Raw genomic sequence first — 68,725 nt, forward strand, 5'->3', positions numbered from 1 at the left:
TATCAACAGCGGGGGCGGCCGCGGAGGTCGAGACGTCGCCGGGTATGACTCCTCCCACCTGGTGTCGCATTCCATAAGGGGGCAGTCCCAGATGAAGTGCCCCCGTTGGCCACACTTAAAGCAGGGGCCGCGGTCCTCTAGGTCTCGAGCCCCCCTTGGGCCAGCCTCCGGAGCCGCGGCTGGTGGCGGGCGGCTCCAGGCCCCCTCCCTGCGGGGCCCTGGGGGAGGTAACAGGGCCGGCCCCGGCCGCGCGCCCGACCCGTCGCGGTTCCCTGCTCTGGCACGCCCTGGGCGCGGGGCCTCCTGGGGCTTGGGCGGGGGTCCGGCGGCCCGTAGGTTTGCCCCGGGGTCCCGGGGGGCCTCCCGCGGGTCGGCTGCGGCTGCAAAGTTCTCCAGGAGGGCGGTGGCCTCTTTAAGGCTCTCCGGGCGGCTGCATGCGACCCAATGTCGGGCCTTCGGGGGAAGGATAGTGAGTAGCTGCTCAAGGATCACCTGATCCACGATTTTCTTCTCCCCGTCCGTCGCGGGCCGCAGCCAGCGGTAGGCGGAGTCCCGGAGGGCGTTGACCAGGGTCCGGGGCCGCTCGATCTTTTTGTACGTGATACCCCCGGAACCGCTGCCAGTAAGAGTCCGGGGTCACCTCGTAGCGATCGAGGATGGCCGCCTTCAGGGTCTGGTAGTTGGCGCTCTCCTCCTTCGGTAGAGCCTTCAGGGCCGCCTGAGCCTCCCCTGATAGGTAGGGCCCCAGGATGAACGCCCATTGATCCCTCGGCCACTGAGCTGCCTCGGCGGTGCGCTCGAATGCCTCCAAGTAGGCATCGATCTCATCACTATCTCCCAATTTCGTCAGCTGGAAGGGTGCGCCCCGTCCGGGCCCTGAGGGGGTCCCGGCATGCCCCGCCCCCAGGGCCTGGGCCAGGCCACGGAGAAGAGCCGCCTGGGTCTCTTGCTGCTGCGCGGCCATGTCCCGCAAGAGCCGCACCTGCTGCTCAGCCATCCACTGGCCCAATTGGCCGAGGTCCAAGGTGGGCGGAGTCGTGGGTTGCCCGGCGCCGCCGGTGGCTCCTGCGGCAGCCTGATCCATTGTTGGGGTGACCTCCGTTGTATAAACGGGACTCTGTGGCCGAGGCGGCGAGTGGAAGGTCGCGGGGCGCAAATAGGCGCGGGCTCTCGTCCAGCCGGGCGGGGTTGGAAGGTGCGGTCGTGGGCGCCTCACAGCGGGATCCGTGCCTGCATTCTCCACCACAATGTCAGGTCCAGAGGCGCCCCCTGGTGGCGGCGACGGCGGGTCGGAGCGGGGCGGCCTCGGCGGGTCCGTCCTGGGGCGGCGGGTAGGCTTGATGGGGGGGGGAGCGAGCTCCCCTCCCCTGGCGGCCTCAGATAGGGCGGCCCCTGTCTGTACCGGGGTGAGCCGGACAGCACGTAGCTCCACCCAGCCGGCTGCACCTTAGCTTCAGGCCTGCCAGGGGAGTGCCCTTATATACCCTCTGGCTCCCTTCATCCCCACCCCCTTTCCCATGCTCCCCCACCCAAGGCCATCCCCAACACCTGGGCCAGGTGCGGCCATGCCTGCCAGCCCTGCCCGGTCCTAGCCCATTGGTGGGTGTCGGGGGTTCCTCCCGCCTCCCAGGCACTGTCGCCCTCCTCCTCTGTGACGGGCAGCGGGTCGAGCCTCTCCCGCTCGTGCGCTGCCCGGTCTGCTCTTGCCCGAGGGCCGGGCTGAGCCTGGTTGGCTCCTTCCCCCTCTCCCAGTTGCAGCCGCTGGGCACGGCCCCAGTGGGCGGAGGGCGCCTGCGCCGGCGTCTGCCCGCCCGGCGCAGCCCGGCTCCACCTGCTCCCGGCCTTTCCCCTGCCCGGGCTGCGCCGCCGCCGCAGCAGCTGTTGGGACCACCGGAATGCCGCGCCGGCGAACAGCCGCCCGCCCGGGCTCTCGGCCGGCGGCGGGGTGGCGGGCGCGGCGGCGGGCGCTCCGGGAAGCGGCGGGCTGTCGCGGGGGCTGCTCCGTCTGGCCAGCTCCGCGTCCTCCTCGCCCAGCCTTGCGCCGCGTCCCAGGTGAGCGGCGGGGTGCATGCGGGGGCTGCGGTGGGGGCCGGGGGGGATGCGGCGGCGGCGAGTCTGAGGCCCCTGGGCCGGGCCTCGGACAACAGGTATTTTACAAACTCTCAAACATATTTTGAAGACTCAGAAGAGAAGCTGGAATGTAAACAAGATGCAAAGAATTTATACCACAAATTGGGAAAGTTGGAATATGCTATTTTAACAGTTGTTTGGGAAGAAGTTCTTGAGCTTTTCAACAAAACAAGCAGGAAACTCCAAACCCCTGGTTTTGATATATTTGAAGGTTATCTTCTGCTATTGCCTTTACTTTTGTTTGTCAAAGAACTTCGCGAAAATTCAGCTGACTGGATTGCACCCTATGAATCAGAAACAAAAGGTTTGTGTGAAGATATCACCTCAAGTTATTCTGATGTTACCAAGAAATTTTCAGATGGAACGAGTGCTAGGGCTTCTTTAAAAGAAGCGGAAAAATTTAGGCTAGAAGTTCTCAATCAACTCTATGACTGCTTGGTAATCCAGTTAGGCAAGAGGATTGACCCATTTGAGCAGATTGCGAAAAGGTTCCTCTCAGAATCGGTGAACAATTCTGAAATTGATGAGGACAATAGTAAACGTATCGTATCGCATTACAAAGATGATATTGACCACAAATTACTAATTGAGGGCCAAGCTACAAGTGACGAATGAACAGCAAGTGTATTTCTCCCTGTTCACTTGCCCTCCACTCAATCCACTTGCCGTTCAAGTGTCATTTGTCACTTGTAGCTTGGCACTGAGCTATCAGTTCAAAGAATATTTACACCTTAGGAAATCCCAGAACATGTAATCTAAAATGCAATGCGCAGAAGTTCTTCAGCTTATTTGTGAGCACCACCTTTGAAGTGTTCCCTAACATTGTGCTTAACCTCTACTCGACAATGCCTGTCACTAGAGGTGGGCATGAATCAAATTACGAACCAAAAGAATGCATGAACCAGGCCATGGCCGCCATTTGAGGGGCAGGGAGGCCATTTTTGGAGGCAGAGAAAGCCGAAAATGGCCTTCCCACCCCTCAAATGGCTGCCGCGGCCACCATTTGAGGGGCAGGAAGGCCGTTTTTGGCCTCCTCCTCCACTCTGTGGGCCCACGTGGCAGCAGAAGAGGCTGAAAATGGCCTTCCCGCCCCTTGCGGGAGGAGGGGGAGGACACCACAGGCCCGCAGGGCAAGGTAAGTGTGGGGCTGGGGCTGGGACGGGGGGTAGGGTTTGGGCCATTCTCTTTAAACTATCAGCTGGCAGGCAGTGAGGGGGGATCCCCCCCTACCATCTGCCAGCTGATAGTTTAAAGGGACCTGCCACTTGCAAGGCAGGAAAGGGCCCTTTAAACTATCAAGTGCCCCCTTTCCCTGCCGCTGCTAAGTGGCTGGGAAGGGGCATTTAAACCCCACGAACCACAAACTGGTTCGTAAACTTGCCCCAGTTTGTGCCAGTTCATGGTTCCTGGTTCGTGAAAATCCACGAACCACAAACCTCATGGTTCATTTTTTGTGTGGTTCGTGCCCATCTCTACCTATCACAAGCTGTGAAGCAGAAAGGAATTTCTCAAACCTTTTCTTTATAAAGAACAAGTTTCAGTCTACCATGATGGAAGAGTGCTTAAATTCTTTATGCCTATTATCTCTAGAAAATGACATTGCAAGGAAGCTTTCATATGACAAAATTGTATGTGAATATCTTGCTAGAAAAAACAGAAAAAAGAGTATTTTGTAAAATGTGCTTCGTGTAGTATGTATTCTCATAGTTATCTAAAACAAAAGATTATATTAACTGTGCTCTTTGCTATGTTTTATTTTATCATTCTATCATGCATCATGCATGTATACGTTTCCCTAATTTTCATCCCCCATAACAGTGGTTATCCAGAACTCGTTGCTGGTGGGAAGGGGCTTACTGTATGGCCCATTTTTATGGGCTCCACCCCATTCTCTGCCATTTGGGCCTTGAGGTCCTTGCAAGGGCACCAAGGTCCTTTGGACCTTGTTGGATTTTGCCCTATTGTTGCTAGTTGGGCCCCCGTAACAGTTCAAGCTTCAGGGCCCCACAAATGTAGATCCACCCCTGAGTCCATGTAAATAACTTGTAACGAAATAACGAACAATGATATACATACATTAAACCAACAAAATGTAAGTGTTCCCCTCCTCAAGAATAACATATCAAGTATGAAAATTTCACTTTTCTTCCAATGGGAGAGAATCTTAAGGCAGTAGCAATTCCAGTTCACAACTCTTCTTTCAGCAATAACAATTCAGTACACAACTCTTCTTTCAACAAATCTTCTTTCAGCAGTAAAAAATCAGTTCATGATGCGTTGCGAGCTCCATTCCCATTTTGTGCTGATCTTCATCAGAGTTACTCTTATCTGCAAACAGAATGTACTGCCAAAAACAATCCCACAACTCTAAAGCTCATAATATATATTAGCAAAGAACAGCAAAAATTCCTCAAGTGCATCAATACGTATTCAATGCACTCAATTCAATTCCAAGTGCATCAACACATATTGCTTATCTAACATGAAACATTGTGTGTCGATATTTTCTGGTTAATAAACATTTGCCTTATCTTTTCCCCCGTTGGCTGTAAAGGCTGAACAGCTGGAAGCCAAGAACATTCTAGAGCCATTAATTATTGTGACTCCTGCGTTGGAGATGAATGTTGACAGGGCCAAACTACAAGTGACGAATGACACTTGAACAGCAAGTGTATTCCTCCCTGTTCACTTGCCCTCCACTTGCTCTCCGCTCAATCCACTTGCTGTTCAAGTGTCGTTCGTCACTTGTAGCTTGGCCCTCAGAGACCCCTCATGCCCTTGTTCAGCAAGGCAATGGAGATCTTGGTGTTTGACCCAACTATGTGTTTTTCATCACTGGAACAAGAAAACCCCCAGTGTGATTTCTTCATTTAAGACCCACTTCTTTCTCTCTTTTGGGACCCTGTAAGTTCTTCCACCAGGTATCAAATGCCAGCAGAGAGCCATGCTGTTGTGTTGTGGCAAAAAGCAAAACAGGAGTTGTATTGGCACCTTCAACAGATTGATGGAAGCTCAGCTCTGTGGTTTTGAGGGTGGAAGGTGGCGCTGAGCTTCACACACCTCTCCCCATGGTGCCTACGTTGCAGAATTCTCCTGGAAGTCCCCCTTGCAGCCACCCTACAGTTTCTCCTTTCCTTCAAAGAAAAAAGGCTTTATATTTGCTCTGGAGTAAAGGAGAAACTAAAGACAGGAGCCAGACGAGTTATGCAGATTGGCCTGAAGTTGTCTGGATGCTCCCTTCACTGCAGGTGCTTCCTGCTGTCCATGCAGGGGGAAATTCTGGTGTGGAAACAGCCTAAGATTTAAGTGGCACTGAGATACACCCCGCCCCCCTCATTCTTCACAGCAGAGCAGGATTTGAACCCCTTTCACTTGAACACTGTCCCCTTAAAAAAACACTGCTTATGCTAAGCCATTCAGAGTCGTAATTAGACAGTGGCCATTTCCACACACGTTGAATAATGCACTTTCAATGCACTTTCGCAATCCTTTGGAAGTGGATTTTTTGTTCCACACATGGAAAATCAGTTTCAAATGTTCACTAAAGAGTATTGAAAGTGGATTATCCAACGTGTGTGGAAGCAGCCATGGGCACGAACAGCATTACGAACAGAAAAAACCCACAAACAGCCCATTCGTCTGTTCATGAACAAGCCATTTGCGAGGCTCCATTCTAAATGAACAACTGGTCATTGCAAGCCTCGTTCGTTGCCTTCGTCAGCCATTTGTCAAGCCAGACAGTCTGGGGCCTTTCAATCAATTCCCCTGGCAATGGCAGGGACTGAACTCTGTCTGAACTCCTGGCTTTCCTTCTGGCTTTAACTCTTCAAAGTACTTCCAGCAGAGAGTCCCGTTTTTGCCACTGTGAAGAGAAAATGACAACAAAGGGAAGGACCCATGGATCATGCCTTTCCTGGGGTGCAATCTCTCTGAAACTTTGGGGGGGGGGGTCTTTGGAGGACAGTGAGGACTATTTCCCCTGCAAATTTGGTGGGTATTGGACATTGGGAAGGTCAGTTTGTGGGGTGTTTAAAGGGCCTTGCCCCTTGCAAGTGGAAGGAAAGGGCCCTTTAAACTATCAGCTGGCAGGCGGCAGGGGGGATCTTTATGGGGCCACGAACAATGAACAACTAACATGTTTGTGAACAGGGTCATGTTCGTTACGGTTCATTGTTCGTTGCTGTGGATGGCAACAAACAATTAACAGCTTGTTCGTTTTTTCCCCGTTCGTGCCCATGTCTAGTCGTAATCCCTCCTCAGTGATTTTGTACATTTGCTAAAATTCAATGTGTTTATGTACCACAAACACCTGTGTATTTAAGCAGAGGTAAGGCCCATTACGTTGCAAGCCTCACATATATTTTCTTTATACTTATCTCAATAAACTCAGTTCTCAAGGAAAAAAATGCATAGGATCAAGTTGCAGAGGAGCTGCAAGCCAAGAGAAGCTAGGCAAAATATCACCCAAACGGTATTTGAATGTTATGAGCAAGTGCAAGGGCTCCAGAAAGAAGAAACAGGTCTAGAAAGACGACAAGCTCGGACGGATGTCAAGAAGCAAATCCTGGTTTATTTGTAGGTTCATTTGTAGCCTGAACAGAGGCACTGGGTAGCATAACTGAACTCATTTGATGTCGATAGATTGGACCTCGAAGTCTCCTGCCGCTGAGATGTACTCGACATAGTCCAGGTTTATTTGTCTTTTGAAATCAAACCGATGGCCGTCAGGATAATTCACTGTTACCTCACCGCTGTTTAAGGTGAAAGTGAGCTGAGGAGGAGAGATCAAGATGTTAGCCAATTGCAGTTTTCTTGAGGACGATAGATACTTGTTCTCACTGGCAGGGCAGTTTATAGAAGGCAGTGACCAGACCACACAGAGTCCTGCCTCAGGAGCATCCATATGTCCGGGCTCCTTATGTAGAGCAGTCTCTGGTCATATCTCCTAAGTTGGAAGCTACGGCAGCCTATCTTTCCCAAGATTCCTGGACAAAGGCCGCTCCCTAACCAGCATTTTACAACCAGTGAAGTGCCTGACCCACACCGCCAAGCCTAGCCCGATTTTATCAGCTTGGAAGCTAAGCAGGGTTGGCCCTGGTGAGTGCTTGAAGGAGAATCTGCTAAGGAAGGCCAGGGTTGCTAAACCAAGGCATGCAATGGTAAACGATGTTGGTTCGTCTCTTGCCTTGAAAACATAAGCAGGGGTTGCCATAAATTTGTAGCAACTTGACAGCCCTTTCCACCTCCACCAAGAGCAGGCAACATAATTCCTAGGGGAACGAGGGCCAACCTACATCTCACAGTTGTTCACACATTTCATCTCAGTTCCTCAACCTGATTTTCATTCACTCAGTCACATATCAGTTTCCTGCGGGGAACTCAGTCCCCAAATGGGGTTTGGGCAATTTAAAGGGCCCTGCCACTGGCAGGTCCCCTTAAACTATCAGCTGGCAGGCAGTGAGGAGGGGATCCCTCCCCTTGGCGCCAGCAGATGGAAATGTGTATTTAAACCCCACAAACCACGAACCATGAATTGGTTCGTAACTGGCCCCACTTCCATGCCAGTTCATGGTTTTTGGTTCGTCGAAATCCACGAACCACGAACCTCATGGTTCGGGTTTTTTTTTGGTTCATGCCCATGTTTACTCTGTATTGGATTCTTGCTAATACTATATCTTTTAAACTTGTATCTATTTACCCTATGGCATTGTTTATGGAAATGTCCTTGATATTGTATTGAAATGTACTCGATACGGATTGTACTAATCTCATACTGTGTAATCCGCCTAGAGTCTCAGTGAGAAAGGCGGACTATAAATGACATAAATAAATAAAAAATGGCAGCTCTGAATGGTGGGCTCTATGACATTACACCCCACTGAGGTCTCTCCACTTTCACAAACCCTGCCCACCCCCAATCTCCAGCAGTTTTCCAATCTGTAGCTGGGAATTCTAGCATTCACTGAATGTGCCATGCCCAAGGATACCTCCCTTCCATTTTGGAGGCAGCCATCATGGCTTCTCCCTTGATTCCTTTCCATTTTCCACTCACCCTCGTGATTTCTCCCTGCTTGAATGGGAAGTGATGATCCCGTGTCTCTGAACCCCACTTTCCATCCTTCCTGGTGTTATACACAACCACATTTTCGTCAAAGCGAGGGTTAAAGTGAATCAGCATGTTTGAGTTATCTCGGCCCAAGTTGATGGCAAATCTAAAAGGAAAGGATACACAGGCAACACGTTTAGGCCTCTGATGTAACAGGAACTGAAATAAAACAATTCACGCAAACACTCTAGTTTTCTCTCTGTTTCTAGTCTGCGGCCCATCCAGTTCTGAAGTGTAGCTGCACCGGGCGACAATAAGCATTTAGTATCCAGACATAGCCTTTGTGGTGGGTGGTGGTTCGGTTTGTATTGTAAATATGCCTGACTGCTGGGAGTTCTGGAGTAGTCAGGAGGAAGAGACCACAGTTGAGGTTGGAGTTCAAGCAGAGGAAAAGACTGCAGTCTTACTTGGGGGCTGAAGCAGGGGTAGAGGAAGGAAGGAAGGAAGGAAGGAAGGAAGGAAGGAAGGAAGGAAGGAAGGAAGGAAGGAAGGAAGGAAGGAAGGAAGGAAGGAAGGAAGGAAGGAAGGAGAGAGGGAAGGAAGGAAGGGTGGTTTGTGCCTTGGGTGACTGGAGGAGGTCGCTGGCCATGCCCCGTAGACTATGGGTCTCACCACATGAGACAAAATACACTTGAATCACACCGGTAATTTGAGTGTATTTTGTAATTCAAGTGTATTTGAGTGTAATTTGAGTGTATTTTGTCTCGTGTGGTTTGACCCTACTTATGGGAGGCAGAACCCAGCCCATTTCTAAAACCTGCCCAGAACACACACGTGCCTAGTTTTAACCCACTAATACAAACCTCTTGGCTTCGGGCGCCACCTTCCCCTTCACAAAGACGGAATCGCTAACTCCGACCTTCTTCAAGTTGGTGACGGTCAGTTTCTGAAGGAGAGGGAAAGCAGGAGCATTATTGGTAGGTGGGTGCTCTCTAGCCTGTGGACAACGTGCCTACACCCATTTCTCTAGGAGAAAGGTTAAAGATTTCTGGCCCCAGAAACACCATCAACCGAAGAGGGACCTTCTCCATCCAACTATGCAAGCAGATGTCATCCTGCAAAATGTGACATCAGATATAAAAGCCTTTTAGTGCTCAGGGTGCTGCAAGGCCATTGTCCCCCCCCCCCAAGACGTCTGCTAATGAACTGTTGTAGATAAGTCATGCTAGTCCTTTAGCGAGGAGCATAGAGGACAAGCTGTGCCCCACCCCAGATAGAGGAAGAGGGCCATCTCCTCAGCAATCCCCTCATGTGAGACAACCAGCAATCTTCTGTAGTAATTCAAGACTTCCATTTTGTCTCAGAAAAAGAATTCTGGTAATAAAGCTATTGTGCGGCACTACCTGAAAACACACAACACTGGAGGAAATACCGTTGCTGGCTTTGTCCAGTACTTCTGCGAGAATCTGTCTAGAAGTTTCATTACAGCAGCAGATTTTTACTTCGGCAATAGCAGACCAAGGCCTCAATGCTTCTGAAAATCTTTACCTAGGAGGAAGCACCACTGAGGAAATATGCTTTGAATTCCATTCGCTCCCCAGGTACTGCTTCAGAGTTGCCCCGTTACCATTCCTCCAACTGAAAAGCATTTTTGTTCTAATAACCCACTCCGCCTAACCAAACGACAAGGATTACAGATCAAATGCACTAAGCTAAGGACCATCCCTACAGACTATCCACTAGACTGTCTTTTAATAGACAACTTACAGGTTCCATTGCTAAGTCTGTAGAACTTCCACTTGGGATCGATAAGGCTCAACAAGGCAGCTTCCAACCGATACTCTGCAATGATGCTTTATTGGGCTGCCTGAACTTTAAATAGAGGCCTGGAGCCCGCCCTTTCTCTTTCCCAACCAATCAGACACCAGGTTGTAAAATCTGTAAGAGATCCTCATCTGAAACATTTTGGCTTTCCACCTTATGAACTCAAGCCAGTGTTGCAATACCTAAATGTGTACCACACTGTTAGAGTTACAGATAAAGGCTCTTTAGGGGATGCAAAGCTACACACTACCACCTAGTTAACAACAACAACAACATTCGATTTATATACCACCCTTCAGGGTGACTTAACACCCACTCAGAGCGGTTTACAAAGTATGTCATTATTATCCCCACAACAAAACACCCTGTGAGGTGGGTGGGGCTGAGAGAGCCCCTAGAAGTTATGACTGATACAAGGTCACTCAGCTGGCTTCAGGTAGAGGAGTGAGGAATCAAACCCGGTTCTCCAGATTAGCGTCCTGTGCCCTTTTTACTGCTGTTGTGGAGTTAGGGGTACACAGAAGACCTGAGTGCGAGGGGAACAAGACTGCATTCAGTCCAAGGAGGCAGGTTACTTCAGAGGTTTCCTTTCTCAATTGCAGGGCTTTGGGGTCCAGAACCTTCGGAGAAGATTGGCTCACTTACTTTGGAGCCCACATGGGAGGGATTTTCAAAAGATGCCATTTCTATGGGTATGTGTGCATGCCCAACAAGGCAGGGATCCCTTGACATGGGGGGGCAAACATCCAGGGGTGTTGGCATGCTACGTAGCAGGACTCCAATGCCTACTTCACTGGGTAGTTGGAAGGAACAGCATGTGCTTCCTAACCTCAACTTCCCAGGTGGGGCAACATGCGAAGGGTTGCCAGATGGTTTCAATCCAAATACTGAACACACTTCATGAGAGCTGCTGTAGCATAGTGGATAAGTGGCGGGGCTCTGAGCCAGCACTCTGCTGGTTCAACTGTTACAACTGCCATGAGCTCAGCAGGTGGCCTTGGGTGAGCCACTCCTCTCAGGGTCAGAACACACGAGACGAACTTCACATGAAGAGCGCACTCAGGGTCAGGACACATGAGACGAACTTCACGTGAAGAGCACTCTCAGGGTCAGGACACATGAGACGAACTTCACTTGAAGAGCACTCTCAGGGCCAGGATATACGAGACAAAGTTCACATGAAGAGCACTCTCAGGGTCAGGACACACGAGACGAACTTCACGTGAAGAGCACTCTCAGGGTCAGGACACATGAAACGAACTTCACGTGAAGAGCACTCTCAGGGTCAGGACACACGAGACGAACTTCATGTGAAGAGCACTCTCAGGGCCAGGACATACGAGACGAACTTCACGTGAAGAGCACTTTCAGGGCCAGGACATACGAGACAAACTTCACATGAAGAGCACTCTCAGGATCAGAACACATGAGACAAATTTCACGTGAAGAGCACTCTCAGGGTCAGAACAAACGAGACAAACTTCATGTGAAGAGCACTCTCAGGGTCAGGACAAACTTCAACTTGGTCCTGTAATTTTTGCTGAGGATGATAGTCTTAAACCCCACCCCCCTCCGAGCAAAGTGGATTTTTTTGCAAAGAACAGCTGTTCAACTGAAGAGATTGTCTTTCAAAGAGATTCTCTCAAAGAGGGACTGATTCTCTTTCAAAAATCCAATTAGCTGGTTTTGCTTCAGCTCAGAGATGGCGGTGGGGTGGGGGGAATCCGAGGCGCAATTCCCTGCTGGGAGAATAAGAATCAGAGGGACGGGATTTCTCTCTCGCTCAGAAAAAAACCCTCAGCTTTTCCTGTCTCTTGTTATATTATTTTCCAACCCCATCCCAAATCTCAGAGGATTTTTGAAAGAGATTGTGTGTGTGTTAAACTCTCCCTCCCTCCCCAGCTGAGAATCATGTTGAGCGGATGGTTTTTTAAAACTACAATTCCCAGGGTTCATTGCAAGATTTGACACATGCCCTTGTGTATCGTGTGTTTTGTCCCTCAGCCCTGGCTCCCCAACTATATTGTGAGGATAATAGTTACAGTGACTTTGTTCGTCTCTCTGAGTTGGGCACTCATCTGTCCCGAAGGGTGGTCTTCTTGTTGTTGTTGTTGTTGATATTTACTTACACTGTGGTACATCTGTACATTTTATATATTTTATATGTTTATAAATCAATAAAATAAAATAAGAAGAGGGGGACCCACAAGAGCTTGCAAGAGAGGGAGGGGAAATCTAATCCCCCCTTGTCAGATTCTTCCCCTCCTTCTGGCCCCAATTCCCCCCTCCTTCCTCCCTTGCTTTGTCCTCCTCCTCCTGGTAGCCGAACTTCTACCACAAGGCCACGTGTCACAAATGCCACCCAAATGCCAGTGCTATTCATTTCTATTCATTTATTTATGTGTAGTCCGCCTTCTCACTGGGACTCAAGGAGGATTACACAGAGTAAGTCAAATGTAGTCAGATGGGACATCCCATAACCAATGCAGTAGGATTTGGATTTGTCGAAATCTGGAACCAACCAGAAATGTGAAACAGAGTTGAAGCAAAGCGTAAGAGTTAACAAAGCACATTAACTGAGGCCAAACATTTGATAGTAGGAGCAGTACAAACTATAGACCGTGGTACTAACCACGGCCCCTATCCCTTTACCCAAGTAACTTTCTGAACCATTTTGTTACAGCGCACCTCTATTACCTGTGTAGAAAAGCCCTCCTGAATAATTCATTTTTGCAATGTTTTGCACATGCACAAACATCGCTCGTAATGTTCTGGGGGTTTTGTTTACCAAATTCTATTAATTTTTGTGCAGAACTCTGACTGAGTTGTGGTCATGGGGTCTAATCTTATAGTTGTAGCCTAAATCTGAGATGCAGTCATGGCTGGTTCCACTGAGTGCGGAATTTTAAAAAAAAAATTCACACAGGCTGTTAGAAATCAGCAGCGCATGACATGGGATGGGTTTAGCATGCTTTTTCTTAGATAGAAAAGAGCCCAGTAGCACCTTTAAGACTAACCAACTACAGGAGCTACTGGACTCTTTTTCTATTTTGCTGCTACAGACTAACACGGCTAACTCCTCTGGATCTTTTTCTTAGATGTCCTGCTTGGCACCAAACCATAAAATTGTTGACTTAATAAACTGTTGAAGTTACCTTATTCCACACCCTTGGTCTATCCAGGTCAGTGCTGCCTACTTTGGCAGTCAGAGTGGTTCTCCAGGGTCTTTCTCAATGTAACCCTTGCCCACTAGAGGGAGATAGACAGTTGGGGTATTCCTTATAAGGAAAAAAAGGCGCAATTTTCCCTGAGAGACTGGAGGGCCTGAAGCGGCAGGGAGAAGCACTCTCTCCTCAGAAACGCCCCTTTCTATGAACTCTCTATTAATGTTACAGGTATGAGAATTTCTTATACTTATTATTGGAAGAGAGGATTGTGTTTATATTAATTGGCTGTTAGTTTGTAATTTGATTATTGTTGGGACTATTTGAAATGAATGTTACGTGTATAAATTTCCCCTGAGAGACTGGAGGGCCTGAAGCTTCAGGGAGAAGCACTCTCTCCTCAGAAACACTCCTTTCTAGGAACTCTGTATTAATGTTATAGGACTCCTGTGAAGAACAGAAGGCACCTCAACGTAGAGCACAGCTACAAGTTGCTGCAATTCAAGGGACTGACCACCATACAGAAGTCAGAAAGACTGAGGCCGGGGTCTGCTCGAGTAAACCAGGGCTGATTCCAGACGACTAACCTGAAGGCGCTGCATGCCGCCATGTTTCCCCGTCGCTATCCGGAACATGGCGGCATGCAGCGCCTTCAGGTTAGTCGTCTGGAATCGGCCCAGGCCTGTTTTGTTACATGATTGTTGTTATATATGTTTTATTATTGTATTGTTCCAAATAAGATGTTTTTTTCCCTCAAGTTTGTTCATTGTAATCTTTTATAAATGCAAGTGTCACAAGGTGGGATCACACTGTCATAGACATGAACTCTCCCAGTTCTCAAATTAGATAAATGTATTTATTTGATATTGCCCTTGAACAAAACAGGTTACATCAACACCGCTCACCTGGGCCTTTTCTAAACTGGTAGAATGGGCTGTTTCTTGCTGGGTGGAACACCATCCTTGGAGGATGGTTGGCCAACATTTCTCAGGCTGGGGCAGCTCAGCCATCGGCGGAAAAGCTCTTGGAGTTTTCTTCGGCTGAGTGCTTAGCTAAGGGGCATTCTGGAAGTTCCGGGCGGATGGCAAGAGGCAGAGGACAAAATGTTTTTGCCTATCTGGAGCAGGGTGACTCCGATCCAGCAAAGGGGAGGATTTTTACTTAATACTCCCTGGGTCATAGATGTTCTCTCTTGCCCATTTAGGCGAATCCTTCAAACAATAACTTTGCATATTTATTAACAGAGTCAGTCTCTGAGGAATCAGGGTGTGGGGGAATAAATGATGAGGACATTTCCTTCTGAGCCCCAGTTCCCCCTCTAGGGTGCTGTGAAATCTGAGGGACTTAGACCAATACCCCCCATTTTCCTTCCTCACCCCTAAATTGGAGCTCAGCTGCCCTCAACATGCTGTTCCTTTGGGAGGTCCAGAGTCAAGTCCAACAAGATTTCCAGGGGTATAAGCTTTCAAGGATCAGACCCCCCCTCTGGATTTGAATCTTGTTCTTCTACTGCAGGCCAGCTACCCATCTGAAACCATCTCTGAAGAAGACAACGAGCATGCTCTGTCCTTGTCAGGCTGGGGTGGGGCTAGATTACAACTTAATACTTTCAGCATATCTGGGGGAACATCCAGGTAAACAAACAACACATGGGAGAATCACAATAAAAACCACAGAAATAATAGATGATGTGCAGCTGGGCTCCTGAATTTTTGTTTTGCTTTCTTTCCATGTAGTCATATAACATTCTGGGCAGAAAAAAACCCCAAAGCAAAACTCTCCTCCAGCACCACATTTCAAATGAATCAATTTTCTTCCCGTCAGCTTTCTTCAGCATAAGAACATAAGAGAAGCCATATTGGGACAGGCCAATGGCCCATCCAGTCCAACACTCTGTGTCACACAGTGGCCAAAAACCAGGACTGTTTCCACATTACTTACTTTTACCCTGGACACTGCGGAACATGGCGAAGAAAACATGGAAGATTGCATCTCCTTGCATGAGTTTTGGGCAACGTTGCGCAAAACTCGCGTGAGAAGACGTGATTTTCTGCGGTTTTTTTGCCATATTCCGCAGTATCCTGGGTAAAGGTAAGTAATGTAGAAATGGCCCAGGTGTCATCCAGAGGTCTGCCAGTGGGGAGGGGATGCTAGAAGCCCTCCCACTGATCCCTCCCCACACCAAGAATACAGAGCATCACTTCCCTAGACAGAGGGTTCCGTCTATACCTTGTGGCTAATAGCCACTGGTGGACCTCTGCTCCATATGTTTATCCAAACCCCTCTTGAAGCTGTCTGTGCTTGAAGCCACTACCACCTCCTGTGGCAGTGAGTTCCATGTGTTAATCACCCTTTGAGTGAAGAAGTACTTCCTTTTATCCACTCTAACCCGACTGCTCAGCCATTTCATTGAGTGTCCATAAGTTCTTGTATTGTGAGAAAGGGAGAAAAATACTTCTTTCTCTACCTTCTCTGTCCCATGCATAATCTTGCAAACCTCTATCACGTCACCCCTCAGTCGTCGTCTCTCCAAGCTAAAGAGCCCCAAGCACTTTCACCTTTCTTCATAGGGGAAGTGTGCCATCCCTTCAATCATTCTAGTTGCACTTTTCTGCACTTTTTGCAGTGCTATAATATCTTTTTTGAGGTGTGGTGACCAGAATTGTACGCAGTATTCCGAATGAGGCCGTACTATTTTTTACTATTTTTACAGGGGCATTATGATACTAGCTGATCTGTTTTCAGTTCTCTTTGTAATAATCCCCAGCATAGCACTGGCGTTTTTTATTGCTGTCGCACACTCTATCGTGCAGAGAAGTTAGCCGTGTTAGTCTGTGGTAGCAAAATCAAAAAGAGTCCAGTAGCACCTTTAAGACTAACCAATTTTATTTTAGGATAAGCTTTTGAGAATCAAGTTCTCTTCGTCAGATGCCTGATACAGAGACTGGTCAAACACAGAAGAGCAAGAGAGGGAAGAGGCAATTAGGGGGGGAGGGGGAGGGAGCAATCAAAACATTCCTTTGCTAGTATATGTAAACATCTCCTTTTGGTGTGTGTATCAGTTGGCTTCAAAGGAGTTTGCCCTGTTAGTTTGTAGAAGCCAAACAGCTAGACCATCCAATTCCAATGCAGTATGGGCCTTCGATAACCACAGCTCTCCCTGCCAGATGCATCTGACAAAGAGATCTGTGGTTCCCGAAAGCCCACGCCAGGTACCACTGAGCTCCCCCAGACCCCACCTCTGTAGGAAATCTGTTACCTGTGGTAATGTGATAACCATTCATAGTCCCTATTCAGTCCCAGCTTGACAGAGTCAAATTTGCATATGAATTCCAGTTCAGCAGCCTCCCGTTGGATTTTGTTTTTGAAAGGTTTCTGTTGAACTACAGCGACCTTTAAGTCTTTGATGGAATGTCCTGGTAGACTGAAGTGTTCTCCCACTGGTTTCTGGATGTTGCCATTTCTAATGTCAGGTTTGTGTCCATTTATTCTTTTGCGTAGAGGTTGGCTGGTTTGCCACCACGACTCCAAGATCTCTCTCTTGGTCAGTCCCTATCAGTATTTATATTTGGGATTTTTGGCCCCAATGTGCATTACTTTGCACTTGGCCACGTTGAACCTCATTTGCCACGTTGATGCCCACTTGCCCAGCCTCGACAGATCCCTTTGGAGTACCTCACAATCTTCCCTGGTTCTCACCACCCTGAACAATTGAGTGTCATCCGCAAACTTAGATACTTCACAGCTTACTCCCAACTCCAAATCATTAATGAACAAGTTAAAAAGCTCTGGATCCAATACGGAGCCCTGCGGTACCCCACTGCTTACCGCCCTCCACTGTGAATATTGCCCATTTATACTCACTTTCTGTTTCCTATTTTTGATCCACAAGATGACTTGTCCTTTTACCCCATGACTATTGAGCTTACTTAGCAGCCTTTGATGAGGAACTTTATCAAGAGTTCCAGGTAGACAACATCTATTGGTTCCCCCTTGTCATGATACCAAAAAACCCCAAACAGATTAGGCCTGAACCAGCAATATCCCATGTGGAAAAAAAAAACAGTAACGATGCATAGTTCGTTTGGAAGTGCCAGATTCAAAACTGAAAAGGAAATTTTCTCAGTGCACACTCTGATGCATGACTTCCCTTAATGCAGTGGTGTTGCGTGGCTGCAGTGCGCCTGGGGGAGGGACATCCTCTTCCCCATGTGTGCTTTCCGTGTGCATGCTCCCGGGCCTATGCAATGGACCTACTTATTACTTAAATAATTTTCTTACTGGGAAAAAACTCCCATTTTTTAAGTATCTCAAACAGTAACATTCACATGCCACAATAGAAAGAGATGAGACCAAAAGTGATGCAGCGAACCTAAAATCCCCAAAGAACCTATTTTCTGGTGCTGATTCTATGTAGCAAATATTTCAGAAGAAAAATGGTCCGGTTCTCTGAGGCTGCTCAACCAATAAATCCAATGAGCTTCACTGAATTAGATAGAAACAAGTAAGGTACGTGAGAAATAATAACAACAAAATTTGATGTATATATCATCCTTCAGGACAACTAAATGCCCACTCAGAGCAGTTTAAAAATTAAGTTATTATCCCCACAACAAAACACCCTGTGAGGTGGGTGGTGCTGAGAGAGCTCTGAGAGAGCTGTGACTGACCCAAGGTCGCCCAGCTGGCTTCAAGCGGAGGAGTGGGGAATCAAACCCGGCTCTCCAGACTAGAGTCCTGCCACTCTTAACTGCTACACCAAACTGGCTCAACGAAGAGGTAAAAAACTAGGAAATTTCCCCAACCTTCCAAGATACAACCACCTCTTAAGGAGTTAAGCAAGACCAATTCCCTCTGCCGTCTCCTGTTTTCCTTTCTAATTTTAACTGATTTTCAACTGCTCCCCATATTTTTGCCTCCACGAGCCTGTTCAGTTCTCCAGACCAACTTGTATGTCTTCTTTTTGCAATGTACACACTTATTTTTTCTGGGCACCTCACAAATCCCCTGGGTAAATATGCCCATGCCCACTCCCCCATGCCATGTCTGTGGGTGGTCTAACCATGCCCTTCTAAGAGGCACTGCTGTCGGAAGACTTGAACCACAAAATCATAAACCACAAAACTTCTAAAGATTTGAACGAAGTCAATGATGGTCTAGTTTCCTACTCAATTGGTTTATAAATAAACAATACATTCCATTTGAGTGGGGGGCTGAACTATCTGGTACCCACCACTTCTTTCAAGTCTTTGGAAGTTTTAAAACATATTCCGAGGAAACATAAAAGCTTGCATTAAACAGCAAGAGCTGTCTGATACTGCAGGGCAAGTTCAAGGACACTCTGAAGTCTCTGGAGAAAGAGGGAGATAATCTTGTGGACTGAAAAAGGCTGAAGAACTGGGGAGCCAGGGGTACCGAGTAGGTAGTTCCTGTTATTGGGATTACGATTACTCATTGGAGAGCAGTACTGTCTGGAAGATTACTCTCATCCAGTAGACACAGCTCAAGAGAAAGAGAACCAGTTTGGTGTAGTGGTTAAGAGCAGCAGGACTCTAATCTGGAGAGCCGGGTTTGATTCCCCACTCCTCTGCTTGAAGCCAGCTTGGTGACCTTGGGTCAGTCACAGCTCTCTCAGAGCTCTCTCAGGCCCACCCACCTCACAAGGTGTTTTGTTGTGGGGATAATAATAACATACTTTGTAAAATGCTTTGAGTGGGCATTCAGTTGTTCTGAAGAAGCGATTTAAAAAGCAAATGCTGTTGTTATTGTTACTAAAGGTAAAGATAGGCCGATTCCGCACGGCTTACCTGAAGGCAGGACGTTGTGGAACATGCCGGAAAAAACGCGGAAGATTGCATTTTCTTGCGAAAGTTTTGTGCAATATCGGGCAAAACTCACACGAGAAAACGCAATCTTCCGCATTTTTCCCGGCATGTTCCGCAACATCCCAGCTTCATGTAAGCTGTGTGGAATCGGCCATAGTCCTCTGTGCAGGCACCAAGTCATTACTGCCACATGGGGGGACGTCGCATCACAACGTTTTCTTGGCAGACTTTTGTTACGGGGTGGTTTTGCCATTGCCTTTCTCTGTTGTTGTTGTTGTTGTTGTTGTTATGCTGTTGATATTTTTCTGCTAAACAAGCATATTTTCTATTTTTCCTCATTGGCAGTAGATGATGAAGAGCTGGGAACCAAGAACACTCGTCACTCGTAGCTTGGCTTTGAGCTTCACACACCCCTCCCTGTAGTGACTCCATGACAGAATTCTGCTGGACGCTCCCCACGCAGCCCCCCCTATGCTTTCTCCTTTCCTTCAGACAAAGCAGGGTTTTTATTTTCTCCGGAGTAAAGGGGAAACAAGAGACAGAAGGCAAACAAGTCATACTCCAATTAAGCTCGATGCTGTCTGGATTCTCCCTTTACTGCAGGCCAGGGCTTTTTCTGGGAAAAGAGGTGGTGGAACTCTCAAGAGGAAAATGAGGGAGAAACACATAGGCCCCCTTACAAAACGGCCATTTTGTCCAGGGGAACTGATCTCTGTCTGGAGATGGGGGGGGGAGCAGGACCACCAGTCACAAGAGGTGCCGGAACTCGGTTCCGCTGCATTCCTGATGAAAAAAAGCCCTGCTGCAGGTGCTTCCTACTGTCCGTGCAGGGGGAGATTCTGGAATGGAAACAGCCTGAGATGTCATTGGCACAAGGATACACCACTCCCAATTCTTCAAAGCAGGGCAGGATTTGAACTTGGGGCTTCCTGCTTTACTTGAATACCATCTACTTAAAAAAATGTGCTTGTGCTAAGCCAGCCAGTGTTTACACAGAGGTATGGCCCATTATGCTCAATGGGACAGTTCTAGGAATATTGTAAGCAGTTCCCGTCACACTCACACGCGTTTTTTTCATACTTCTCTCTCTCTCTTTTTTGGATGCTAGAAATTTTATTTAAAAGAAAAGATATAGCAATAGAAAGTGCATAATAAAGCTTATTCAAACGGTACATTGAAATTAATTTGAGACTTATACTAACATACAAATAGTGTGCTTAAAACTTGTACAAGCACTATATTTGAAATTGAATTGAACTGATAAAAATACAGTAATTTTTTTTTAACAGAACTTAATTGTGTAACAAATCTCTTTCCCTCTCTTTGGTTACTTATACAAACTTTAATTGCAACTATTTTGTTCATAGTGTTTTATCCTTTTATCTTTATACTAAGAGCAGAACCACAAGTGACAAAAGGCACAGATTGGACACTAGTCAGCTTCCCTCAAGTTTTGATGGGAAATGTAGGCGTCCTGGTCTTGCAGCTTGGCTCTCTGACTGCTGTCCAATGGACTTTTCAACTGTCACTTGTCCGACATTCTGCCAAGCTGCCTACGTTTCCCATCAAGACTTGAGGGAAGCTGACAAGTGTCCAACCTGTGCCATTCGTCACTTGTGGTTCTGCTCTAAGTTACCTGAATTAATGTTGGTTCTGTCCTAAGTAATCAAAGAAATCCCTCCATTCCCCCCCCCCAGATTCAGCCATTGGTCTATTGAGTACATAAGTAGCTAATGTCTGCATAGTTATCTCAATGAACTCAGTAGAATCAAGCTGCAGAGGAGCTGCCAGCCAAGAGACGTTTGGAACAGCAGGACCCAAACAAGTATTTGAATGAGGTCAGCAAGCAAAAGGATTAAAGAAAGAAGAAACAGATCTGTAAAGAGGACAAGCTCAGACCGATGTCAAGAAACAAATCCTGGTTCATTCGCAGACTCATCTGTAGCCAGAACAGAGGCCCAGGGTGGCACAACTGAACTCATTTGATGTTGACAGAGCGGACCTCGAAGTCTCCGTCCACTGAGATGTACTCGATGGCGTTCAGACATGTTTGGGTTTTGAAATTATATCGGGAGTTATTCGGATAAATCACGGTCACTTCATCTCTGCATAAGGTGAAAATGATCTGAGGAGGAAAGATCAAGGCGTTAGCCGATTGCAGTTTTCAGGGGGAGATTGATACTCCCCCTCCCCACAGTCCCAGATGTGCAGGGCATGGTCTCGCTGGCAGTACTGTCATGGGGTTCAGTGATAGCGAGGACTCCTCAGGAGGAGAGGAGCCTCGTGTAGCCAGCCTAGCCAGCCCTGACTCAGCAGGAGCGGATGATCAGGTGCCCATGATGTTGACGGCGTTAGACCGTCTGCTCAGACCAACATCGTGGTGATTCATTGGTGACGTTGAATATTTTGTTGTCTATAAATAGTGAAGCCTATGAAGAAGTGGACCATGAAACAGGATGGAGTATTGATGCCGGCACAGTCTGTAGGCGACATCTTTGTGATTTGTGACTTCTTCTACAAATATACAGTACACGGCACTGTCTACAGGATTATTCCTTGGAGAAACGTACCTTGATTGATATTGAAATACTGCATTTAAAACTTTGAAAAGGACTTTTGGATTTCTAAATCGACTTTTAGGTCTAGGAGTTCACACATAAACTCCACCTGTTGGATTGTAAAGTATATTTATAGACTTACTGATTGATTGCATTGGTATTCGAGTTCCTTGATCATTATAGCTGAGCACTGTTTGCACTTTAACATTAAAACTCATTGCATTAGTAGTGATTTCTACTCTGGGAAGGATTTTTTTCATTGTGTTATCATTTCCTAGAGTGCCCTCCATGGCTGTAGCCTTGAAGTGGGGCCTGGAGACCTCCCTGAATTACAACCAATCGGTTCCCCGGGAGAAAATGGCTGCTTTGCAGGGTGGACTCAGTGGCATTATACCCCACTGAGGTGTGATGTCATCACACATTCCTGGAGCACGCACACAGTTTTCCTGTGTGAAAAGTGAACTAAAGATAAATGTCAGACCTCCCACCTCCCGCCTCAGGGGAGACATTTTATGGTAGGCTCTACCTCCTGTAGCAGCCATTTTGTAGTTGTGCTGACCAACCTCTGTCTGAATTCCAAATGTGCCCGTCCACAAGCAGGGTTGCCAGTCCCCCGTTGAGGGTGAGGGATCCCCTGTTCCCACCCTCCACCCGATGCTCCCCGCTTATCTGCAGGGGGGTGCACCACTGGGCCACACAGCATTCTCTCGGGATGTATGGTGTGCTCCTGCGAGCCACAGCATACCAATCCATGCTGAATTGCTCCAAACTGGGGCCAAGTTGACCTGGATCAGGGCCAAATCAGGCCCAGATTGGCCCTGATTGGGATGCTGTGCTCCCCTGCTCTGAAGCAGCCCAATCCAGGCAGAATTGGGCCTGAATCAGGCCTCTGAGGAGCCCAGTTTGGCCCGGATCAGGTCCAAATTGGCCTGATTCATGTTTCTGCAGTGCATGTGAGTGCTCCCAGGGTGGCCCACACAATGATTTCTTGGAAGTGACCTCGTTGCACAGCCCAGGAGTGCGCCTATGTTCCATGCACATGAAGTGTAAACTACAGGTAAGTGCCAGGCCTCCCACCTCCTGCCCCAGGGATAGTGGGACCTGGCAACCCTACCCATAGGTTCAAAAAGGTTGGAGACCCCTGACCTAGAAGAAAGCACCACTGAATGAAATGGGACTTCCTTCTGAGGAAACAAGCTTTGAAATGCACGCTCTTTCTAGTTACTGCTTCGGAGTTATCTAGCTACCATTCCCTCCACTAACAAACACTTTAGCTCTAATAACCCATTCCACCTAACAAAGATTACAATGCACAGCTGACATCCAACAGTTCAAATACACTCAGTTATCTGTCAAAGACCATCCCTACAGACCCTCACCTAGACCATCTTTTTATAGACAACTTACGCGATCCATTGTTAAGTCTGCAAAATCTTCCCTTGGGATTGCTAAGGCTCGGCAAGGCAGCTTCCAACAGATACCCCGCAATGATGCTTTACTGAGCTGTCTGAACTTTAAATAGAGGCCTGGAGCCCGCCCTTTCTCTTTCCCAACCAATCAGACACAACGTTGTGAAATGTTTCAGAAATGCTTTAGTTTTCCAGCTAACAAACGCAAACCTGTGTTGCAATAGCTGAAAAAAAAACACAGTTGCATTACGAGGTCCCTCTCTTGAGTTTTCTGTAGGATGTCAACAATTACATGGTTCCAGCAGTATAATAATTGAATATGTCTGGGTTCCCCAGAACTGAGCCTCTGTGGAAATGTGAGATCTTTGGGCAGCAGTATTAGGGATTTTGCAAATATGTAATATTTTCATTATTATTATTAAGCTGCCTTAAGCCAAGAGTGATGCTTGTTGGGAAGGCAGAGATCTTGAAGGATATTGTACTCCCCACTTTCAGTGGAGTTTGTCTGAACCTCGCAGACTCAGGGCCAAGCTACAAGTGACAAATGACACTTGAACGGCAAGTGAATTGAGTGGAGGGCAAGTGAACAGGGAGAAATACACTTGCCGTTCAAGTGTCATTCATCACTTGTAGCTTGGCCCTCAGTTAAGAGCCTAGGAGTTATACTGGATCCAGTGCTACTACTTGAAAAACAAGTCAAGGTAGCCACAAAAGATGCTTTCTACAACCTCACTCAATCCTGGAAGATGGATTCTTATCTCGACATGGCCAATCTGGCTACCTGGATCCATGCTGTGATAACATCACGACTTGACTAACAAGGAGGCTCCAATTAGTGTGCAAAATGCTGCAGCTCGACAGTTATCGAGAGTGAGCAGGAGCATGAACGTCACTCCCATCCTACAGTCACTCCACTGGCTCATGATCAGTCACCGTACTCAGTTCAAGGTATTGGTTATTACAGACAAAGCTTGGCCTTGGTCATGTCATGGCCTTGGTCCGGTATACCTGTGGGACCGCCTCCCTCCCTATGGTCCCCCATGGCAGCTGTGTTCATCTGAACAGGGTCTCCTGCAAGTGCCAGGCTGCACATGGGCAAAATCAACAGCAGCCCGTACATGGACTTTCTCTGTGGTGGCCCCTACCCTGTGAAATGGCCTGCCTGAGGAGGCCAAGAGAGCCCCCACTCTGACCAAGAGACTTCAAAACCACTTTCAGAAGTTAAGAAACCTTCACTGGTTTCAGAGAAACCAGCACTTTATTCATAGTCAATCTTTCAAACCAGGAGTGAAGTTTTTGAAGATCAGAATTATAGATTCAAACTACATTTGGGCGGGCACAAAATAAATTAGATATCTCAAGGATTAAATCAAGTAAATCAAGAATCAAGGAAACAGTTCAAGAAATCTACTGACTTGGAAAATGGAAGTGAACGTTTACTTTTACTACAAGTCGGCCTTGAATTCAAAAGATACAATTCAGACTTTCGCTGAGATTATGTGAAGATCCAAGGGGACTTTAATCCAGGCAGCTCTCTGAGACCTTGAGGATTATAGAGGCAAAGAAGATAATGAGGATGTGTGTTTTGTTATGTCTATCTATGGTCAAATGGCTTATAAAACTGCTCTCACTTCATTTCACATACAATAAGAAAATTTTATTTGGAAGGCATTATGGATATCTTAAAATGCAATCTTGAATTTTGGTATTTATCAAAAAATAGTGATAAAATCAAATATTGGAATCTCTTTTTTCCTTTGACATAGTGCAAACCTTAAGATGATTTTTTTGTATCCTATTAAGGTTTAATTTAGTCCAGATGGGGCAGACAATCTAGATTTATATACTCTTCAAAGTAATTATCAATTTTCTTTGATCTAGATGGTCCCTCCTACTGCCATTTTAAAGATTATAAATCTAAAGAAGATATTGAGGATGTTCCTACATCCATTTATGGTCAATTGGCTCGCAAAATTCTTATCAATTTAAAACACAATAAGTTAATTAATCTTACTTGGAAAGCATAATGAATATTTTAAAATATAATCTTTAAGATTAGTATTTATAATAAAATATTAAAATTAGATTAAGAAGCAACAAAATAAATTAGTAATGCTAATATTAAAATTAAAACATTGGAGAGTCTTTTTAAATGTCAAACCTTAAGAATAATTTTTAATACTCGGTTAAGATTTGAAGGAGAATATCTATATTTATATACTCCTACAAAGTAATTGTTAATTTGCCCTCCTTTTCCCAAGAAATTTTGAAGCTAAGGAAGATTCGGAGGGTTCATATGTTAATTGCAGGGAATATGAACATTGCAGGAAGTAAAATTATTTGGGAGGGGTTTTTTAAAAAAAAATATCCCGTAGTATTTTAATAAGATTCAAGCTATTGTTGATGGAGGGGGAAAATCTCATTTTCACCTCAGCTGTTAATAGAGACTGTTAAATTCCTGATCTTTCTTTCTGAAATAATAATTTTATCTATTGTATTTTTACTTCTGCATAATATGTGTTTATTATTTCTTATTACCTTGTGTTTTATAGATTTAATTTTCTGGGCTCTTTAGTAATAGATGAAAAACATAATTAGTAACATTTAAGATTTTTGGTTTGTAATAGGGGGAGAGGGGCAATAGTATCTAATATATACCTAGCATGTACTTTATTCTGTTATCATTATCTAATTTACTGTATTATGTATAATCTCTCCGATTTATTCTATATTTTTACAAGGTTCTATGTGTTCTTAACTGTTTCTTCTGGGTGAGTCACACCCAGGCTGCACGTGGGCGAAATCAACAGCAGCAGCCCCTGCCCCATGGAACGGCCTGCCTGAGGAGGTCAGGAAACCCCCACTCTCCTGGCGTTTCGCAAAGAATGCAAAGCCGAATTATTCCAAAAGACTTCTGTATTGTAGGGAAGGGTCTTAGATGCTCTGCAAATGAGTTACAGACCATAGACTTCACCTATAGACTTCACCACAATGTTGTTTTATGTACTATCTATTGCTTTAAATATGTGCTTCTATGTCAGCCCTAGAATTGCTTATGTTCCGTTTCAGCATTTCTTCTACTCTGTATTGGATCCTTGCTAATGCTATGGCTTTGCAAACTTGTATATATTTACCGCATGACATTGTTTATGGAAATGTCCTTGACACTGTATAGAAATGAACTTGATACTGATTTTACTAATCTCATACAGTGTAATCCTCCTTGAGTCTCAGTGAGAAAGGGAGAGCATGAACGACATCAAATAAATAAATAAATAAATAAATAAGAGGAAAGGTGGGGTATAAATTAATTAATAACAATTGGAAAAAGACTCAAACAGCCTGTGTCACACTGTATTTCCTTGACACAAATGAAAAAAAAAAAGAACAGGTTGTTCATTGTTCGTGGCAGGCAACGAACATCGAACAGCCTGTTCTTCCCCCCCCCCCCCCCGGCAAACAAACAGTAACAAGCATGGCCAGTTAATGAACATGTTCATTGTTCGTTGTTCTTGGGGGCCAGAATGGCTCCTGTGGGGCTTAGAGAACAGGGAGTGTTCAGCAGGCTCTCCTCCAGCCATCATCCAAGTTTGGTCAAGATCCCTACCACACCGCTCCCAGAAACCTGACCTGAGCAGGCAGCAGGAAAGGTACCAATAATAAATAATAGCTTGACCCCAGAGCCTGGCAGCAGCCCTGGAATTTGGAGGGGTAGATCCCTATCCCACCACACACAAAGAAAATTCAAGCTCCAATGCACTCTCTCTCCCTCTCTCTCTCAAAATGCCAACAGCAACTGTTTCTCCCTCACTGTCTGCAAAAGCAGAGTTGGGAGCCCCCTCCCCCCTGCTCTTTGCTTCCTTGTAACAAATTTGGAGCTTCACGCTTGAAGGGAAGACCTTTCTATCAAGCTAAATTAGGCTTAGATTGGGGTTTCCAGGGCAACCGCAGGAGTTCAGATAGAGTTCAGACAATCCCTGCCTCCAGTTGCCAAGGAATTGATTGCAAGTGCCAGATTGTCTGGCTTGATGAACAGCAACGAATGAGGCTTGCAATGACCACCTATTCATTTAGAATGGGGCTCTCATGAACAGCTTGCTCGCAAATAGCAGATTAGGCTGTTTGTGGCTTTTTTTTTTGTTCGTACTGCTGTTCGTGCCCATCTCTACTCTTGAGCCAGTTCTGCAATTTTCGGGCATCAACAGATTCTTTGGTAAGTGACTGGATTGTATTTGGCATCAAAACTCAGAAAATGCTGACTCGATGAGATGCAGACTTCAAAAAAGCAGTCAGGGTCTGCAAATCAAAGGATGAGAACAAGGTTGCCAACCTCCAGGTAGGGCCTGGAGAGCTCCCAGAATTACAACTGATCTCCAGACTACAGAAATCAGTTTCCCTGGAGAAAATATCACTTTCCAAGGTGAACTGTATGGCATTATAGCCAGCCGAGGTCCCTCCCTCCCTAAACTCCACGCTCCCCAGGCTCTGCCCCAAATCTCCAGGAATTTGCCAACCTATAATTGGCAACCCTGGATAAAAGTGCAGGGCACAGAGTGGAGAGAATGGATGTATACCTGATACAGGAGAGAACTGAATATTGCAGAAGGAGTTGGAAGAAGTTACGGATTTCATATCTTGACGTGGCACAAACCTGATAAAAACAGCTTAATCCCGTGAACACATCCGAGAACTGTTCTTTCGCTTTTTGCTTAGATACGTAGTAAGCTGCAGTACTGCAGCCCAAGCTCTGCTCATGACCTGAGTTCGATCCTGAAGGAAGCTGGGTTCAGGTAGCCGGCTCAAGTTTGACTCAGCCTTCCATCCTTCCAAGGTTGGTAAAATGAGTACCCAGTTTCCTGGGGCTAAAGTGTAGATGGCTGGGGAAGGCAATGGCAAACCACCCTGTAAAAAGTCTGCCAAGAAAACGTCATGATGTGATGTCCCACCATGGGTCAGTAATAACTCGGTGCTTGCACAGGGGACTACCTTTACCTTTACCTACCTCTGTGTCTTTTGGGATCACTAGTCTCACACTGTTTTCCAGGCTCAGTTGTTTACTTGCCTTCCAGCCCAAAAGTGGTTTTGCATTTCTTTCCGCCATTCTGCAAAAACTAAGGACATGCATAACCTTATTATATTTGCACCTTAAGGTACATTTTCCCAACGTTTTTAATGAATTGCCTCCAGCTAGCTTATTGCTGCTCTCTGTATATTTTAAATTGATGTTTTATTGTTGAGCTCTTGTTGATTTTAAAGTATTTTAAGGTATACGTTTTTATTATAAATGTTTTTATTGATGTAATCCACCCTGCGCCTGCTCGTGTGGGGAAGGTGGAATAAAAGTCGAAAGTAATAAAGAATAATAAATATCCCCCCTATCTTGTCCAGGTTGGTGACCCAGCCTTTTCCAAATGTACATTTGATATCAGTTTGTGATGTATTTCAGCGGGTATGCAGTTGACATCAGCTCCTGTATCTAGTTTGAACTGAATCACTTCCTTATTTTCCATGCTTTTACGCCCACCAATATTCCGTGTCCTTTCTCGGCTATATTTGTGATTGCTGCTAAAAATACTGCATTTGTGTGCTGCAAAGCATTTCCAATGGTCCCTCTTCTTTTAATATCTCCTTCTCTTTCCTCGGGGTTTCCTTCTTGGCAGTCCACAGGATATTGTTTTATTTATTTTTTTTGCATTTATAGCAAACTTTCCCCCATCTTGAGCATTCCTTCCTTTTGCTGTGTTTCTTTCCACACCGGTTGCACAGTTTGGTCTCTCCTTGTCCAGAAACATACTTCTAGTGAAGACAGGTGACCTGTTTTACTGTTTGTCATTTCATAACCTAGGTCTTCCTCTAGCAGTAATTTCTGCAGAATTTCTTTTCAGTTGGATGATAAATCCCGTCTTTTGTCATGTCTTGCCATCAGGAAAACCACGATCTTTAGCACAGCTATGTCCCCCTCTCCTCTGCTGGTTCTGATACTCTTTGGTTAATTTACATTGAATTGAGTCCTTTCTTCGGGTATGCAGTATGCCTCAAACACTGTGAACAGAACTGGGGGTTTCTTTCTATCTTTTACAGATATTTTGCCACTAGCGTTCCTTGCGGAGGCCTTGCAGAGATGGTGAAGGCTTTCACAGCCGGAGAACATTAGTTGTTGTAGATTTTCCGGGCTGTATGGCCGTGGTCTCAGCATTGTAGTTCCTGATGTTTCGCCAGCAGCTGTGACTGGCATCTTCAGAGTTGCAGCACCGAAAGACAGAGATCTCTCTGTGTAAACTGAGAAAGATCTCTGTCTTTCGGTGCTACACCTCTGAAGATGCCAGTCATAGCTGTTGGCGAAACACCAGAAACTACAATGCCGAGACCACGGCCATACAGCCTGGTAAATCTGCAATGAATTCTGCTTTTTTGTTCATCATTGATTTGAAATGGTTGTACATCAGATAACTTGGCCGCTTCTGGGCCTGCAAATGTTCACCCCATGACTTCCCTCTGTGGGGCCCAATTCATAGCAACGTTCCCATGCTCAGAGTCCGTACGGGGACTTGCCTGCTGCTGGATGCCCCGCTGTCCAGTTCACTTTTCAGTCCGCCTTTACTTCTGACTAGGGGTGTGCAAGCCAAAAATTTTCGGCTATAGCCGAAAGTAGAAAGCCGAAAGAAGATTCTCTATCGTTAAAGCCGAAAGCCGAAACAAGAATCTCTTTCGGCTTTCGACTTTCGGGATTCTTTCGGCATTATTTCGGCATTCTTTCGGCTTTTTTCTATGGGAAAATGCCTCCGTCTTCCAGGACGCCTGGAGGAGGCATTTTCCCACCGAATAAGCCCAAAATTGGTGAGGAACTTCCTCTAACCCTTCTCTAACAACCACCCAAGTTTCAGACAGATTGGACTTTGGGGGGCCATGTTATGGCCCCCCAAAGCAGGTCCCCCCATCCTCCCATAAGAAAGCGAAGGAGCAGCATATTGTTAGCATGCTGCTGCTCATCTTTCTTCATTATTTCCTATGGGGAAAAAATGAAGAGGCAGGCTTCCTTTGCCAGGGGTGGCATTTTGCATGCAAAATGCCCCTTACCCTCAGGGGCCCTTCTCCCACCCCTCCTCCCACCCCCCACCAAGGCTCAGCCTGATCCCACTTGGGGGGGCCATTTCATGGCCTCCCCAAGTAGGTGCTCTCATCTCTACCACTGACAGCTGGGGGAGGCTTGTCTTGCCAGGGGTGGCATTTTGCATGCAAAATGCCCCCCAGCCCTCTGGGGCCCTTCTCCCACCCTTCCTCCCACCCCCCACCAAGGCTCAGACTGCTCCCACTTGGGGGGGCCATTTCATGGCCTCCCCAAGTAGGTCCTCTCAGCCCCTAAAGTCCACCCCTTACAGCCCCACACAAACCCAATTCCCCCCCAGCTGCCACACACAGACCCAAATCCCCACATTAGCCCCTCACAGACCCAAATCCACCCCCACCTGCCCCACACCCATAACCCCAGGAACAGGCTGGCAAAGGCCAGCCCTCTCCCTTTGTTCCCTATGCTGGGAACTTCTAAACTCTCTTTCCCTGGGCAATTCTGCACAGCCCAGGGGTGCCACAATGGTGGGCACACTTCTGAGTGCCAGCTGGTCCCTGTGAAAGAGCACCTGAACCACAGACACCCTCCCTCAAATTCCCCCACCACCTACAGAGATGGCTGGCCAGCCAGCCCCATTGTTCCCTATGATGGGAACCAACTGCACAACAAAGAATAAAACAAGAACAACACAAAATAAAGTTTTAAAAAAATTATTTTCTCCCTTCCAAAGTACAAGTAGGCAAAGCATTATGACACATTACACCCGCAGTCCCCCACACAGAAAAATTAAAACAAAACTCACTTAACATCAGAGAATCACAAAACACGATTCCTGTCAAAAACACTTTATTTCTTGAACAGCTTTAGGTTACACAGCAGGGGGGAACACCAAAGGGCATGGCAGCACTATCTTACACAAAAATAACACAACTCACTTAACATCAGAGAATCACAAAAGCACAATTCCTGTCAAAAACACTTTATTTCTTGAACAGCTTTAGGCTACACAGCAGGGGGGGAACACCAAAGGGCATGGAAGCAGTATCTTACACAAAAATAACACAACTCACTTCACATTAAAGAATCACCCCAAAAAATTGCTGTCAAAAGCACTTTATTTCTGTAACTGCTTTAGGTTACACAGTAGGAAGGCACCACAGAGAAGGAAAGCAGTGTACTACACAAAAATAACACAACTCACTTCACATCAGAGAATCACACAAACACAATTGCTGTCAAAAACGGTGAAGTGGGTTGTATTATTTTTTGTAGTATATTGCTATCATGTCCTGTTGTGCCCTCCTACTGTGTAACCTAAATGCCTCCCCCAGACGTCCGGGAAGACGGAGGCATTTTCCCATTGAAAAGCCGAAAGAAAGCCGAAAGAATCCCGAAACGTTTCGGCTTTTTTCTTTCGGCTACACGAAACGTTTCGGCATTCCCCGAAACGTTTCGGCATTCCCCTAAAGAAGCCGAAACACTTTTGTTTCGGCATTCTTTCGGCATTCTGAATGCCGAAACGCACATCCCTACTTCTGACACCAGGTTATGTATGTTGTCCTTCACAAAGAAGTGAGGCCTTAATAGGAACAGCAACGTCTTTATCCAGCCCTTCAGTATATACCCTTCACTGAGAGTAAGTAATCCTACTTCCCCCTCTTATCCACCGACAAACTGTACTTCCAGCATATTCTTACCAAAGATCCTTATGAAAGTGTTGTCCAAGAAGACAAAGTAGTCTCATTGCAACCCAAATGTGAGAGATTCAGGGGTATTGGACTGTGGCTACCTTATATAGGCCCAATTGACTCTCCAAAGCTCATCCCCTGGAAATCAGGTTTGTCTTTAAGGTGCTACTGGACCCAAATCTTGCTCTTCTACTACAGACCAATACGACTACCCAGCTAAAGCTTACATGACTTTATTAAACTATCTAATTTGCTTCCTCTAGAAGTGTGATGTAAGACACCTCTGAGCAGAGGACGACACTTTCCCAATAAATACTTGTTTCAAATAGGGTAATCAGTCTCCCGCTGGGGGAGCGAATTCCAGCCTCCATCCCCCATCCCTGCTTATCTGGCCGGCAGGGGAGGCATGGGCCTCCCAGGGGTGCGCTCCTGGGTGGAGCAACGTGCTCTTGTGAGCCCAATCCAGGCCAATTGAGCCGAAATCAGACTGATTTGGGACCAAATCAGCCCTGATCAGGCCCGAATCAGCCCTGGTCAGGCTACTGTGGGATGTGGTAGCACTCCCACACTCTATAGCAGCCCGTTCTAGGCTAATTCAGGCCAGATCTGGGCTGAATTCAGCCCGGATCAGGCTGCCACAGGGCATGGAAGTGCTCTCATGCTCTGCAGTGATCTGTTTCAGGCCGAGTTGGGCCCAATCCAGGCCAAATTCAGGCTGAATCAGGCCTGAATCAGTCCCCGGCAGAGCACAGGAGCGCTCCCAGGGTGGCCACGGCTCGCGTGATGATGTCACTTCCCAGAAGTGATGTCATCGAGCATTCCACGAGGGGAGGGCGATACCAGAGCAGGTAGGTGTCAGGGCCCCCACCTCCTGCCAGGAGGGCAGGGGGACCTGGCAACCCTGATTTCAAACTGCGTTCTAGTCATTCCATGAATTATTCTGGGCATAAAACATAAAGTCATTTATTCATCAACTCTCTTTCTCAAGATTGGGACAGCGAGAACATCGCTGAAACAGCAAGGAAGACTTCACGTTTGCAGATCTGAAATCTAAGAGGCAAGTTCTCAGCCCTAGACTCTATACCATGGAAGTCAAAGTCCAGGATGATGTATTGTGGTGGCATTTCCAGCCCTTCCTGCCGCGGAGTGCTCTTTTCTCAGGTACACATGCTCAAGGAAACCTGGTCAATCCAGCCACAGCATTCCCAGCATTTATTCAACTAGAGGACCAGGCCCTCTAGTTGAATAGACAGGTAGCAGCCATGGCCAGGGGTGCCATTCACCGGCTTCAGCTGGCGAGCCAGCTACAGCCCTTGTTGAGCAGGTGGGATCTTGCTACTGTGGCGAGTGCCCTGGTAACATCTGGATTAGATTACTGCAAAGCACCCCACATGGGGCTGCCCTTAGAGACTATCCAGAACAGCAGCTGGTACAGAACACTGCAGCCAGAATGTGGAATGGAGTGGGTTGTAGGGACCATAAGATTCCAGTCTTATCCTGTGTACGCTGGATCCCAATTTGCTTTAGTCCCCAATTCAAACTACCCCATTCTGTTTCCAATTCAAGCCGCCCTATATAGCTTGGAGCTAGCATTCCACAAGAACTGCCTTGTGCCCTATGAACCTCCATCTTCACTCTGGTCTTGGTCCCGGTTCGGGTGCCCCCACCATCTGAGGCCAGATGGGGGGCAACCCAAGAAAGGGCCTTCTTGGTTATGGCACCAAAGTTTTGGAACTCCCTCCCCAGGGAGATTCATCAGCCCCCCTCTATTACTGTCTTCCACCACTGAGTGAAGACTTTTCTGTATTGTTTGTCATACCCCCAATAATTATTACTGGCCGACCTCCCTGATGGAAGAGAAGGATCCAGCGCTGTCTCTCTCCTCAGGTTTCAGAGGGGACAAACCAAAGAGTTAGAAAGATAGAGAGGTCAGGGCACTCTGTTTACTGTTTACTGCTCTGATTGTCCTTTAATATGCAGATTGCTATTATCAGGATTTCCTCCTCCAGACTTCCTCCCTCTCACTTCTTCTCTTCCTGGCTTTGTTCCAGGCAACACCTCTCTACTTGTCCTCCCTCCTTCTTGGCAGCATGGATGCAGGCCTTGTCCTGCCGTCCACGTCCATCCTTAGACTAGATAGGTGGTTAGGCTCTGTCTCTCCTCCTTTCCTATCAGAGTATGGAGTTCCCGCAATAAAGAACTCTTATTTCTTTTCTAAATATAAGCTAAGTGTATGTTTTTGTTATGTTCATTCCTGCACACACACCAGCCAGCAGAATGAGCTCACAACCACCTATATTCACGCTTCCTGTGCCAAAGGATAGACTCTGCTCACAGCCCAAACATGGAATCCTTTAATTAGTTTTCTGGGACCAACATAACAATTTATTTATCACTCCCTGTTCTTGGTGTTGAATGTGCATTTTAACTTAATTATCGTTATATTATTTCAAAGGTTTTTAATTTGAAATGTAAGTGGTTTAAAATGTCATTTTGAACTTTTTAATGATTTAGTGTTCTCCATCGAGGAGATCGTATTTGGGTAGAAAAGTGGCAAATGAATGTTTTCAATTAATTAATAAATAAAATGAAATGGACTCAGAACAATAGATGCTTCCCGAGAAGTGAGAAAAAACCAAAAGTGACACAGAAAAGCAGAAGAATAAGTGGTGAAAATAATAGCAAATGCTTCCAGAGAAGTCTGAAAGAACCCAAAAGGCAGCCAGAAAAGCGGAAGATGTGAAGATAACCACAGGTGCTCTGGAGAAGTGCGAAGAACAACCCAGAAGGAACCCAGAAAAGCAAAAGAAGAAGTGGTGGAGATAACAGCACGTGCCTCTGGAGGAGTCTGAGAATACCAGACTGGAGGAGGGGGAGTCAGCCCCTTGCTTCCCGATGTTGAAAGATGAGAGAGAAACAGGTCTCTTGCAGATCAGTAAGTGCCAGAGTTTGAGGTTGGCAAGCTGACCCACTTCAGCTAAGATGCCTGTAAGAAACCTCCTTTGCTTTGTAAAACTTAAGATGGTTCCACTTCCCAGTTCCTTGTTCACATTCCCTGGTTCCTTATTCGTGAATCCAACCACAAATGTTGAAGATAATTTAAATGCTTTGCATGAAAACAATTTAAATGCTTTGCATGAAAAGTGGGGTGCCCCAGGACAAATTTAAGCTTTGCTTAATAGGTGTGACGACCTGTTGATTTTCTAACTTACAAGTACTACAGGCTTTTGCCAATAAGTGGGCAGAGAATTTGCCCCCCCCCAGTCGGAATGAAAGGCAGACACAGTATTTGGGATATAAAAATGGGCCGCTTTATTAACTTATTTACATTCAAACACCAACTACGGCAAGGGCCTAACTAGCGGTACAGGTCGGGCCCTGGGGTCACTAGGTTAAGATGGGAGTGGGCATTGCTACCAGCTCCGCTCCTATTACCGGCTGTGTTAAGGCGGGAGGTGGGCATTGCCACCTGCTCTGCTCCTAATATTGGCTGGATTAAGGTGGAGAGCGGGCATAGCTACCTGATTTGCTCCTGATCACATCTGGGTGAAGTTGGGGAGAGCATTGCCACCTACTCTGCTCCTAATAACAGCTGGGTTAAGGCAGAGAGTGGGCTTTGCCATCTGCTTCGCTCCTGATCCCAGCTGGCTGAAGGGGGGTGGGTATTGCCACCTGCTCTGCTGCTAATATCAGCTGGGTTAATGTGGGGGTGGGTGGGCATTGCTGCCTTCTCCACTCCTAATACCAGCTGGGTTAATGTGGTGGTGGGCATTGCCACCTGTTCCACTCCTAATACCAGCTGGGTGAAGGCGGGGGTGGTAATTTCTACCTGCTCTGCTCCTAATACCATCTGGTTGAAGGGGGGGCGGGCATTGCCACCTGCTCCACACCTAATATCAGCCAGGTTAAGGTGCGGGGAGGGCATTGCCACCTGCTCTGTTCCTGTTCCTGGCCTGGGCTTCCCAGCATGGCATGTTTTCTGAAGTGATATGGTGAGTTACCTCATCAGCAAATAGATTTAGTTTAATTTCTTCCTTTCCTACTTTATAGCCTTTGATTCTAACACTCTTCCTAATTCTGTCTGTCAAGGGCTCCATAGCTAACAGCATTGGAGATAGTGGGCATCCCTGTTTTACTCCTCTTTGAATTAATATTTCCCTGGTATGTCCATTGTTAATTTTACAGGAGATCAAAGAACTGGAAACAGTGAGGAACCACAAGACTATATATAGCAAACTTCAAAATGCAATTTAGTCAATAATATCCATATATAAAGTCAATCTGTAAACAAGCCAAAGTGTGACAAACTTTAAACTACATATTAGTCAATAACATCCATATGTACATTTTTCTGAGTCAATTGATACATATTAATTCACACAGTTTACATAAGACCATGTACCCTCAACCAGACTCTTCAGTGTTAACTGCAGCTTTTATCCTTCGTTGTAAAAGTTAAAAATAATTTGCTATGACTGCACACTGAAAATCCTTGCCAAATGGCTCAGACGGAGAGGGTCCCAATGATATAAAAGTCCAAATGGAGAGTTGGAGACGCAATCGATGTGAAGCACACCGTAGATAGATGAACCGGTACCGGGTGGGGTACAACACCGGAGCACCCCGGAGGGGTTCTCCGCCGCCCTACAAGCATCTGGTATTAACCGCTTGTTTCATGGTATCAACTTCCTCGGGGACAGTGTACAAGCCACCCTGATGTACAATCCTATATAAGCAAAATAAGACATGCTCACCATCAATCTAATCACAAAAATCTATCTCCAAGCATTGGCTAATTTCAACACTTACCCAACTCTCATGTATACAAGCTGTTTTTCGTGCCTACATTCAATGCACAGAAAGGAACGGTCGTGATCTACAAACCCCACCCTTCGCTGTAAATAACTCCAGCAATATCAAAAATTTAAAGCGATACCAACGAAATGCAGCTATAGATCAAACTGAAAACTTTATTCAATGTTATCTTTAGGTGCCCGTTCATTCAAGAAAGCATGAGAAATTCAATTCGGAATTGAGGCCCCCGGGGTATACAGTGCCTAGGCGATGTATCCAGACCTCCTCCCGTCTAAGTAAGTCTTTCTGTGTATCTATCTGCTCCTCCCTACGAGACACGTAGACTGTGGTGAACTGAAAGTCAGTGACCTCCGAATGATATTTACAATAATGTCCCACTAGAGGAGCTTCAACTATCTGATGTTTAATTCTAGATCGATGCTCACATACCCGTACGTGTATTGGGCGGGAGGTGCTCCCCACGTACAATTTATCACATGGGCACTTAATCAGATACACCACACTATCTGTTTGGCATGTTGAAAAATGATGGAATCGTATTTTCCTTATTTCCTCATCCATTTGAAAGTCTGCAAAGGGCCATACCAATGGACATGCGATGCAATGCCCGCAGGCATGATGACCTATCGGAAGGCCCTTGCTGTCTCTACTATTACTGGACCTTGTGTGCACTAAAAGGTCCTTTATGTTCTTGGTGTGCTTGAAACTAATAGTTGGTTCCTTTTCACATCCTTTGATCTCTGAAACTAAGTGCCAATTCTGTAGGATAGTCGATGTATTGTCGAAGGCTTTCACGGCCGGAGAACAATGGTTGTTGTGGGTTTTCCGGGCTGTATAGCCGTGGTCTTGGCATGGTAGTTCCTGACGTTTCGCCAGCAGCTGTGGCTGGCATCTTCAGAGGTGTAGCACCAAAAGACAGAGATCTCTCAGTGTCACAGTGTGGAAAAGATGTAGGTCATTTGTATCTACTCAGGAGGGGTGGGGTTGAGCTGAGTCATCCTGTAAGAGTTTCCCAGGGTGTGGAATGCTAATGGTGGGAGGCTTCACTGTATCCTGAGGAGGTTCTTTTGCATATGGATTGGGGGTTGATGTGCTCATCTTCTCTGCAGGGCTATTGTCGGGGATAGAATGTTTTGTTTTGTCGGGGATAGAATGTTTCTGAAAAACACCAGGCTATTCTGCTGAACCATGGTTACTGCTGTATCTTGATATCATATTGCCAATACCATCATTTGCTTTGCTTTCACAGGTATCCTGCAGGTGTCTGTTCTAACACTCCTTTGAAGCTTTCAGTGCTTCTGACCTTGTACGCTGCTCGTTCTCATGAATAACTGTTTCACTTTTAATCTACTGTCTAGACTTGATATGTAAACTATTCAGTGAAGTTCTCAAGACTTTTCCCGCTCAAAGGTAATGTTTTGTTGTTGGGAGGGGGGGGGAGAGTGTTTGAAAGCTATAAGAAGTATCCTTTTACAACTATTACTATTCCTGTCAACTTTCTGGTCAATGTGTGGACCTAAGTATGATTATGGTTTGATCCCTAAAATAAAGCCTTTTCAACCAAGACCATGGAGTCCTTGCTGTGAGGGTACAGGGGTCTATTAGCCATCATAGCCTGTCAGCCACCGAACTGACATTCTGATGGGTGGAATCAGATGGCGATTCCATCCCCTCAGGAGAGAAAGAGACACATCCGCTATGTGATCATGTGACACATGCCTTGAGGCAGGACTGCCCTAAAACAATGCCTTAATGGTTCTTCCCAGGGTGGGACATAGGACTGGGGAACTGTCTCTGAGGTGAGACAATAGCTGTCTCCAAGGTGGGACAATGAACTAAGAAGGTTTGATTAGGTCTTCCTGAGAGGAACTAGAGGTGTTAAAAGATTATTTGATGACGCACAATGGCTGGATGGGTGAAGCTATAATATATAATATATAATAGCGAAGTGAGTAAGGATAGAATTGGAAAGATGTGTGAATGGATTCATTCAAGTACTTCTGCAGACCTCCATTATTCAATGGTTATGCACAACTCTGGGGTGTGGGATTGAATTAGTCTTCCTTCTCACATTCCAGTGCTTTTCCATCTCTTGCCTAGCCAGGCAGCTTGTCTGTGTTTTAAACACATGAGCAGAGGGGCTTATGATATTGCCATAGTCATAAACCTTCTTAATATTGTGAGGGCAAATGTGACCACTTATACTATCATTAACAGACTTGCTCAGATCCTGCAAACTGGAGGACGTGGCTTCTCTTATTGAGTCCAGCCATCTCGTTTTAGGTCTTCCTCTTTTCCTACTGCCTTCCACTTTCCCCAACATTATTGACTTTCCCAGAGAATCTTGTCTTTTCATGATGTGACCAAAGTATGATAGCCTCAGTCTTGCCATTTTAGCTTCTAGGGAGAATTCAGGCTTGATTTGATCTAGTACCCCACTTATTTGTCTTTTGGGCTGTCCGTGGTATCCGCAAAACTCTCCTCCAGCACCACATTTCAAATGAATCAATTTTCTTCCTGTCGGCTTTCATCACTGTCCATAACTTTCACATCCATGCATCGTAATGGGGAATACCACAGTTTTCCTATTGTGTCCATTCTGAACCAGGTTTCCTGCTGGGCTCCTGAATTCTCCTTTCATTTTCTTTCCACATAGTCATATAACATCCTTGGCATCCCCCTCCCCCAAAAGCCATTAAGAAGGGATGAACTCTTAAAACTTCCATTCAATGCCTCAGTAATCAATCACCTACAAACTGATTAAATCAAATGTGATGTAGCCTGATCTTTTAAAGCTCAGAATAAACAGGTTGCAATGTCTTGAATTCTAATCCAAGAGAGAATTCTAACAGCAGAGGACATGGCCAGACTGTTTCTGGACTGTACTACTTCAGAGCGGAACTACAAGTGACAAAAGGCACAGGTTGGACGCTTGTCTGCTTCCCTCAAGTTTTGATGGGAAATGTAGGCAGCTTGGCGGAATGTTGGACAAGTGACAGTTGAAAAGTCCATTGGACAGCAGTCGGAGAGCCAAGCTGCAAGACCAGGATGCCTACATTTCCCATCAAAACTTGAGGGAAGCTGACAAGAGTCCAACCTGTGCCTTTTGTCACTTGTAGTTCCACTCTTAGATATTGGGTGGAGGCTCACATGACTAAATGCACTTCCATAAAAAGAAATTCTCCCCATATATTTATTTATTTAACAAAATTTATACCCCAAACTTCTGTCCTCATAAAGACCACCAAAGTGGCTAACAAATTAAAACACACATAATAAAACCACATCTTAAAAACCATTTAAACCAGCAAAACCTCACATCATTAAAATAATTTTTTTTAAAAAAAATACATACAAAAATAAAACAACCATTCCACTGACTAATTTTCAAGGTGGTCTACAACAATCTATATTAGCGAAGAGACACTATACATATGTACATTTCTGAAGGGAAGACTCTAGGAATATGATCATTCTAGACTGGTAATAATCTTTTCAGTCCTAATGGAAATTATTAGATCCCAGGAAAAGAAACAAAACTATGGTTTAGAAGACTGCCCAACCAGTTGCTGCTAAAAGATTTATTGTTTATTTAGAAAACCTGTATACCACCTCTGCAGACCTGCTTGAGGTAGCTCAGAACAATAAAACAAACCAAGCAGAATAAAAATGACTAGAGAAACCCAATAAAGCAATACAAGTCACTAATAATAAAAAAACCCAGTAAGAACCATTAAAAGCAAGCCAAGTTATAAAAATATACAGAATAACCGAGCAGTGTAAAATGATGTTAATGAAACAGTTCTTAGGTTATAGGAAGATGATGAAACAGCTAAAAAAAATAGAACCTCTCAGTTAAAAGTCTGGGTAAATAGCAGGGCTTTTTTTCTGGGAAAAGCGGTGGTGGAACTCAGTGGGTTGCCCTCGGGGAAAATGGTCACATAGCTGGTGGCCCCACCCCGTGATCTCCAGGCAGAGGGGAGTTGAGATTGCCCTCCGTGCCATGCAGCGCGGAGGGCAATCTCAACTCCCCTTTGCCTGGAGATCAGGGGCGGGGCCAACAGCCATGTGACCATTTTCAAGAGGTTCCGGAACTCCGTTCCCCCACGTTCCAGCTGAAAAAAAGCCCTGGTAAATAGTAACGTTTTGGCCCAGCAACTAAACGAAAAGAAAGTAGGCTCCAAACAAGCCATTTAGAACCTAAAAGATAAGATGAAGCAGTTTTAATTGTGCCCAGAAACAGATGGGTAGCCAAAGTAGATCTTTCAGTACTGGGAAGATAGTCAAGTCAAGTCTATTATTACAGTCTGCGACCAACACATATGAAACCATTTGCAAAACAGTTTAAAAGCAGCTGAGACTGAATACAGGAGAAGAACGGTGAATAAATATAGGTGTAGAAAAATAAGATCATCATAAATTAGTTGTTTAAAAGGTTGAAATATATTGTCTGCCTTATGAAAGTTGCATTGCTTGTAGACCTGGGCACAGAATCTTGCTTCTTGACGTGTTGTCTGGTGATTCCGATCAGACAAAAGATAATCAAGTGTGATTTTATTTGAACTTCCAGGGAATCTTTCTACTAATGGACTGATGGTTTCCGCTTTAATTTTACTGTGACTTGAGCAGTTGAAGAAGCTGTGCTCCATTGAGTCAATTTCTCTTAGGGGACAGGAGCAAAGCCTAAGAGAGTAAAGGACAGCTTTAAACTTTCCTTCCAGAACGGCAGAGGGTAGAGTTGAACTTCTAGCTAAAGTAAATGCCCTTCTGGAGTTACTGTATTCAAGAAAGTAAAAATAGGCTGCAGGAGCGGCAATATATTTAGTAGTGTCTGAAGAAATAAAACCTGGTGCTCTAAGTAAATCTGTTTGTCTTTCAATGTCTGTCACTCTCTGCTTAATGAGTGATTTTGCTCGGTCTAACCCCATGACTAGCAAACTTTGAGGGGAAAGACCCAATTTTCCCAGGGATTTCAGAGTCGCCTTTTGCCAATTAGATTGAAATTTGTCTTGGAATAACAGAGGGAGCAGACCTTGTGGGTTTAGACTTCCTGACAGCCATTTGAAAATTGAAAAGGATGGTGAGTCTGGCCTCTACCTTTAACATTTTCCAGTCTAACCATGAGTTAGGCATGCATTTGGGCACTTGTAATAGGGCTCTAAGGAATTTGGACTGCAATCTCTCAAGTTGAGAGAAAGAGGAGGATGGTGGCCCCAAGAATGGTCCATATACTAATTGGGCCAATGGTTTGGCTTTAAACAATCTGAGTGCAGCCGGTACATAATGCCCCCCATGTGACTGATAGACTGGGAAGATATAATCCCTGTATCCAGCACCTGGCAAAAACTTGCCGCCGTATTCTGGAACAAATGAAATTTCTCAACAGTTGTCAAAAACAGCCCATAATTTGATCCAATTTCATCCACAACCAAGTGTAGGGCACAAAACGCATCTGTACTTACTGCTTGGCTCAGTTGACACCAAGACCTAGCATATAGCTCATCCACTTGTACATCACCTACAACAGAAAACATCAAGCCTGAATTCTTCCTACAAGCTATAAGCTTGTAGACCTAGCATATAGCTCATCCACTTGTACATCACCTACAACAGAAAACATCAAGCCTGAATTCTTCCTACAAGCTATAAGCTTCCTATAAACATCACCACAATTCAGTGACAAAGGGCCAGCTTTGTTTCCATTACCTCCACAGACCTCCTTTACAGCAGCTGTGTTGCTGCCGAGGGTGAGGCTGAGGTGGAGGCATGTTATGGTGACAGAAGAGGAGAAGCAGCAGAAAGCCTCTTCCGAGGTGCCATTCCAGAGGTTTTCCCGCAGGAGCAGGACGCTTTCCTACCCACCCATCACTTCAACGGGATGGCCGGTGGGCCTGTCACAACTGTATGGGTTTGGAGGCATTGGGCCAGATCCTTAAGGGATCAGTGGGGCATTTGAGTGGCTCACCCCTGAGGAAAAGGGAGGCAAGGGCTTGCCAGCAGTGCTGGCGGCAGAACCCCACTAGCCGCCCCATAGGCCAGCATTGGGCTGGGGTGTTATGGTGTGATGCATCGAATAGCAAAGAGGCCTTTCGATCCCAAAAGGATCTGCTGCCCATGTGCAAATGCTCCCATCTGGCTGTAATCAATAGAGTTGTGGCCATTCCAACCAAATGGAACTATCTGTGTATCATTTGCCAGAACCCAGCCAGAATATAGCACATAGGTAGCAAAGGGCAAGCTTTGTTTCTATTACCTCTGTAGATAACCTTTTCAGTAACTTTATTATCTGCACTCCAGCCAAGCATATTACGGCCATTCCTTTAAGACAGGGATGATCAGAAGTTAAATTATGACCACCTGTGGACGACTGGTCAGTTACAAGTAGACCATATACCACCTCCCAATTGCTTGGATTCTTGTAAAGAATTTGGTCTGACCTGCTAGACATTTCCAATATTTTTAAGAAAAAGGGCAGACTTTAGTTTGCTTAAGACATTTGTTATGCCTATACTATTAGGAGAACCATATGGCTGAAAACTTGTTTTGTAAATTAAAAAAAATTTACAAGTGAAAAGGCCCTCCTGAATATTTCAGTTTTGCAGTTTGCAAAAAATCAAGTGTGGGAGCTTTCCTGAGTCCCACCAGGTATTAGTTATAGGATAACCAGGAACGTGAAGGAGATAGTTATGTGGCCATTGTGCCATGTGCCCATATATGATTGAGGGAGATTCCTTAAATATTCCTACTGCACAGATGAATGTCAGCATCAGACATTTTGCCACATGCCAAACATCAGCAGTGGTGTACCTCCTAATCTGCCCATGTCAGAAAAATCTATGTTGGTAATACAACCAGACCATTGAAGGTCAGAATTCTGGAACATATTTCCAGAATAAGGAACAAAGTGTTGGAAGCTCCTTTGACACAACACTTCCGGGATGCTCCTCGCACTGCGGTGGAAATTAAAGTAGCGGTTTGTTTGTTGCACGGCTGGCTCCGTCTTACTGTACCCCTAAAGAACTATTAAGACAAGAGGCTGAATGGATTTTATCATTTAAAAGCTTAAAACCAAGGGGTTTGAATAATGAACTTTCTTATCAAGGTTTCCTCGGTTAGGCTTGATAAGGAAATTGGAAAAAACTTCAGAGAGGTTACTGCATCTTTATGAAACAGTTTCTTGCTAATTGGAAGGGAGTGAGCATCTGTACATAAGAGAATAGGATACTTGGAGCGACACGTGAGTACTGATACATGTGTCGCTCTTTGGGTAGTGAGACAGACGTTTATGAGTACAGGGTAAGTCACATCTGGTAGGGTGATGTATAAAACTATGTAATTGAAGATGTATGATTGTGACTATGATCTTGAATTGTACATATGAAAGTATTTGCTGGTATTGTACATGGACTGGAGGACATGTGAATGGTTTATTTCAAATATTTTATTGCTTTTGCATCTGATTTAGTGGTCCACCAGCCCCTGAGGAAGTCATGAGGACGAAATCTGCCGCTTAGCCGGTTGCAGTTAGGGCTGCTTTTTGGTTGGACGCTACAAATAACATCTGGGAAGACACCTGTACGGAAAGAAAAGAGAAGAAAAGACGTCAAATATATTAAGGATCATAAGTGATTCATACTTACGGTCTCTTCTACCCACGGAGTACTTGCCTTGTTCCTAAGAGGATCGGAGCGGGGCATGGAGTTCCCTGCATGGTTTGGACTGTGAGAAAAGGACATTCTTTGAGATAATTAGAGTATATGAATGCACTGTTTGCACATTGTATGCATTTTTACATTACCTCCTGCTCCTTGTCTAATCCACACAGGCAAAGGCAGGTGGTGGGCTTTGCTACGTGCTTCGCTCCTGATCCCAACTGGGATCAGTCATAAACAGTCATTTTCATTATCTTATCTCTTTACAGGTGGAACAAGGAGATGATATACTTCCAGGACCGAAGACCCGGCAAGGAACCGGTCATTGCTAACGCTTGTTTCCAAACTGCATCCGAGGTCAACAGACCTTCTCCCCATGTATCTCCAAATGCTACAACAAAATGCATACAATAAATAGTACAGCTGCAATTTCAATACACTTAGTGTCAATATTCTCTAATCATTTCATGCATATACATAGCTCACCTACACTGCTGCTTACAGTCTTTCAGGCAGCAGGACGGCGCACCCTGATCTTTTTGGCTATGCGCAAATCATTAACACAGAAAGCTGTCTTTTAAAGCATGTTCTTAAAGGGAACATCCCCCACAAAAACCCTGAAGAACTATTAAAGATACATCCTCCCAAGCAATTACCATTCACACCAGCAGAGGGCATTCAATACTCAAAGACCAACAACCCATGTCCTATAGGTAACAAGACAGATTTAAATCATGATTTAACCCAGGTGGCTGTACACATTTTAAATAATGGATCCATCTAGCCTCCCACTGCAATAGGGGCCAAATCCACACCTCCTTTTTGTTTCCACACCTTTTTCGCAAGGGGCGCGCTATTCATGCAGATACTCACATGCTTTCCCATTCCGCATGTTCCCTGCCATCACTGTGCCACTATTACGCCTTTCCTCAAAACCCCGTGATATTGGCGGAAATCCGTTTTCTCTCCTTTTTTTTCACAGTGCATAAAGGTTGGTATACTGGTAAACCAACTGTAGTGAGCAGCGGTTTGCACGGGAAAAGAAATGGTCACTGGAGTCAAGATATTGGCATACTGAATAATTGACCCTTTAAAAAAAACAAAAGGGAAGTGACGAACGCTGTCAATTCTGATGGCGGAGGATGGAACCGCCCACTGTGATGCTTTACTCAGTGGTGTGTGGAGAACTGATTGCGCCATAAAGACGCAATGGAAGGGTGAATGTGACGATGCACAGCATGGTAGCAGAATGAACCCGATTGCCACGACTGCGCAAGATAAGCGGATGGTGAGTGAGTGTGGATTCGGCGAGGGTTCAGCTAACTGACTGCATTGTTCTTTTTGAAGCCACCTGCAAAACAGTATATTTAAAGTCCTGCTCCCTATGATTCATGGCTGCAAAATGGTCGACTAATGGGGCATCTGCCACCCTGTTTTTAATTCTTGAAATGTGTTCCAATATACGAACCTTGACAGGACGAATCGTATTCCCTACATATAATTTATTGCATGGGCATATAACCAAATAAACAAATGCCTCTGTCTGGCAGGTCGAGAAAGATCTCAGTTTTATGTTGTGTGTACCCTCATTAACACAAATTTCTCTCTCTGAAAAAGACAAGTGACAGACTCGACATCCGCCACAAGGAAAATGCCCCACCGTGATAGGAGGCTGCTCTGCCACAACTCGTTGATCAGAATGTACTAGCATATCTTTTAAGCTTTGTGTCTTTCTAAACCCAATGTTTGGGGGATGTTCACAGCCGGGGAGGTCCTGTAAAATGTGCCAGCGTCTATACACTATTCTTTTGATGACATTCGACAAGTGGGTAAAATCCAAACCCCGTCTAATTCGTGTATCAGGCACACGGTCTTTGATCTTAAATAACTCCTCTCTTCCTATATTTTCAGCCCTCTCCTGAGACTGTTGCAAAATATGTGCTGGATATCCCCTATTAAGAAAAGATTGGCACGACATGTGACTCTCCCTATGGTAATCATGGGGGTTCGTCGAATTGAGTTTCAGCCGCAAAAATTGCCCAAAGGGAATACTAGCCTTAAGACTCCTGGGGTGAAAAGAACCATACTCAAGGTAAGTATTGCGGTCCGTTGTCTTCTTGAAAGGTCTGACTCCTATCCGATCATCCTCAGTGTGGTAAACAGTCACGTCCAAAAAATTTACAGAATGTATACTGGCCTCCCAAGAGTAATGTATGTTAGAGTCAATAGAACTGAGCCAATTACCAAAGTCATTAATCAAATCTGTTCCCTCCAAAATGGTGAAAAGATCATCAATAAAACGCTGATAAACAATTACTTTACTATGAAAAGGATTATGAGATGGATCAAAAATGAAAGCATCATTCAAGTGCACCATATACAGATTAGCGACGCTGGGGGCAGCTGCACATCCCACAGTGATGCCTTTTATTAGTAAATAAAACTAGCACAAGAATTGAAAATAGTTATACTCAGGCATAAGATCTACAAGTTGCAATAAGAAGGCTGTTGTGGGGACAAGATTCTCTCTTTGATTTAAATAGATCGCTATTACCCTTCTGGCACCCTCTAATGGAATCGAGGTGTACAGTGATGTTATATCGAGTGTCAAAAAGATTTGATTGCTCCCTTTATGTTTACCTTCCACCTGTGTAATAAAACTCCTAGTATCCTTCATGTAAGATGGCACCGCTCTCACAAAGGGTTGGAGAAAGGAATCTATGTAAACAGAAAGGGGCTCAAGGACAGAATTGCTCCCTGAGACAATAGGTCTTCCAGGGGGCGGATGGATCTTTTGTGAATCTTTGGCAGGATACAAAAAAAACGGCACTCTAGATTCGGTTTCATTTTCGCGGCCATGTCGGACGCTCCTCTCGGCAGGTCCGAGAAGAAGCGGCCGAGCACCCTGACCGGGCGGCTGATCTGCAAAGGTTAGCCCCCAGGGCTCCCAGGGAGGAAGTCTGGGTCCGGGACGCGACGGGAAGAGCCCTCTGGCAGATCGAGGCAGGGGGTAAATTGCCCGTTTGTCCCTATGGAGGCCGGCAGAAGTGCGCGGCACCTCGTGTGCTGCCGGGCCATGGAAAACGGCAAAGAACAGGATTAGGCGGAAGCCTGTAAGTAAGCGAATCCCTTCTGTTACTACAAGCGCATGTGAAGGAGTGGTGGGATCTGAAGCTTAGAAGATTCGGATTTTTCCCCCCTCGCAGAGTCTCGGAAGATTGGTGGTCCCCCCCCTAAAATGGCAGCAAAAAAACAGAGTCCTGCTTTGGGCAAGTCAGTTTCGGCTGCCCTGCAGGGAAGAGGCGAGTCGCTCGAGGAACTGGTGAAAAGATCGGTTACTGAAGCCATAAAGCCCTTTGTTGACAAGCTGAATGAAACAGATCAAAGGGTGGGCTTAATTGAGAGCGATGTGAAAGCCATTAAGGAAGTAGTGGGGGGGCAGAGAAGTCTGCTCGGGAAAATGCGTCACTTATGAGAGCAACGAACAAGGAGCTAAAGTTGGTGGAAAATCAGCTGATTGGGCTGCAAGTGGAACGAACACAGACCATTTTGCGTCTCCAGAATGTTAAAGAGGAGGAAAACGAGGATTTGTGGGATCTTGCCTCGGAACTTTTAGCGTCACCCGCGAGGGCAACTAAAGAAGAAGTAAAAAGCGCCATTTTGGGAGTCCGTCGGGCATCTTCAAAATATGCAATGAAGCGGCAGCTGCCTCACGAGATCGTTATTGAGTTCTCATCCAGGAGGGTCCGGGACAATATCCTATATAACTCATATAATGCGGAGTTGGACTTTCTAGGAAATAAAGTCAAGATACTGAAGGACGTTCCATTTTTAGTTCGGAAGAGAAGATTTAAGTATAAAAAGCTGGCTGCTCTTTTGAGGGAACGTGACATAAAGTACAAATGGCTATTTCCGGAAGGAATCGGGTTTAGTTATAAAGATCAAGCTTACAAGATTAATTCGGAAGATCAGCTAAGGGATTTTGTGGACAAAAATCCAGAATTTGGGCCAGACATCAAGCAAAAAAAAAGAAGATCCGAAGCCTGAAGCGAGGGGGGAGGCAACGAGCGCTGCGGCTGTAGCTGCTCAGAGAGAACTGCGTCCGAGGCCCAGAGGGGGGAAAAAGATTTAATTTGAACTGTAATTTGTATTTTGTAAGATCAACCATTCCATCATTACTTTATTAAGCTATTTTTTTAATTATGGCAGTATGAAGGGAAAGCATTGAAGTGTAGTGTTTAGTGTTTGTAAGTTGCCTTCCCCTTTTTTCCACCCCCCCTTCCCCCTCTTCTTATTCTCCCTTCTTTCCCTTCCCTTGTACTATTGTAGTTTTTTGTAGTTTATTGTTTTAGATGTTAAAAAGAATAATATATATATATATATATAAAAAAAACGGCACTCTAGGTGACTGGTTAATCAGAGCTCTATGTAAACTGTCCGAAATTTGTCCGGCCAATAAGCCCTCATCAGCTACGATCTTAATAAGGCCTACTATCTTTTTTGTTGGATCCTCATTATTTGGTAAATAATTATTTCTGTCATTTAGCTGTCGGTGCACCTCCTGCAAGTACATCTCTGTATCCATGACAACTATCCCCCCTCCCTTGTCTGCTTGTTTTATAGTAATGCTGGGGTCCGAGTCTAATTCGGTAATAATTCTATGATCCCTTCGTGATAAGTTGTGTCAGACCCTTTTCTTTTGATGATTTTCCAGGTTCAAAACATCGTTATGGACCAAAAGATTAAAGGTTTCGATCCTAGGGTCAATTACATTGGGGATAAACGTAGATTTGGCTTTAATACTCTGGGTAGATAACAAAACAGTTGGGTGGTCTGCAAAGAAAGACTTCAACTTAATGGATCTAAGAAGTTTGAACAAGTCTAAGCTTGTTTGAAAAGAACGACAGGAAGGGGTGGGGACATAAGCCTTTACCCAAGATCACCATTTCCCTTGGGCTAAGATGGTGTGATGAAAGGTTAAACACTGACTCTTCATTCTGCCTCGGTATGGAGGGCAGTCCCCTCCTTTGCCTTTCCCCAAAAAAGAAGAAGAAGAGAGCAATGTGGATCCTGCCTTGGAGCCTGTGAATATAGCTTGACTCCTAAGTTGTTTAGAGCTCGGACCCACATCACCTGAACTATCGGGGGCAGAAGGATCTGTGGTGTCTGACATCCTCTCTAATGGTTTCGCCCAGGAAACCCGTCTCTTTCTTGTGTTACCAGTTTGGTCCCACCAAGAATAGACATGCCCTTTAGTGTAATCGTGGGCATACCGTTTGAATTTCTTGGCTTTAATATCACTGATTGATCTCTTAAATTCCCTCCCCGCTTTTTCAATCTCTTCAATCTGGCTGTTGAATTCATTTTTAGTGACTGTATTTTGCAAAAGATCTTTAACCCTATCTGCCTCATTACTGACTGTAACTGCTTTTTGTTGACACATGTCAATGATTAATACCATGAGATCAAATTAACACTTGTTGAGGATAGGTGACCACTTTGTTTTAAAATCCTCCCTATCTGCAAACATGCCTGGAGGCTTCTGCAGGGCTTTTTTTCTGGGAAAAGAGGTGGTGGAACTCAGTGGGTTGCCCTTGGAGAAAATGGTCACATGGCTGGTGGCCCCACCCCCTGATCTCCAGATAGAGGGGAGTTTAGATTGCCCTCCGTGCAGTGGTGCAGAGGGAAATCTCAACTCACCTCTGTCTGGAGATCAGGGGGCGGGGCCACCAGCCATGTGACCATTTTCAAGAGGTTCCGGAACTCCGTTCCCCCCACGTTCCCCCTGAAAAAAAGCCCTGGGCTTCTCTTGGAATCTGTTATGTCTGGTAATACTCATACAGGGTAGAGGCATGTAATTCCAGTTTCATAGGTTTGGACTGTAAGAATTATAAGGTTTCCCAGTCCTCCTTGGGGGGGGGGGCAGTAACATCCTGCCTCTTAGGTTTGAGGCTAGAGAAAATCTTAGATTTTTCTTCTTCTGAATAAGAAAAAATGCCCTGGTAACTGGACATGGCTTCACAGAAAACGTACCTCACCAATAAGAGAAGCAACCTTAGAACCAGAACGCTAACTGTCAGAGTGGAAATCCACATCTAAGGGAAAGAACAACAGAATATTTCAAAAATATATAAAGTTATTGTTAAGCATATAAAGTGGCACAGTGCATAAATTAACAATATTCAATAAATTACAAGTGTAATATAACAAATTTCATACATAGTATTGCACTACAATCTGGCCAACTGTAGAAATAACACTAAATCCAATGTAGGTGGAAGGACAACCGAGATAATAAAGTCAGCTCATTGAAGAACATGGAACAGAACTGTTTCTGTTGTATTAATTTAAACAGTCATTTTCATTATCTTATCTCTTGGAACACATTTTGAGAATTAAAACCAGGGTGGCAGATGCCCCATTAGTCAACCATTTTGCAGCCATGAATCATAGGGAGTAGGACTTTAAATATACTGTTTTGCAGGTGGCTTCAAAAAGAACAATGCAGTCAGTTAGCTGAACCCTTGCCGAATCCACACTCACTCACCATCCGCTTATCTTTCGCAGTCGTGGCAATCGGGTTCATGCTGCTACCATGCTGTGCATCGTCACATTCACCCTTCCATTGCGTCTTTATGGTGCAATCAGTTCTCCACACGCCACTGAGTAAAGCATCACAGTGGGCGGTTCCATCCTCCGCCATCAGAATTGACAGCGTTCGTCACTTCCCTTTTTTTTTTAAAGGGTCAATTATCCAGTATACCGATATCTTGACTCCGGTGACCGTTCCTTTTCCCGTGCAAACCGCTGCTCACTACAGTTGGTTTACCGGCATACCGACCTTTATGCACTGTGAAAAAAAAGGGGAGAAAACGGATTTCAGCCAATATCACGTGGTTTTGAGGAAAGGCGCAATAGTGGCACAGTGATGGCGGGGAACATGCGGAATGGGAAAGCATGTGAGTATCTGCATGAATAGTGCGCCCCTTGCGAAAAAGGTGCGGAAACAAAAAGGAGGTGTGGATTTGGCCCCTATTACAGTGGGAGGCTAGATGGATCCATTATTTAAAATGTGTACAGCCACCTGGGTTAAATCATGATTTAAATCTGTCTTCATAGATCCAGAGGAGTTAGCCGTGTTAGTCTGTAGTAGCAAAATCAAAAAGAGTCCAGTAGCACCTTTAAGACTAACCAATTTTATTGTAGCATAAGCTTTCGAGAATCAAGTTCTCTTCGTCAGATGCCTGATCCAAACTGGCCACATACAGAAGAGGAGGGGAGAGAGGGAAAGAAGGGGACATATATCACAAGAGGACAGGATGCAATTAGCGTGGAGGCAACGCAAACATTCCTTTGCTAGTAAATGTAAACATCTCCTTTTGGTGTGGAGTCAGTTTGCCGTGTTTGTTTGGAAAGTATCCAATTCCTATGTAGTATAAGCCTTCGATAACCACAGCTCTCCCTGCCAGATGTATCTGACAAAGAGAACTGTGGTCCCCGAAAGCCCACACCAGGCGACACTGGGCTCCCCCAGACCACGCCTCTGTAAAGGGAATCTGTTACCTGTGATAATGTGATAACCATTCATAGTCTCTATTCAGTCCCATCTTGACAGAGTCAAATTTGCATATGAATTCCAATTCAGCAGCCTCCCGTTGGATTTTGTTTTTGAAAGGTTTCTGTTGAACCACAGCGACCTTTAAGTCTCTTAAGATTCTACCTACTACCCAAAATCCACAAACCAGGTAACACAGGACGCCCGACTGTTTCAGGAAAATGCACCATCACAGTAGGAGTCTCGGGATACATGGACTCTATCCTCAGGCCCTATGCCACCAGCACACGCAGCTACTTACGGGACACCACTGACTTCCTCAGGAAAATACAGTCCATTGACAACCTACCAGATGACACCATCCTAGCAACCATGGATGTGGAGGCCTTGTACACCAATATCCCACATGCAGATGGACTGCAAACCATACGGAATATTATCCCGGACAAAACCACAGCACACCTCGCCACTGAACTTTGTCACTTCGTACTCACTCACAATTACTTCGAATTTGGTGACAACTTATATCTACAGGTTAATGGCACAGCCATGGGCACACGCATGGCACCACAATATGCTAACATATTCATGGCGGACTTAGAGCAACGCTTCCTCAGCTCCCATTCACTGGAACCACTACTATACTTAAGATTCCTGGATGACATCTTCATCATTTGGACCCATGGGAAGGAAGCCCTTGAGAGATTTCATCAGGACTTCAATAACTTTCACCCTACTATCAACCTAAGCCTGGACCACTCTACACAACAGGTACACTTCCTGGTCACCACTGTACAACTACATAATGGATGAATAAATACCACCTTATACCGGAAACCAACAGACTGATACTCATATCTACATGCCTCCAGCTTCCACCCTAAACATACCACTCAGTCTATTGTCTACAGCCAAGCCTTACATTACAACCGTATCTGCTCCAATGCTCTCGACCGAGACTCACACTTAAGAGATTTACAACAAGCATTTTTGAGACTACAGTACCCACCAAATGAAGTGAAGAAACAAATCAACAGGGCCAGACTAGTACCCAGAAACAGTCTGCTCCAGGACAAACCTAAAGGAACTAACAACAGAACACCACTGGTTGTCACCTATAGCTCCCAGCTCAAACCCATCCAACGTATCATCAGTGAGCTACAACCCATCCTGGAAAATGATACCTCTCTCTCAGAAGTCCTGGGTGGAAGACCTTTCCTTGCCTACAGACAGCCCCCCAATCTTAAACGACTTCTCACTTACAATCATGAATCGGCCAGCAGAGTCACCAGCACAGGTACCAGGCCCTGCAACAGACCCAGATGCCAGCTCTGCCCCTATATCTACCCAGGGAATACAATTACAGGACCCAATGGCATCAACTACACTGTCTCTGGCTCTTACAGCTGCTCATCCTCCAATCTGATATATGCCCTCATGTGCCAACAATGTCCTTCAACTCTGTACATTGGACAAACCAGCCAACCTCTACGCAAAAGAATAAATGGACACAAATCTGACATTAGAAATGGAAACGTCCAAAAACCAGTGGGAGAACACTTCAATCTACCAGGACATTCCACCAAAGACTTAAAGGTCGCTGTGGTTCAACAGAAACCTTTCAAAAACAAAATCCAACGGGAGGCTGCTGAATTGGAATTCATATGCAAATTTGACTCTGTCAAGCGGGGACTGAATAGAGACTATGAATGGTTATCACATTATCACAGGTAACAGATTCCCTTTACAGAGGCGTGGTCTGGGGGAGCCCAGTGACGCCTGGTGTGGGCTTTTGGGGATCACAGTACTCTTTGTCGGATGCAGCTGGCAGGGAGAGCTGTGGTCATCGAAGGCTTATACTACATAGGAATTGGATACTTTCACTGCTACAAATGAATACGGCAAACTGACTGCACACCAAAAGGAGATGTTTACATTTCCAAGCAAAGGAATGTTTTGACTGCCTCCACGCTAATTGCATTCTGTCCCCTTGTGATATATGTCCCCTTCTTTCTCCCCTCTCATCCCTCCTCTTCTGTATTTGACCAGTTCGGATCATGCATCTGACGAAGAGAACTTGATTCTCGAAAGCTTATGCTACAATAAAATTGGTTAGTCTTAAAGGTGCTACTGGACTCTTTTTGATTTTTCTGAGGAGAGAGTGCTTCTCCCTGAAGCTTCAGGCCCTCCAGTCTCTCAGGGAAAATTATACATATAATATCTATTTCAAATAGTCCCAACAATAATCAAATTACAAATGAACAGCCAATTAATATAAACACAATCCTCTCTTCCAATAATAAGTATAAGAAATTCTCATACCTATAACATTAATAGAGAGTTCATAGAAAGGGGCGTTTCTGAGGAGAGAGGGCTTCTCCCTGCCGCTTCAGGCCCTCCAGTCTCTCAGGGAAAATTGTGCCTTTTTTTCCTTATAAGGAATACCCCAACTGTCTATCTCCCTCTAGTGGGCAAGGGTTACATTGAGAAAGACCCTGGAGAACCACTCTGACTGCCAAAGTAGGCAGCACTGACCTGGATAGACCAAGAGTGTGGAATAAGGTAACTTCAACAGTTTATTAAGTCAACAATTTTATGGTTTGGTGCCAAGCAGGACATCTAAGAAAAAGATCCAGAGGAGTTAGCCGTGTTAGTCTGTAGCAGCAAAATAGAAAAAGAGTTCAGTAGCTCCTGTAGTTGGTTAGTCTTAAAGGTGCTACTGGGCTCTTTTCTATCTAAGAAAAAGCATGCTAAACCCATCCCATGTCATGCGCTGCTGATTTCTAACAGCCTGTGTGAATTTTTTTAAAAAATTCCGCACTCAGTGGAACCAGCCATGACTGCATCTCAGATTTAGGCTACAACTATAAGATTAGACCCCATGACCACAACTCAGTCAGAGTTCTGCACAAAAATTAATAGAATTTGGTAAACAAAACCCCCAGAACATTACGAGCGATGTTTGTGCATGTGCAAAACATTGCAAAAATGAATTATTCAGGTTTTTTCTACACAGGTAATAGAGGTGCACTGTAACAAAATGGTTCAGAAAGTTACTTGGGTAAAGGGATAGGGGCCGTGGTCAGTACCACGGTCTATAGTTTGTACTGCTCCTACTATCAAATGTTTGGCCTCAGTTAATGTGCTTTGTTAACTCTTAGGCTTTGCTTCAACTCTGTTTCACATTTCTGGTTGGTTCCAGATTTCGACAAATCCAAATCCTACTGCATTGGTTATGGGATGTCCCATCTGACTACATTTGACTTACTCTGTGTAATCCTCCTTGAGTCCCAGTGAGAAGGCGGACTACACATAAATAAATGAATAGAAATGAATAGCACTGGCATTTGGGTGGCATTTGTGACACGTGGCCTTGTGGTAGAAGTTCGGCTACCAGGAGGAGGAGGACAAAGCAAGGGAGGAAGGAGGGGGGAATTGGGGCCAGAAGGAGGGGAAGAATCTGACAAGGGGGGATTAAATTTCCCCTCCCTCCCTTGCAAGCTCTTGTGGGTCCCCCTCTTCTTATTTTATTTTATTGATTTATAAACATATAAAATGTACAGATGTACCACAGTGTAAGTAAATATCAACAACAACAAGAAGAAGACCACCCTTCTGGACAGATGAGTGCCCAACTCAGAGAGACGAACAAAGTCACTTTTACTATTATCCTCACAATATAGCTGGGGAGCCAGGGCTGAGGGACAAAACACACGATACAAAAGGGCCTGTGTCAAATCTTGCAATGAACCCTGGGAATTGTAGTTTTAAAAAACCATCCGCTCAACATGATTCTCAGCTGGGGAGGGAGGGGGAGTTTAACACACACACAATCTCTTTCAAAAATCCTCTGAGATTTGGGATGGGGTTGGAAAATAATATAACAAGAGACAGGAAAAGCTGAGGGTTTTTTTCTGAGCGAGAGAGAAATCCCGTCCCTCTGATTCTTATTCTCCCAGCAGGGAATTGCGCCTCGGATTCCCCCCACCCCACCGCCATCTCTGAGCTGAAGCAAAACCAGCTAATTGGATTTTTGAAAGAGAATCAGTCCCTCTTTGAGAGAATCTCTTTGAAAGACAATCTCTTCAGTTGAACAGCTGTTCTTTGCAAAAAAATCCACTTTGCTCGGAGGGGGGTGGGGTTTAAGACTATCATCCTCAGCAAAAATTACAGGACCAAGTTGAAGTTTGTCCTGACCCTGAGAGTGCTCTTCACATGAAGTTTGTCTCGTTTGTTCTGACCCTGAGAGTGCTCTTCACGTGAAATTTGTCTCATGTGTTCTGATCCTGAGAGTGCTCTTCATGTGAAGTTTGTCTCGTATGTCCTGGCCCTGAAAGTGCTCTTCACGTGAAGTTCGTCTCGTATGTCCTGGCCCTGAGAGTGCTCTTCACATGAAGTTCGTCTCGTGTGTCCTGACCCTGAGAGTGCTCTTCACGTGAAGTTCGTTTCATGTGTCCTGACCCTGATAGTGCTCTTCACGTGAAGTTCGTCTCGTGTGTCCTGACCCTGAGAGTGCTCTTCATGTGAACTTTGTCTCGTATATCCTGGCCCTGAGAGTGCTCTTCAAGTGAAGTTCGTCTCATGTGTCCTGACCCTGAGAGTGCTCTTCACGTGAAGTTCGTCTCATGTGTCCTGACCCTGAGTGCGCTCTTCATGTGAAGTTCGTCTCGTGTGTTCTGACCCTGAGAGGAGTGGCTCACCCAAGGCCACCTGCTGAGCTCATGGCAGTTGTAACAGTTGAACCAGCAGAGTGCTGGCTCAGAGCCCCGCCACTTATCCACTATGCTACAGCAGCTCTCATGAAGTGTGTTCAGTATTTGGATTGAAACCATCTGGCAACCCTTCGCATGTTGCCCCACCTGGGAAGTTGAGGTTAGGAAGCACATGCTGTTCCTTCCAACTACCCAGTGAAGTAGGCATTGGAGTCCTGCTACGTAGCATGCCAACACCCCTGGATGTTTGCCCCCCCATGTCAAGGGATCCCTGCCTTGTTGGGCATGCACACATACCCATAGAAATGGCATCTTTTGAAAATCCCTCCCATGTGGGCTCCAAAGTAAGTGAGCCAATCTTCTCCGAAGGTTCTGGACCCCAAAGCCCTGCAATTGAGAAAGGAAACCTCTGAAGTAACCTGCCTCCTTGGACTGAATGCAGTCTTGTTCCCCTCGCACTCAGGTCTTCTGTGTACCCCTAACTCCACAACAGCAGTAAAAAGGGCACAGGACGCTAATCTGGAGAACCGGGTTTGATTCCTCACTCCTCTACCTGAAGCCAGCTGAGTGACCTTGTATCAGTCATAACTTCTAGGGGCTCTCTCAGCCCCACCCACCTCACAGGGTGTTTTGTTGTGGGGATAATAATGACATACTTTGTAAACCGCTCTGAGTGGGTGTTAAGTCACCCTGAAGGGTGGTATATAAATCGAATGTTGTTGTTGTTGTTAACTAGGTGGTAGTGTGTAGCTTTGCATCCCCTAAAGAGCCTTTATCTGTAACTCTAACAGTGTGGTACACATTTAGGTATTGCAACACTGGCTTGAGTTCATAAGGTGGAAAGCCAAAATGTTTCAGATGAGGATCTCTTACAGATTTTACAACCTGGTGTCTGATTGGTTGGGAAAGAGAAAGGGCGGGCTCCAGGCCTCTATTTAAAGTTCAGGCAGCCCAATAAAGCATCATTGCAGAGTATCGGTTGGAAGCTGCCTTGTTGAGCCTTATCGATCCCAAGTGGAAGTTCTACAGACTTAGCAATGGAACCTGTAAGTTGTCTATTAAAAGACAGTCTAGTGGATAGTCTGTAGGGATGGTCCTTAGCTTAGTGCATTTGATCTGTAATCCTTGTCGTTTGGTTAGGCGGAGTGGGTTATTAGAACAAAAATGCTTTTCAGTTGGAGGAATGGTAACGGGGCAACTCTGAAGCAGTACCTGGGGAGCGAATGGAATTCAAAGCATATTTCCTCAGTGGTGCTTCCTCCTAGGTAAAGGTTTTCAGAAGCATTGAGGCCTTGGTCTGCTATTGCCGAAGTAAAAATCTGCTGCTGTAATGAAACTTCTAGACAGATTCTCGCAGAAGTACTGGACAAAGCCAGCAACGGTATTTCCTCCAGTGTTGTGTGTTTTCAGGTAGTGCCGCACAATAGCTTTATTACCAGAATTCTTTTTCTGAGACAAAATGGAAGTCTTGAATTACTACAGAAGATTGCTGGTTGTCTCACATGAGGGGATTGCTGAGGAGATGGCCCTCTTCCTCTATCTGGGGTGGGGCACAGCTTGTCCTCTATGCTCCTCGCTAAAGGACTAGCATGACTTATCTACAACAGTTCATTAGCAGACGTCTTGGGGGGGGGGACAATGGCCTTGCAGCACCCTGAGCACTAAAAGGCTTTTATATCTGATGTCACATTTTGCAGGATGACATCTGCTTGCATAGTTGGATGGAGAAGGTCCCTCTTCGGTTGATGGTGTTTCTGGGGCCAGAAATCTTTAACCTTTCTCCTAGAGAAATGGGTGTAGGCACGTTGTCCACAGGCTAGAGAGCACCCACCTACCAATAATGCTCCTGCTTTCCCTCTCCTTCAGAAACTGACCGTCACCAACTTGAAGAAGGTCGGAGTTAGCGATTCCGTCTTTGTGAAGGGGAAGGTGGCGCCCGAAGCCAAGAGGTTTGTATTAGTGGGTTAAAACTAGGCACGTGTGTGTTCTGGGCAGGTTTTAGAAATGGGCTGGGTTCTGCCTCCCATAAGTAGGGTCAAACCACACGAGACAAAATACACTCAAATTACACTCAAATACACTTGAATTACAAAATACACTCAAATTACCGGTGTGATTCAAGTGTATTTTGTCTCATGTGGTGAGACCCATAGTCTACGGGGCATGGCCAGCGACCTCCTCCAGTCACCCAAGGCACAAACCACCCTTCCTTCCTTCCTTCCCTCTCTCCTTCCTTCCTTCCTTCCTTCCTTCCTTCCTTCCTTCCTTCCTTCCTTCCTTCCTTCCTTCCTTCCTTCCTTCCTTCCTTCCTTCCTTCCTTCCTCTACCCCTGCTTCAGCCCCCAAGTAAGACTGCAGTCTTTTCCTCTGCTTGAACTCCAACCTCAACTGTGGTCTCTTCCTCCTGACTACTCCAGAACTCCCAGCAGTCAGGCATATTTACAATACAAACCGAACCACCACCCACCACAAAGGCTATGTCTGGATACTAAATGCTTATTGTCGCCCGGTGCAGCTACACTTCAGAACTGGATGGGCCGCAGAGTAGAAACAGAGAGAAAACTAGAGTGTTTGCGTGAATTGTTTTATTTCAGTTCCTGTTACATCAGAGGCCTAAACGTGTTGCCTGTGTATCCTTTCCTTTTAGATTTGCCATCAACTTGGGCCGAGATAACTCGAACGTGCTGATTCACTTTAACCCTCGCTTTGACGAGAACGTGGTTGTGTATAATACCAGGAAGGATGGAAAGTGGGGTTCAGAGACGCGTGATCATCAGTTCCCATTCAAGCAGGGAGAAATCACCAAGGTGAGTGGAAAATGGAAAGGACTTGAGGGAGAAGCCGTGATGGCTGCCTCCAAAATGGAAGGGAGGTGTCCTTGGGCATGGCACATTCAGTGAATGCTAGAATTCCCAGCTACAGATTGGAAAACTGCTGGAGATTTGGGGGTGGGCAGGGCTTGTGAAAGTGGAGGGACCTCAGTGGGGTGTAATGTCATAGAGCCCACCCTTCAGAGCTGCCATTTTTTATTTATTTATGTCATTTATAGTCCGCCTTTCTCACTGAGACTCTAGGCGGATTACACAGTATGAGATTAGTACAATCCGTATCAAGTACATTTCAATACAATATCAAGGACATTTCCATAAACAATGCCATAGGGTAAATAGATACAAGTTTAAAAGATATAGTATTAGCAAGAATCCAATACAGAGTAAACGTGGGCATGAACCAAAAAAACCCCGAACCATGAGGTTCATGGTTCGTGGATTTCGACGAACCAAAAACCACAAACTGGCATGGAACTGGGGCCAGTTACGAACCAATTCATGGTTCGTGGTTTCTGGGGTTTAAATACACCTTTCCATCTGCCGGCGGCTAGGGGAGGGATCCCCTCCTCACTGCCTGCCAGCTGATAATTTAAAGGGACCTGCCAGTGGCAGGGCCCTTTAAATTGCCCAAACCCCATTTGGGGACTGAGTTCCCAGCAGGAAACTGATATGTGACTGAGTGAATGAAAATCAGGTTGAGGAACTGAGATGAAATGTGTGAACAACTGTGAGATGTAGGTTGGCCCTCGTTCCCCTAGGAATTATGTTGCCTGCTCTTGGTGGAGGTGGAAAGGGCTGTCAAGTTGCTACAAATTTATGGCAACCCCTGCTTATGTTTTCAAGGCAAGAGACGAACCAGCATCGTTTACCATTGCATGCCTTGGTTTAGCAACCCTGGCCTTCCTTAGCAGATTCTCCTTCAAGCACTCACCAGGGCCAACCCTGCTTAGCTTCCAAGCTGATAAAATCGGGCTAGGCTTGGCAGTGCGGGTCAGGCACTTCACTGGTTGTAAAATGCTGGTTAGGGAGTGGCCTTTGTCCAGGAATCTTGGGAAAGATAGGCTGCCGTAGCTTCCAACTTAGGAGATATGACCAGAGACTGCTCTACATAAGGAGCCCGGACATATGGATGCTCCTGAGGCAGGACTCTGTGTGGTCTGGTCACTGCCTTCTATAAACTGCCCTGCCAGTGAGAACAAGTATCTATCGTCCCCAAGAAAACTGCAGTTGGCTAACATCTTGATCTCTCCTCCTCAGCTCACTTTCACCTTAAACAGCGGTGAGGTAACAGTGAATTATCCTGACGGCCATCGGTTTGATTTCAAAAGACAAATAAACCTGGACTATGTCGAGTACATCTCAGCGGCAGGAGACTTCGAGGTCCAATCTATCGACATCAAATGAGTTCAGTTATGCTACCCAGTGCTTCTGTTCAGGCTACAAATGAACCTACAAATAAACTAGGATTTCCTTCTTGACATCCGTCCGAGCTTGTCGTCTTTCTAGACCTGTTTCTTCTTTCTGGAGCCCTTGCACTTGCTCATAACATTCAAATACCGTTTGGGTGATATTTTGCCTAGCTTCTCTTGGCTTGCAGCAACTTGATCCTATGCATTTTTTTCCTTGAGAACTGAGTTTATTGAGATAAGTATAAAGAAAATATATGTGAGGCTTGCAACAGTCCTTGAAATGTCCCATCAAACGTAATGGGCCTTACCTCTGCTTAAATACACAGGTGTTTGTGGTATATAAACACATTGAATTTTAGCAAATGTTCAAAATCACTGAGGAGGGATTACGACTAGACATGGGCACGAACGGGAAAAAAACGAACAAGCTGTTAATTGTTTGTTGCCATCCACAGCAACGAACAATGAACCGTAACGAACATGACCCTGTTCACAAACATGTTAGTTGTTCATTGTTCGTGGCTCCTTAAAGATCCCCCCTGCCGCCTGCCAGCTGATAGGTTAAAGGGCCCTTTCCTTCCACTTGCAAGGGGCAAGGCCCTTTAAACACCCCACAAACTGACCTTCCCAATGTCCAATACCCACCAAATTTGCAGGGGAAATAGTCTTCACTGTCCTCCAAAGATACCCCCCCAAAGTTTCAGAGAGATTGCACCCCAGGAAAGGCATGATCCATGGGTCCTTCCCTTTGTTGTCATTTTCTCTTCACAGTGGCAAAAACGGGACTCTCTGCTGGAAGTACTTTGAAGAGTTAAAGCCAGAAGGAAAGCCAGGAGTTCAGACAGAGTTCAGTCCCTGCCGTTGCCAGGGGAATTGATTGAAAGGCCCCAGACTGTCTGGCTTCACAAATGGCTGACGAAGGCAACGAACGAGGCTTGCAACGACCAGAATGGAGCCTCGCGAATGGCTTGTTCGTGAACAGACGAATTGGCTGTTTGTGGGTTTTTTCTGTTCGTAATGCTGTTCGTGCCCATGGCTGCTTCCACACACGTTGGATAATCCACTTTCAATACTCTTTAGTGAACATTTGAAACTGATTTTCCATGTGTGGAACAAAAAATCCACTTCCAAAGGATTGCGAAAGTGCATTGAAAGTGCATTATTCAACGTGTGTGGAAATGGCCACTGTCTAATTACGACTCTGAATGGCTTAGCATAAGCAGTGTTTTTTTAAGGGGACAGTGTTCAAGTGAAAGGGGTTCAAATCCTGCTCTGCTGTGAAGAATGAGGGGGGCGGGGTGTATCTCAGTGCCACTTAAATCTTAGGCTGTTTCCACACCAGAATTTCCCCCTGCATGGACAGCAAGAAGCACCTGCAGTGAAGGGAGCATCCAGACAACTTCAGGCCAATCTGTGCATAACTCGTCTGGCTCCTGTCTTTAGTTTCTCCTTTACTCCAGAGCAAATATAAAGCCTGTTTTCTTTGAAGGAAAGGAGAAACTGTAGGGTGGCTGCAAGGGGGACTTCCAGGAGAATGCTGCCACATAGGCACCATGGGGAGAGGTGTGTGAAGCTCAGCGCCACCTTCCACCCTCAAAACCACAGAGCTGAGCTTCCATCAATCTGTTGAAGGTGCCATACAACTCCTGTTTTACTTTTTGCCACAACACAACAGCATGGCTCTCTGCTGGCATTTGATACCTGGTGGAAGAACTTACAGGGTCCCAAAAGAGAGAAAGAAGTGGGTCTTAAATGAAGAAATCACACTGGGGGTTTTCTTGTTCCAGTGATGAAAAACACATAGTTGGGTCAAACACCAAGATCTCCATTGCCTTGCTGAACAAGGGCACAAGGGGTCTCTGAGGGCCAAGCTACAAGTGACGAATGACACTTGAACAGCAAGTGGATTGAGCGGAGAGCAAGTGGAGGGCAAGTGAACAGGGAGGAATACGCTTGCTGTTCAAGTGTCATTCGTCACTTGTAGTTTGGCCTTGTCAACATTCATCTCCAACGCAGGAGTCACAATAATTAATGGCTCTAGAATGTTCTTGGCTTCCAGCTCTTCAGCATTTACAGCCAACGGGGGAAAAGATAAGGCAAACGTTTATTAACCAGAAAATATCGACACACAATGTTTCATGTTAGATAAGCAATATGTGTTGATGCACTTGGAATTGAATTGAGTGCATTGAATACGTATTGATGCACTTGAGGAATTTTTGCTCTTCTTTGCTAATATATATTATGAGCTTTAGAGTTGTGGGATTGTTTTTGGCAGTACATTCTGTTTGCAGATAAGAGTAACTCTGATGAAGATCAGCACAAAATGGGAATGGAGCTCGCAATGCATCATGAACTGATTTTTTACTGCTGAAAGAAGAGTTGTTGAAAGAAGAGTTGTGTACTGAATTGTTATTGCTGAAAGAAGAGTTGTGAACTGGAATTGCTACTGCCTTAAGATTCTCTCCCATTGGAAGAAAAGTGAAATTTTCATACTCAATATGTTATTCTTGAGGAGGGGAACACTTACATTTTGTTGGTTTAATGCATGTATATCATTGTTCGTTATTTCGTTACAAGTTATTTACATGGACTCAGGGGTGGATCTACATTTGTGGGGCCCTGAAGCTTGAACTGTTACGGGGGCCCAACTAGCAACAATAGGGCAACATCCAACAAGGTCCAAAGGACCTTGGTGCCCTTGCAAGGACCTCAAGGCCCAAATGGCAGAGAATGGGGTGGAGCCCATAAAAATGGGCCATACAGTAAGCCCCTTCCCACCAGCAACGAGTTCTGGATAACCACTGTTATGGGGGATGAAAATTAGGGAAACGTATACATGCATGATGCATGATAGAATGATAAAATAAAACATAGCAAAGAGCACAGTTAATATAATCTTTTGTTTTAGATAACTATGAGAATACATACTACATGAAGCACATTTTACAAAATACTCTTTTTCCTGTTTTTTCTAGCAAGATATTCACATACCATTTTGTCATATGAAAGCTTCCTTGCAATGTCATTTTCTAGAGATAATAGGCATAAAGAATTTAAGCACTCTTCCATCATGGTAGACTGAAACTTGTTCTTTATAAAGAAAAGGTTTGAGAAATTCCTTTCTGCTTCACAGCTTGTGATAGGTAGAAATGGGCACGAACCACACCAAAAAATGAACCATGAGGTTTGTGGTTCATGGATTTTCACGAACCAGGAACCATGAACTGGCACAAACTGGGGCAAGTTTATGAACCAGTTTGTGGTTCGTGGGGTTTAAATGCCCCTTCCCAGCCACTTAGCAGCGGCAGGGAAAGGGGGCACTTGATAGTTTAAAGGGCCCTTTCCTGCCTTGCAAGTGGCAGGTCCCTTTAAACTATCAGCTGGCAGATGGTAGGGGGGATCCCCCGTCACTGCCTGCCAGCTGATAGTTTAAAGAGAATGGCCCAAACCCTACCCCCCGTCCCAGCCCCAGCCCCACACTTACCTTGCCCTGCGGGCCTGTGGTGTCCTCCCCCTCCTCCCGCAAGGGGCGGGAAGGCCATTTTCAGCCTCTTCTGCTGCCACGTGGGCCCACAGAGTGGAGGAGGCCAAAAACGGCCTTCCTGCCCCTCAAATGGTGGCCGCGGCAGCCATTTGAGGGGTGGGAAGGCCATTTTCGGCTTTCTCTGCCTCCAAAAATGGCCTCCCTGCCCCTCAAATGGCGGCCATGGCCTGGTTCGTGCATTCTTTTGGTTCGTAATTTGATTCATGCCCACCTCTAGTGATAGGCATTGTCGAGTACAGGTTAAGCACAATATTAGGGAACACTTCAATCAGGTGTTGCTCACAAATAAGCTGAAGAACTTCTGCGCATTGCATTTTAGATTACGTGTTTTGGGATTTCCTAAGGTGTAAATATTCTTTGAACTGATAGCTCAGGGCCAAGCTACAAGTGACAAATGACACTTAAACGGCAAGTGGATTGAGTGGAGGGCAAGTGAACAGGGAGAAATACACTTGCTGTTCAAGTGTCATTCATCACTTGTAGCTTGGCCCTCAATTAGTAATTTGTGGTCAATATCATCTTTGTAATGCGATATGATATGTTTACTATTGTCCTCATCAATTTCAGAATTGTTCACCAATTCTGAGAGGAACCTTTTCGCAATCTGCTCAAATGGGTCAATCTTCTTGCCTAACTGGATTACCAAGCAGTCATAGAGTTGATTTAGAACTTCTAGCTTAAATTTTTCCGCTTCTTTTAAAGAAGCCCTAGCACTCGTTCCATCTGAAAATTTCTTGGTAACATCAGAACAACCTGAGGTGATATCTTCACAAAAACCTTTTGTTTCTGATTCATAGTGTGCAATCCAATCAGCTGAATTTTCACGAAGTTCTTTGACAAACAAAAGTAAAGGCAATAGCAGAAGATAACCTTCAAATATAGCAAAACCAGGGGTTTGGAGTTTCTTGCTTGTTTTGTTGAAAAGCTCAAGAACTTCTTCCCAAACAACTGTTAAAATAGCATATTCCAACTTTCCCAATTTGTGGTATAAATTCTTTGCATCTTGTTTACATTCCAGCTTCTCTTCTGAGTCTTCAAAATATGTTTGAGAGTTTGTAAAATACCTGTATATCCATTTTTATTTTCCCAGAATGCTTCATATTGTGCAGACCATCTAGTTACACTGAGGGCCAAGCTACAAGTGACGAATGACACTTGAACAGCAAGTGTATTTCTCCCTGTTCACTTGCCCTCCACTCAATCCACTTGCTGTTCAAGTGCCATTCGTCACTTGTAGCTTGGCCCTTAGGTAAGGTAAAGGTAGTCCCTTGTGCAAGCACCGAGTCATTACTGACCCATGGGGGGACGTCACATCATGACGTTTTCTTGGCAGACTTTTTGTTACGGGGTGGTTTGCCATTGCCTTCCCCAGTCATCTACACTTTACCCCAGGAAGCTGGATCCTCATTTTACCGACCTTGGAAGGATGGAAGGCCGAGTCAACCTTGAGCATGCTACCTGAACCCGGCTTCCACCAGGATCGAACTCAGTTCGTGAGCAAAGCTTGGGCTGCAGTACTGCAGCTTACCACTCTGTGCCACGGGGCTCTTTTTACACTTTACTCTTTAAAAGTTTAAAATTCCCTATCTTCGTGGAGATCCAGAATAGAAAACATAGCTCCTGTAAAATGCCAAGATAGTCAACAACTTCAGGTACAGTAGACACTGCCTTTACTCCAAGGTTGAGTGAATGGGCTGCCCATGTTACATAGTCTGCACACCTGTTAATGTTTTTAAAGAGTGCTTGCAGCCCTTTCTCTGAGCACTTCATGTTAGATGCATTATCATAGGAATCCTTGTTCATTCCAGTCCAGTTGCTATTACTTCAGAGCAAGACAGCCAATTTGGTGTAGTGGTTAACAGCACCGGACTCTAATCTGGAGAACCGGGTTTGATTCCCCACTCCTCCACTTGAAACCATCTGGGAGACTTTGGGGCAGTCTCAGCTCTCTCAGAGCTCTCTCAGCTCCACCCACCTCGCAGGGTGATTGTTGTTGTGGGGATAATAATAACATACTTTGTAAACTGCTCTGAGTGGGCGTTATGTCATCCTGAAGGGCAGTATATAAACAGGGCCGGTGCAAGAGGTTCTGGCACCCGCGGCGGCATGCGCACGCACTCTGCGCACCTGCACGCCACGGACTGCGTGATGACATCATCGCAGACATCATCATGCGCCGCAGGGGGGCTGGGCAGCTCGCGGAGCCCCAAGCACAGAAGCTGCAAGTTTTCTCTATTTGGGTGAAAATTGGAAAGATAAAATGACATAATATATGGCAATGGCCAAATTAACGAATGTCGTCGTAAGTAAAACACTTATTAAAGAATTTGAAAAGAAATGGGAAAACTACTTCACGTATTATAGATACAGATGAGAAATACAAGATATGAATTAATAATGTAAATTTGACCATGAAATTTGACTAACAGAGGTTATAGAGGTGTAGCACCAAAAGACAGAGATCTCTCAGTGTCACAGTGTGGAAAAGATGTTGGCAGGTCATTTGTATCTACTCAGGAGGGGTGGGGTTGAGTTGAGTCATCCTGTAAGAGTTTCCCAGGGTGTGGAATGCTAATGGTGGGAGGCTTCACTGTATCCTGAGGAGGTTCTTTTGCATATGGATTGGTGCTTGATGTGCTAATCTTCTCTGCAGGGCTATTGTCGAGTATAGAGTGTTTTGTTAGCCTGGTGTTTTTCAGAACTGGAAACCATGCTCTGTTCATTCTTAAGGTTTCTTCTTTCCTGTTGAAGTTTTGCTTATGCTTGTGAATTTCAATGGCTTCCCTGTGCAGTCTGACAAAGTAGTTAGAAGTGTTGTCCAGTATTTTGGTGTCCTGGAATAAGATACTGTGCCCTGTTTGAGTTAGGCTATGTTCAGCCACTGCTGATTTTTCAGGTTGTCCAAGTCTGCAGTGTCTTTCATGTTCTTTTATTCTTGTCTGGATGCTACGCTTTGTGATCCCGATGTAAACTTGTCCACAGCTGCAGGGTATACGGTATACTCCTGCAGAGGTGAGGGGGTCTCTACTGTCTTTTGCTGATCGTAGCATCTGTTGTATTTTTCGGGTGGGTCTGAATACTGCTTGAAAGTTATGCTTTTTCATAAGCTTTCCCATCTGATCAGTAATTCCTTTGATATATGGCAAAAACACTTTTCCTGTAGGAGACTGTTTTTCCTTGGTTGTTTGATTCATCCTGGGTTTGATTGCTCTTCGGATAAGCAAAACTCTTTCGGTTTTGTATATTCCAGGAAGTGGTTCCCTTTTGCTGGTTGAACTTGTATTTATTTACCTATGGCATTGTTTATGGAAATGTCCTTCATACTGACTGTTACTAATCTCACGCTGTGTAATCCCACTTGTGTGTCTCAGTGAGAAAGGTGGACTATAAATGATATAAATGAAAGAAAGAAATAATAAAATAAATGGGCAGGAAGGAATGTCTATGACCAAAGGAGTGCTAAGTAAAAATCCTCCTCTTTGCTTCATGGGAGTCATCCTGCTTCAGACAGGCAGGAGCGTTTTGTCCTCTCCCTGTTGCCCTCTACCTGTCTCAGCTCAAGAAAACTGCAAGTGCTTCACTGCCGATAGCTGGGCTGGCCCAGCCTGAGACATCTTGGCCAACTGTACTCCAAGGATGGTGTTCCACCCAGCAAGGAATAGCCCATTCTGCCTCCTTTTCCTTGGGGAGCGTGACCAAGCGTCAGCTCTGCTTTCCTTCTAGGCATGCACAAAACACTCTCCGTTTAGCTTCCTCGTACCTTCAGCTCCCTCTCGAAGCTCAGCTCACGGCTGCTGAACCCCTCACCCTTTATCCTCACCAACAACCCTGCGTGGTTGGTCAGTCTGAAAGTGACTGGCCCAAGGTCAGCGAGGGAGGGGATTTCATGGCAATATCCTCTTGCTAAGCTCCTCCCTTACAACAAGATCTCTCCTGGCAATTACCTTAATTACGTATTATGAGCGACCTCCCAATCAGGTCCCATAATGGTTTGCCAATTGGGGTTGAAGGTTGAAAAGCGTTGGGCTTTTTGCAAGTGTCCTACGCTCAGTCATGAAAGAGTTAAATTGTTGTTCTGTTTGTTTAGTCAGATAGCTGGTTAGCATAGGACCACTTAGGCTTCCAGAGAAGTTCCCGCCAGAGAAAGTGGGAGTCTTTAGTCTTAATGAGGGGATCCAGGAACGTCTATTGGATGAGCCAGTTTATTGGGGGGCAATGAGCTAGCAACATATATTACGGTTTTATTGCTCTTTGTTCAGTCTAAGCTCAGTCGACTTCTCTTTGCAATCTCAGCTTTTCTCTCTCTTGGACCTAGTTTCGCTACCAAGATGTAGTCACAAACTGTTTGTTGTTTTTCCTACCAAACGCGCCCTTTTTACCCTATTATGTAGTAAAGTATTTTTATAGAGCTAGAACCACAGAAGTCGGTCTACTTATTTCCATGGCGCTATTATCAAACTCTGCTACTCTGCTAACGTGTATCTCATTCTTG

The 68,725-nt window shown here is 45.4% G+C and overlaps 2 protein-coding genes across 2 annotated transcripts; one reads left to right on the plus strand and one right to left on the minus strand.

Moving 5' to 3' along the window:
* Window positions 1–6,754: 6,754 nt before the first annotated feature.
* Window positions 6,755–14,174, minus strand: LOC129326341 (galectin-1-like). Its single transcript, XM_054974496.1, has 4 exons — window positions 14,070–14,174; window positions 9,040–9,122; window positions 8,183–8,342; window positions 6,755–6,901 (listed from the first exon to the last, which is right to left on the minus strand). The coding sequence occupies exons 1-4, from the start codon at window positions 14,172–14,174 to the stop codon at window positions 6,755–6,757; spliced, it is 495 nt and encodes a 164-aa protein (XP_054830471.1).
* A 32,005-nt stretch (window positions 14,175–46,179) lies between these two features.
* On the plus strand, window positions 46,180–60,681 carry LOC129326342 (galectin-1-like). The gene is made up of 4 exons (XM_054974497.1): window positions 46,180–46,272; window positions 58,314–58,396; window positions 59,094–59,253; window positions 60,535–60,681. Exons 1-4 carry the CDS (start codon window positions 46,180–46,182, stop codon window positions 60,679–60,681), a joined length of 483 nt encoding a protein of 160 aa, XP_054830472.1.
* Window positions 60,682–68,725: the final 8,044 nt, after the last annotated feature.

This window comes from Eublepharis macularius, chromosome 3 (assembly GCF_028583425.1).
Source record: "Eublepharis macularius isolate TG4126 chromosome 3, MPM_Emac_v1.0, whole genome shotgun sequence".
Taxonomy (NCBI): domain Eukaryota; kingdom Metazoa; phylum Chordata; class Lepidosauria; order Squamata; family Eublepharidae; genus Eublepharis; species Eublepharis macularius.

Excerpts from the sequence above, each read along its gene's own strand:
- LOC129326341 (XM_054974496.1), bottom strand. The coding sequence starts at position 14,174 with ATGGCTGAGCTGCCCCAGCCTGAGAAATGTTGGCCAACCATCCTCCAA. Across the intron at positions 9,123-14,069 it reads CCAGTTTAGAAAAGGCCCAG|AAACTGACCGTCACCAACTT; the intron begins GTGAGCGGTGTT and ends CCTCTCCTTCAG. Across the intron at positions 8,343-9,039 it reads GTGGCGCCCGAAGCCAAGAG|ATTTGCCATCAACTTGGGCC; the intron begins GTTTGTATTAGT and ends CTTTCCTTTTAG.
- LOC129326342 (XM_054974497.1), top strand. The coding sequence starts at position 46,180 with ATGGGGGTTCGTCGAATTGAGTTTCAGCCGCAAAAATTGCCCAAAGGG. Across the intron at positions 46,273-58,313 it reads TGAAAAGAACCATACTCAAG|AAACTGACCGTCACCAACTT; the intron begins GTAAGTATTGCG and ends CCTCTCCTTCAG. Across the intron at positions 59,254-60,534 it reads AGCAGGGAGAAATCACCAAG|CTCACTTTCACCTTAAACAG; the intron begins GTGAGTGGAAAA and ends TCTCCTCCTCAG.